Consider the following 71,802-nt stretch of genomic DNA (forward strand, 5'->3'; position numbering starts at 1 on the left):
TCTGCCTTATTCAGGTCTCTACTGACGTGCGTTGTCTTCGGAGATTGCTGAAAGGCCCAGTCCATTAACAACCTCTCTATTACTCACAGTCCTTTTCCCTATATTATTTCATTGGAAATTGTGTTTAACATATTTTTTATTAGGTTTCTCTGTATCAAGAAGTAAATCTCGTGAAAAAAGTAACACTTTGTTTTAGCTGGGTCGTCCAGGAAACAGAACCTGAGCTGGGCAAAGGTTTATGGTAGGGAAACACCTGTGGAAAAGTGAGGGGAAAGCAAGAGCAAGGAAGGGGTGTTCATTAGACCTCAAGTGTATGTTTGGCAAAGTGTCCATCAGTCCAAGGGATCGCTTGGTGGGAGTGGCCAGGCTATTGTGCTACAGTCTTGCTACTTGTTAGTCTGGGGGACCCCCAGGTGTGTGACCTTGACTTAAAAGCCCAAGTGGATTTTACACATGGGTAACACATCCTTTCTAGAAAGGGGAATCCAAGCAGTGTGTCTCCATGTTTGCCCCCATCCTCCCTTTATCCCTGAACCCATCCATTCTCCTTGTACTTTCAGCAGTCAGCTCGTCCAGGCTTCCGTGGAGCCTCTTCTGAAGGGAAACCTTACGGGGTGGAGGGTGAGGAAAAAGGCAGCCTTTGTCATCGCAGTGGCCCTTGGGTCTCGGTGGTTGGCTTGCAGTGTCCCTGAAGCTCCACACCCGAAGTGTCCTGGAGAGTTCCTGCTGATCACATCCTTCCCAATTTGGGTTCATACCCTCGTCCATTTGTGACCACAGTCAGGCAGGGGAGTTCCCAGGGGCACCTTGTTCCACATACATTCCATCCTGGTGCCCTTGCCACAGCTCTGCAGAATGCACTTCTCGAGGACCAGGACCTTCCCGTCCTTCTCAGCTCAGATAAAGCAGATGGGGAGCACACCTTCTCTCAAGGTGTCTCTGGGAATGGTGGAAAGGAGGGTTTCTCCTGCTTTCACTCCTTGCTCTTGGGCATCTTTGTTCTTCCTACTGGGGACATGGCCCCATATAGGAGTCAGATCCTGCATCCATGCTGCATTATGGAGTATTTCTGATCTGGCGCTTCCCAAAGCTATACCTTTGGCAGGTCATTTCCATGTTCTCTCAGCGAGACTGTTTCTGAATTCTACAGTATGTGATACAATTAGGGGATGCCATGGTCATGAGCCTGTTTCTTCCCCTGCTTTACTGCGAGGAAGGTCCTGTAGTTGGATGTTCAAGAGAGCAGGATTCCAAGCTTGTGGGTCTAGTTCTTGAAAAAGCACTGTGTGCCTGCCTCTGGTACTGGTTCTGGTTGAGGCTCTGGGTGCTGAAAAAGCAAACCCTTTCACTGAAAGGAGCTTCTGTTCTTGTGAGAATAACTGCTGGCCCTTCCCAGAAAGAAGGAGCTTAGTATTAGGCGATAATCTAGTTATTACTAGAGAGATGATTTCTCTTTGAAGGTGCCATACTGGGGGCTCACTGTGGGTCTGTACTACTGGCAGTTGGATAATCCGAGGTGGGCAGTAGTTCTAGAAGGCCTGGTAAGTGCAAGTGCGTGGGGTTGGGCTCCTTGTAACTCCTGCATCAGCCTCCATGGTAGGTGTGGCTGTGCCCATCAAGCCAGGGCTTACCGCAGCTGCTGACAGAATTAGGCCAATGTCAATCAGTTGAGTCATTTTGTCTACTTGGTGGTTTAGTGGCTGTTGCTTCCTGGTGGGCATAAATGTGTGATGCAGAGATCTTCATGCTTCCTGCCCACTTCCATGCATCTGTCCACGTGGCTCTACCCCAGACTTTTCTCTCTAACCTTTTTCTTTCAAGTTACCTGAGCAGCCAGTCAGGCTATTTGCTATGCTCATGAAGCCATCTATATTCTAAAGTTGTGACCTTTTGCTTTTAGCACAGTCAGTGACCATGCACACCATTTAAGGGTCCACTGATTGGGAAAGTTTTCCTTCTTCATGGTCTTTGAGATCCACTCTTGACCGATGGTCAAGACCGATGGTCTGTGGTGCAGTCACCACATATTTTTGACTTGCACCCACATATTGAGCCAACCCATCCATAAACCAAGCTTGAGATTTTTCTTCCTCTTTTGGTTGGCTGTACAGAACTTCTCCCCCTTCCTCCCAGCACACACAGAACCACCCTGTTGAGTGATGGGAGTCAGATACTGAGGTGACCATGGTGACATTGGGATCTAGGCTACTTGCTCCTGCAACTTGCTTGTGCCTTGTGGTTCTGCTTGTCCTCCATCCCAGATGGATCTTATAATGGATTATTACTGGGCCTACTTGCCTTTTTGACTTTGAGGGTCAAACAGGACAAGGGACAACATATGAGGGATATTTCTAGAGGCACGGTCACTTGGTATCTTACTGTCAAACATTTTTTCTCTGTTAGGGCTCAGTAGCATGCCAGGAGCTGGTTTTTCCAAAAATGTGTAATTCTCTGCTCTAGATGGTATGACCTCGCTCTGGAACCTGAGATCTGCGCGGTGATCTTTCCCCTGGCATTCGCTGTAAACTGTGTACCGCATTTTTTCCTACCACTGACCCATACAATATGGTGAGGTCTGCCAGTGTCTGTGGCCCCCACGACAGGACTGACGTGCCCAACCTGGATCTGCCGCAGAGCTCTGTCCTTGTCTAAGACTTGCATGGAGTTGGAAGCTTCTCATGTCATATGAAGGACCAGAACATTGAGCTTGGGTAAGTATTGCCTTCAGAACCTGAAGGGGCATAGCAGCTGTCAGTGCTTCCTCCTTCGTGGTAAGGGTTAAAAGATACAGCAGCTTGTTGTTTACTTTAGAGGGGATGTTCTAGCAAACCTCTGACCACCAGACTGCTAAACCAAAGTGGCAAATTTCTCAGTGTTCAGAGTTTCTCACTCTGAAATCCATGTGTCTTACCAGGCCTTGCCATTATGTATGAGCGGCCTTGAACTCACCCCACCCAATCAGCATGATACCCCTGAGATGAGGGGTTGGTGTGGTGGTCTGTGGGAGTGACTTCATGGAATCATTGGGAGAAAAGAGTAGAATGTAGCATAACATTAAGGAATAATTCTGCATTCGCACTGCAGAATGGAGTCCTCAAGGAAGCTCCCGTTTTGTTGATAATCAGGACTGATCACTCCAGAACCTATAGAATTGTGGCCATCACTGGGAATCCACAACTTTCGAAAATCCACATCCACACAAGTACAAAGTGCTGTCACTATTGCCAGAGCCTCTCCAGGCCCATGTATCTGCTCATATGGGCCCCAGCAGCATGGGTGTCCAAGAACCTGCTCCTCCGTGTCCACAGGGAGAGACTGGCCACCGACACCTCTCTCATTCTGCTGAAAGATCCACCCCTGGGCAGGACAGAAGGATGAAACTGGCAGGCAGCCGATGCTGGCTTCACATCCAGGCTCCAGACCTCACACGTGTGTATCTGACCAGCTGAATATAATTCACGTTGAGAAATCCTTCCAAAGTCTAGGAAATGCAGTAGCTTTCTATCCTGTCCCTCACAAAGGCAGAGTAGAAGGAGGAGGAAGAGGATGTTGGGCACACGTCTGCCATTTCCATCTCCAGAAGTACCTGTTTCAGCACCTTCATGTGTTAGTTCTCTATAATTGTTGAGTCTGCTTGCTTAAAGCACATATTCATAATTTAAGGATAAGTTTCCCATAGTCAAGTGGCATACGATTAATGTTCTACACGTGGAGTAACAGGTCATTTTGTCCATGGATCTCGCTGGGAAATCTCTCTGCTTGTCTGATTATAACCCTGTGGGACTCGCTCCTGAAGTCCATGCTGCCCCAGACACTGGCCTCCATCCACGTGTGGCTGAGCACCTGAAATAGCGCCAGTCCAGATTGGGCTGTGTTGCGAGTATAAAATACACAGTAGATTCCAAAGACTTAGCACAAAAAATGTAGAATACCTCATTAATAATGTCTGTGCTGACTATATGGTGACATGGTAATATTTTAGGGAGATTGGATTAAATAAAAGATATCATTATTAAGTCTTTATTTTTACACTTTTTAATTTGGCTATTAGAAAAATTAAAATTACGTATGTGGCTCACATATTTCTTTTGGACAGCAGTGGCTCAGATGAAGAACATCTACCGTTCTCAGAGTGAGCTGGGCAGGGCCCTGCAGGGGTGTTCTGCTGGGAGGGGGCAGACAGCAGACTCATTTCCTGAACTTGGTCTTCTGAGTGTGTGTGTGTGTGTGTGTGTGTGTCCCACCCTGAGGGAGGGCCTTCCTACCACACTTAAGTTCTGTCTCTCTGGTCTTAATTTTCCACCCGACAGTGTGGATGAGGTAATTTTTAAAAACCTCATTAAAAATGCTACGAGACGCTCCTAAGAAATAGAACTGTGTCTACCTCGGATATGAGCTCTTTCTCCCCCATTCCCACTGTGCTCCGAGTTATTCCCTGGAATGTCTTGTTCTCTCTGGACAACCTTGAACACAGAGCTCAGTGCAGCTTCCAGCCCACGAAACAATGCCCAGAAGCACAGGGAGCAGCCCAGATGACAATCTTGCAGATCTCTTAGGGAAGCCGGAGGGAGGGCTTTGAATTGCACACTCACAGTAAACGAGCACCCCCTCCCCCTGGCCCACCCACTCCGCTCCTGCTCCCTGTTAGGCCTTTCTCATCTTTTCTTGAGTCCCTTCTCTGCCAGTCAGTAGGGGTTCTCTCTCCCTCCCGCCCTGGCCCCCACTCCTCCCCATCTTCCTGCCTCCTGCCCTTTCTCCCTCCCCAGGACTCTCCCTGGCTAGAGTTTCTCATCCTTTTATTAGGCGGAACAATTTAATTGCTGTATTGTGTTACTCAAGCATTTCCTTAGAGCCTCATACTCCAAAGAAAGTAATTTCTTTTGAATAAATACAACGTCTCCCTAAGAGGAATTTGGGGGAATATGATTTTCTTCATTTCATTACACAGAATAAATTGGATAAGTTTAAAAAGTAAAGGTTTTCAATGTTAAGAAATTTGGTAAATATAATAAGGAGCTTTACCAAGTCCCAAGTCTCCTTAGTGTACGATAGCCTCTCTGTAGCCACGTCTGGGCCGGCAAAGCCTCCTGCGGCTTGTGCCCGGCTTTGTAAATCTTCGTTCGGGTCAGACCAGACCGGTTGTTACATTATCAGGAGTTGTCTGTCAGTTCGGGGACAAAGGCTGGCTCCTCTTTCTAACTTAAACTCTCCCTGGGGTCATTAATACTTTTTCTCTGAGAACCGGCTTCTTGATTAAGGTCGAAAATAGGTCACTTGTGGGGGCTGTGTTCTGCCAGCCCCCTGAACTCTGGTCTGTGACCTAGTCCTTGTTGGCTCATGGTCAGCCCTCCTCGGTTTTGCTAGTTCTCAGAAATTCTAGTGTGTCTCACCTCCTAAGATAAAAATTTCATAATCATAATCAAAATTTCATATAATCAAGGTCTTTATAAATTGGCTGCGCTAGAGCCTACTAGAACGATAATAATGAAAATAGTTTCCATTTATTAGCAAGAGGCAGCAGCAGGTCTTTGATATGCTGTTGGCATGTTCTGATTCTCATAACCACACAAGGGGCGGGTGTCGTTATGCCGTATTTTCCCAGGCAACCGAGGCTGTGAGAAATGAAGGCGTTTTTCACAAACCGTGGAACCCTGGACTCCCAGTGGTGTGACTCCATGTCAGTGCTCCACATGCTTCTTCACTGCCCCAAACTCTCTGATGGGTGTCCTAGAAGCATAGGGAAGCATAGTGAACTAAGGGGCTTGGAGATTGGCAATCCTGTACCCTCACTTAACAGATTTGTACACTGATTGCAGATGTCCCAGTTAGAGCCATTTGGATTCCAAGCAGAATTGTTTGATACACATTCAGAGACACCCTGGAAGTAAAGTTAGGAAGTTGGCTTACTAAAGCCTTGAAACACCTTGTCCTATTGATCTTCTAAATGAAAGTGAGACAATGGCTTTCTAGGATAACAGGCCTACTCAGGAAGGTCAACACATGAGCTGACTTACTACCAGCTCCTTATTTACCTGATCAGTGTATTACTATCAACTTTGAGTAGCGGAAGAAAGTCTTGAATGGGCCTCCAAGTAAGAAAAATTGAAAAGAATGTTGGGAGCACGGTGGCTGTCTTGCTTATGGGCTTGGAACTGGGTCTTGGATGCACGAGGATTAATCAGCAGGAGGACGGAGCTTGCATCACTGGAAGGGAGGAGGTGCTGTAAGGAGAAAAACAAAGTTGCTGAGCTCAAAAGACAAACTGCTTACTTTGAAGTGTTTTCTAGGACTCTCACGGAACAAGCTTCTCTCCCCATGGAAACCTTCCAGATGTTTTTGCCTGGTTATTGCAGATAGGTCCATGGTATGGCACTGCCAATTAAGTTAGAGTGTACTCTGCATTTCGTAGACTTGATGGTTTTCCTGAGGGCGGTGTGATGTCTGTCTCTACTGAGTCTGAAATAGATCTGCGGAACTGAGCAATCCATGCTTAATTATACATTGTTCTTTCCTATGGCCAGACCATGCTTTTCTTCTCAGAAAATATATGATAGTGGAAAATATTGAGTTCTGAAATAATCAAAACCAAGAGTTCCCTCATTTGTTCATTCACCACAAATATTCATCAGAGACTTCTATGCTGATAACTAGCAAATGTTGTAAGCAAGACTTGGAATGTCACAGTTGTGCTGGAATGTGTATTCTAAAGAGAGGAGCTAGTTAAGAAACAAGGAATACATGAGTAAAAGGAGTGTTGTAAGGACAAAATACAATGACAGGGTCTGTGGCAAGGAGCTGCCTTACACTGAGTGGGCCATCAGGAAAGGTCATTCTTTGGAAGTGACATTTGAGACAGAAACCTCACCTGAGTGACCAGATAGAACCAAGTAGGCCATAGTAGAGGGCAGGGATTTGGCATGTTATTTTCCCGAAAAAGATCAGATAGTAAGTGTTTTAGTCTTCACAACCTGTGTAGTCTGTCTTAACTCTTCAACTCTGCCATTACAGTCTAAGTGCAGCAGTAGGTAAGAGTATGGGTATGGGGTGTGCCAATAAAACTTTATTAAACAGGCAGAGGTAGAGGAGTTGAATTTGGCCCACAAGCCATGATTTGCCATTCTCTGATCTAGGGGAAGGAGCATAGGGGGCATAGCAAGTTGACAGACCCAAAGCTGGGTTCATGCTTTGTCTTCTCGGAACAGAAGGAAGAGGTGTGGCTGGAGGGGGGTGAACTGGGGTAAGAGCCAGTCGTTGGAGATATAGGGAATGGTCAGGTCAGTCGTTGGAGATACAGGGAATGGTCAGGTCAGTCGTTGGAGATACAGGGAATGGTCAGGTAGGTCTTTGCATACCTGGAGAAGACGTTGGCCCTTAATCCTAACTCCAGAGGGAAGCCTCCAAAATAACTGAATCGGGATGGTGATGGGTCTGATCTACATTGTTTCAAGGTTCCAGTTGCTGAGTGGTGACCATTAGATGGTATGGGACTTGAGGAGACGTCTTAGGAAGCTGTTTGAGGAATCCAAGCAAAATATGGTCGTGAAGACAGGGAACATTGTGTGGAGGTAACAGTTTGAATCACTCTCCACAGTCCCTTAACTGTATATAACTTTGAGCTTCATTTCCTTCGACAGCTAAGTACAGATAAAATTTCTATTTGTTAGGACAAAATAAGATTATAAGTCAAATGTCCAACACATGGTTAGCTTTCAATTATACTGGTTATTTCCCCATCTTTGTCTATAGATCAAATATTCTCTCCTTTCTCCTCTCCTTCCTTTTTTCCTCCTTTCATATTTCTTTCTTTCTATAGATATTTAATGGTGAACTAGTTTGCACAAAACAGGGTACTTGGTACTTAATCACACTGGGAGACCTAGAGGTAGCTTGCCTTTAAACATGTGCTGGCTTGTGTAGTTTTATGCCCCCAAAAACAAAACTTAAGATTTTTCCTTTTTGTGTTTCTATTTATTATTATTATTATTATTATTATTTTTTTTTTAGTAGACAAGCTGCCATTTTAAAGTTCCATATATTTATGTAAACAATAATGGAGAAGAAGTCACCTTGGGGAAGGTGTCATTTGTTTGGGGAAGAATTACTTAAAGAATCACAGTGATTCTGAAAATATATTAGAAGTTATATCCTGGGTAAGAGAAAATATGTATAAATTTTCTATGGCCTGACAAAAATGCCTTAACCCGTAACCCTTGCAAGTACGCAGCATGAGAACATTGCTGGGAAGGGAGGATTATTCACATATTCACAGTAATTAAAGTAATAAGTCAGGATTCAAGATCCCATCTTCCAACCCATCATATGGCTGGAGCAGGGCAAATGAATCATGAGTCAGACTTCGTTCCAACTCTTACTGTCCTATTCCTCTTTTGCATTTGTACTTTGAACAAAATTTAAAATTAAAGCCCAAATTCATCCTGCATTTTCCTACTGAGTGATTTACCTTCCTTGGGCAGATTATTTCCAGCTAACTTTCAATTACCCATCTTTATGATGCAGGATAGCATTCGAAAATACACTCATTTCAAATCAGCCATGGACTGGCTAGCTTCGTGTTGTTGGACAGGTCCCTTAAAATTTTTCAGACTCTCCTACCTCATTTATAAGATGAGGTACTAGATCAATTCCATGTCTCTTCTAGCTCAGTGATTCCATGAAAGGGCTAAACTGCAGATCTGCACTATAACTTTGGGAGGTCCGAGAGGCTGAGGGAAGAGGCGGTAAGAGCAAATGCTAATCCGGTATAAGAGAGACCCAGGAACAGTTGTTTCTAGAGAAAACCCTCTATAGCTCTGTTTTGAAACTATACCCTACCCATGTTACGTATTTTAAATTACTTGGTTGGAAAAATTTTCATAAACTGTCAACAAATTTTTAGTCCTTGATCATAACTATCTGCCACGTACCCAAGTCCCGTTATGCACAGTTCCTGAGGATCCAGTCCCAGGAGAAAAGAGCAGACATGCCTTCAGATAGCAGCTTGCAGCAACAGGCGTATCAATCTGAATACTTGATTATAAGAAAGAGAGACGCTCTTTCTCCTTATTGGAATACCTGTACGTATCCAAAGCCCGGGGAATGTTAAGGCACAAAATGACTAAAAGTAATTAGAATGATTTTTTTTAAAGGGAAAGGAAATAGTTATTAGAAGAGAGATTTGAGGTTAATGCACTGAAGGAGAAGGATTAACTCGAGGTTCACATTCGTTACCCCGGCCCATTTGTGTGCACTGTGGGGATTTCACATGCAGAGAGGACCTGCACATCAGGGCATCCGTGAACACCATATTTTTGCATTTTACGGAAACTGGTATTCATATTAAATCTGTTTCATGTGAGGATGAGCCAAAATGGATTATTTTAAAAAATAGAAGCGACATTTTCTTAGGTTTTTTTTTTTTTTTTTTGTACTGAAGAAAATGAGGTGGCAGTCCAAATGCTAAAAACTAATGACTGAAGAAAAGAGTGAACATCTATATGATAGTTTATGATGAAGCTTTAAAGTATTATCTTTATGAAGAGTCTGCAACAATATGGAGAAAATCTTTTACTATATTAAGTGAAAAAAGCAAAGTGTGACTCTCTGTATAAAATCATCGCAGTAATGTAAAAAAAAGAAATGTGCTTTACTAGAATGTCCAGTTGGGCTTCTAAAATCACCCCTATGTTATGTATTTTGTTTTTTCCAGAATGGGCAAACATTACTTTAGAATTGAGAAACGAAATACTCTGGAAACCTTGTGTTGTGATCTGTGGGATTCTTGAATATATACGGAACCTATTGTATTGTTTTAAAAGGAACAGCTGTGTGTTGATGCAAAGAATCACAAGAGCTTTAGTAGCAATATGCTGAAAGTAGGGATGATCTTTCCTGAAAAGGTAACACCGGGGATGATTATTACAAGATACCCTATTACTGGTATCTGTGCAGTTTGTCTTCTGGCTTTCCCAGGCCACAGGCCCCAGAAGGTTCTTTCAGTCTTCTTGAGGAGGAGAAAGCCGGGCAAAGGGAGGTAGATTGTGAGGCAATGGAGCATCAGCAGCAGTGCAAACACACAAAACAATACCAACAGGAAACGAAAAACTGCCTACGTTAAAACTGAAATTAGTGTAATGCCTGCCGTGGAGGGAGGCTCTTTGCTCCTTCTCGATGAGACCTCTTCTAGTTGACGTGGACCCCTTCTGCCACCGGGTCTGCAATCAGCCACGAGAATGCTGCTCGTGAATTTCAAGTCTCAGTCCCCAGCCTTCTGTTTCTCTCTGGGTGACCTCTCCCTCAGGGAAAGCCTTGATTCCCACAGCTTGACTCCTCACCTTCTATGGGTGTACCCCCACTTGCTATTCTCAGAGGTTCTCACCTACATTTCCAAACTTCCGCTGATCATTTCCACTTAAAGTCTTCACAAGCACCTCAAATCCGTCATGTTTACAACTGAACTCACCCATATCACATATTTTTATGAATCACCTCATGCTGTTTCTACTGAGAATGAGAAGAGTGATTTTGCATTCTGTCCTCTTCTTCAAGCTCCATAGTGAATCTGGGACCAGAGCCCGATTTATTCTTTGTGATACTCATGTAATATGTAACACTTTTCCCTCCATTCATGCTCTCATCATTTTCGTTCAGGTTCCAGTCATCTCATTATTGACGACATTATGAAAACATGGAAAGAATAGTCTGAATGTGGTGTCAGGGTCTCCGTTTCAGGCTTAGTTGCCACTGGGATTCAGACATGTCAGGGTCAGGCCTACAAGAATCCTTCACATAAAATACTTTGTGATAGGACTTTTGTGATTCATACGGGGAGAGAGAAAGGAGGGTGGAGGAGGAGGCTGGAGAGGCACATTCTCTGTTTCCTAGTGTGATGCCTGGAAGAGGGGCTGTGAGATAGCTGGTTTCGGGGGCGATGTTACGCATAAGCAAGTCTGTCTCTGTTGTCAGGTAATAGGGAGCGATGCAGTTTGGGAAAGTTTCTCCACTCTTGAGGCCGCACGGACACAGTGGAAGTCAGCATAGGGCCTGTTGCCAAAATCCCTAGACATATTTGAACCAAATGACACAAGGAAGCAATACACAGAAGTTGAATACACAGATGTATGCCCTTGTGTGTATAGGGGGTTAGATCTTAAGCGTGTCAGGTTCCTGAACGGGAATAGTCAATAGTACACAAATATGTAGAACTGATTTTTGACAAAGATGTCAAAGCTATTCAGTGCAGAAACGATAATCTTTTCAAAAGAGGAAATTGTAATAATTGGCTATCCATATGTAAAACAAAATGAATCTTGACCTAAACCTCCTATCTTACATAAAACTCAAATGTATTCTAGATCTGTCTGTGTAAAACCTAAGTCTATGAAACTTTCAGGAGAAAATCTTCATGAACTGGAGTTAGACAGAAGTTTTTCAGATATGATACCAAAACATTAAAGACAGAACTGAAGGGGAAGCAAGCTCCCCGCTCAGTTGTTAAACGTCTGCCTTCGGCTCAGATCATTATCCCAGGATCCTGGGTTCGAGTCCTGCATTGAGCTCCCTGCTTGGCAGGAAGCCTGCTTCTCCCTCTCCTACTCCCCCTGCTTATGTTCCCTCTCTCACTGTCTGTCTCTTTGCCAAATAAGTAAATAAAATCTTTAAAAAAAAGACAAAATCAATAAATTGAACTTCAGAATTTAAAAATCTTTGTGAACTAAGACAAGCAAAAGACGAGAATGAGATATTTGAAGATAACTTATTTAACAATCAATCTTATATCCAGAGTATATAAAGAACTCTGAACATTTAAGAGCAGGAAAACAATCCAGTTAAAAAATGACACAATATTTGATCAGACCTATCACCAAAAAGATATAAGGATGATAAACACATGAAATGCTGTTCAACCTTGTTAACCATTAGATAAATATAAAGTCAAAACACTAGTGTAACTGTATACCTATTGGAATGGTTAAACTAAAAACTGACAATATCAGCTGCTTACAAGGACACAAAGTCACAGGGATTTTCATATTGGGAAAGTACATCGTTACAGGCATTCTGGAAAGACTGATGGTTCCCTTTCTTTTCCTTTCTTTTTTTTTTAAGATTTTATTTATTTATTTGGCAGAGATTACAAGTAGACAGAGAGTCAGGCAGAGAGGGGTGGGGAAGCAAGCTCCCCACTGAGCAGAGATCCCAGCGTGGGACTCGATCCCAGGACACTGGGATCGTGACCTGAGCCGAAGGCAGAGGGTTTAACCCACAGAGCCACCCAGGCGCCTCCAGTTTGACAGTTTCTTATAAAGTTAAACACACACTTATCCTATGACCTAGCACCCCATTCCTTGTTAATGAGCCAAATAAGCAGTCACTAGAAAAGCTAAATGAAGAGACCCACTCAAAATGCCATGAAAAGGGGTGCCTGGGTGGCTCTGTCAGTTGGGCGTCCCACTCGATTTTGGCTCAGGTCATGAGATGGAGCCCCGTGTTGGGATCTGAGCTCCACACTGAGTCTCCTTGAGATACTCTCCTTCTCCCTTTGCCCTTCCCCCTATGCTTGCTCACTTTCTTGTGCTCTTCCTAAAAATCTTAAAAACCAAAACAACAATAACAACAACAACAACAACAAAAACAAAAAAACAAACTACGGAAAAACCAAAATGTCATCTTAAGGTATGTTCAGATAACCCATAGACAGGCATGAAAAGGAAAACAAAATAAAGTGTCTTTGCACCCTGACATGTCAATAATTATATCAAGTGGTCTAAATAGGTCCCCTTAAAACAGATTGGTGTTGTGGATTTAATAACATGACCCAACTATATACTTTCCACAAGAAACTAACTTTAATGTGATATAGGCTGGTAGAAAAAAAAATAAGCATAGTGTAGACATCAGAAGAAAGTAGGACTGGCTATATTAATAATAGGTAAAGTAGACTTCAGAGAAAAAAGTACCAGGGATTATAGTTTGGGGGAGGAAGCCCACAGAGAAGACTTCTGTTGATCTTAATTCCGATTGCCTGGATAAGGTGGTTTTGCAGGTTTCTGAAATAAGTTACTTTTTATATCCCTCCTTCCCACTGTACCCTTTGGAAGGATGTCACTATGTGCATTGCAAGTTACTCTTAATACAGTTATGCTCCACCTCCTTGAGAGTAGAGTACAGACATTATTTGGAGTTCTTCCCAAAAGACTTGTCTACTCTCCACCATGTATTTCTAGCACATCAGTATGGACTCAGATATATTTTATCTTTTGGTGTGTAATCTGGTACTACTCATTTGCTCACATTGCTCTAGCATTGGCGATTGTGTCCCATTGGCAGCCCCAAACTGCTGAGTTGTTGGATCACATTTGTGTTTTCAGGCTCTAGAGGATGCTGTAGGCTCATCTTGCCCTACTTCTTGCCCTAGTTCAGGATAGCTCTTTGTCCAAGATTCCAAGCTTCTTTTATTGGAGAGCGGTATTAGAAACCAAGATCTGTGTCTCTGTAATCCATTACCACAGAGATCATTTCTAGTCTTCTCCTCTTGCTTGTCTGTAACGTCCCACACAAACCATGGAAAACCTGGTTTCCACCATCTGCTATCCATTTTCATATGGTTCAGTTCCAGTATACCTTTATAGCACTGGAAGGATTGTTAACCTGGACCCCTGTGGGTAACAACTTTAAAAAATTAGAAGATGGTGCTTTTGTGGAGTTCCTTTTGCTTTTAGTTTTCATAGACTTTGCTCATTTTCAGAGTTCTCGAGGTCAGCCCCTACCCCATTCAGTGGGCTTGTTTTGTGTGTTTGTAATACAGTTACATTCTTCTGCTTCAGCCTGAATTCTATTCTGGGATCTCAATCTCCTAAAATGATTCTTCTTTCATTTGCATACATTAAGGTTCACTCTACTGCAGAATTCTATGAGTTTTGCCAAATGCATAGTGTCGTATCCACCACCATAGTGTCATGCAGAAGAGTTTCAGTGCCCTAAAAAAATTGCCTGTGCTTCCTCTCTGCAACCTTCCCTCCTTCTCAGACTTCTGACAACCACTGATTTGTGCACAGTCTCTATAGGTTTGCCTTTTACATATACATATAAATCTGTCTAGAGGTCAGAAATTCAGCAGGATTCACTAATCTACTCTCAGTGCTTAGCACCAGACCTAATCCTCTTAACTGAGGGCCAGTCTTGCTTCTGGAGCTTTAAATACTTTTCTGATTTGTTTTTATTTTGGAGAAAGTGGGTGCCCAAGTTGTCTAAAGTCTTAGCTGGTTTCTCATGAAAAAGATGTTACAGCTTGAACTTCTGCCAGAGAAACACTTCCTCTGGAGTGCCCATTGATTGGCTAGGGTGAGGCCCCAGTGGCCCTTACAACAGGATGTAAATTGTTCCCTGGAAAAAGCTCTAGTGACAAGGTCTCATTTTCTTTGGGAATTCTGAGGCTCTAGGGAATTCTTTAGCACATCCCTAGCTGTACTGTGAATTGCCCTTGGGTGATGTTACACTATGGGTAAACAGAAAATGTCTGTTGGCTGGTACAAACTCAAGTTCTGTTTTCACCCCCTTTTCAAATTTAGCCTTATTTGTACAGCAGAGAGCCTCGTCCCTGCCTCCTTCCTAGGGTTGTTCTAAGAACCCAGTGAGAATAATGATTGGGAAAAGTGATGGTAAGACAGCTCCTATGGAATGGTGTTTGCCATAGTGAACAGTGACCAATAATCCCAGGGAGCTAGAAGGGTGGCAAACACAGCCAAATGTTCTGTGAGTGCTGGGACCATTGAGCAGATCAGAGAAAGTTGTGTGGCTGGTTCCTCCATGGGTCAGAAGGGCTGTTGAAACTTTGAACTCCATGATTTCTCATTGTGAAGCTGTTCCTTTTAGACAAGCTTTCCGAAAAACCTTGGTGGCCCTCGTGCCAGAAGTCCATGGTCATCAGGTGATCTGAGTGATGCTGAGCCAGAGCTGCACAGCCCTTGGCCCCTAGAGACAGCCACACCCACACACAACAAAAGCCTAATGCCCAGGGAACACACATTTATTTCACTGAACTGCTGCATGCAGGGCTCTTGCCTCTGCCCGAGGAGATAGAACTTTATGTAGATCAGAAAAAAATATCCCAAGGCTTTGATGTTTGTCATTAAATATGAAGCACACTTTGTTCGTTTCTCTGTCACGTTGCATGGTGAGTTCCGCAGAAGCCCATCTGCCCTGCAACACTGGGAGCTGCCTCCTTCGGGGCAGGTGCAGGGCCTCTGTTGATATGTCCCATGTCTAGCACAATATGTGGCATAGAAAAATGACTCCATGAGTGGTGGTTGAATGACTGGCAAGCCCTTCACCTGCATGGGGTTGCTTTTAATCATTCTCTTCCTTCCTTTGCCAGTTAATGACTTCTCCTAATTACTCAGAGCCACTGTAGATTCTAGAGGCCCATATGCAGAGTTTGATTTTTGTCATTGCTTCTCTTGATCGTAAGAGAGGTATGGTAGTTCTGTTGTGGTCTGGAGAGCTGTATGGGTGGGTTTCTGTCTGGTCTTTGAAAGGCTTTTCTGAGTGATGAATCAGCCCTTGAGTTCTAGTGGAAGGTGTGTCCTGGGGCCACGGTGACCCGTGTCTGAGATCCAGCCCACTCATTGACTCAACAGCAGGTCCTTGTTTTCCATCCCTGGGTACTCACTGGAGCCTCAAACTCTAAATCCGTACGAGACTCCTTGATCAGCTCTGCTCCGTGCTCTGATGGCAGGATTCAGCTTCATCACACATACATAGTTATTTCTGTGTATTACCTCCAAATACTCTACTCACATCCCGTTTCCCCTAATTTTCTTGGCTTAGAGTCTAGAGATCCTTAAAACTCCGAACACGTCTCAGTGGAGCTGGGTAAGGACATGAAAGATGGCAATGATTCACGCAGATGCCTCCTATACTGAAGCCTAGTTTTCCTGCATCTTGGGTGATTTCCATTGTTTTTGAAAGTTAAAGCTAATTTCTTATAGTTTGGTGAATAAAGCCCTCAGAATCTGACCCTAGCCTCCACCTCTGGTCCTATCTCCCTCCACGTTCCCCCATGGTCCCTTGGTGCCAGGATACTATTTTTTCACCTCCTGAACATTCCTCTTTCATACTTGTGAATACGTTCTTCCTTCTCTCTGGGGTTCCTTTCCTCCAACACACGGCTCACCAGGCACTCTACTACAGAGGTTCTAAAGTCAGTTCACATGGCAGGTCCCCATCCCTAAGACTTTCCCAACATCTCCAACACGTGTTTTCCTTCCCCTCCTCCCCTCCTCCACTCCTCTTGCCATCTTTTGTATCATACAACCTACTCCCCCCCAAATTGGAACTATACTTTTAAATGTTTATCTCTGCCACTGGAGTTTGAGCTTCTTGACGTCAGGCAAGTGGGTTTTTTCCATCAGTCTTCTCCAGAATGCAGGACATGGCTCCTTCTTTGCTATTACCCATTACATGGTGTCTGAATTACCAACAGCAGAACCAACCCAGGAGGATCTTTGAATGTGCCCTTAAGACTGACAAGATCTGGAATTGTGAGACTCTCTAAGTAAACTGTCTATATAGTCAATCACCATCTTTAATAAGCAGTTTTGCAAGAAACCAAGATAAATTGAAGCAGCCAACGGAAGAAATATATTTTCTTCTGCTGTCCCATTCATAGGCCCCTCTCCCTATCCACATGGTCACTTTTACTTGACATATGATGTATGAACAGCTTCTAACAGGGCCCAGTTTGAGAAATCCTCTTGTTCTTAAGTGAGAAGGAATTGTAGGGAATAAGCTTACCATGGGTTCTGCTTTTCCTCTCTGTTGCCTTCATAAGAAACCAAAAGGTCAATGAAAAGTCCTGGGTCCACACTATTTCCTGAACTTTCTTCAGGCAATTCCTGTCCTACTTTGCCTATTTACCCACAAAACCAGGGATAATATTTTGTCCAAGGGCTTTAAAGTTTTCTGACTCACAGTTGGATGCTGCTTCTGTCCTGCTTTCTTGTGGGGCAGGTGTCTGGGAGTCCAGGGCACATGGCTCTACTCCTAATCCTGCTGAGAGTAGATGCTAAGAGCCTCAGGAGAATGTTTCCCATCTTGTCAGGAAGGATTCCTGCCCATGGCCCGGAGCAGAGCATCCTTGACCTCCTTGTTCCTCAGGGTGTACACCACAGGGTTCAGCAGGGGGGTGATGACCGTGTAGGTCACAGAGATCAGCTGATCTTGATCTCTGGTGTTCTCAGACTTGGGCTTGAGGTAGGCGATGGAGGCACAGCCATAGTGGACAATGACCACCGTGAGGTGGGAGGCGCAGGTGGCGAAGGCCTTCTTCCGGCCCTCGGCTGAGGCGATCTTGAGGATGCTGGAGATGATGAGGACGTAGGAGATGAAGACCAGCCCCATGGGTACAACGAGCACCAGGACACTGATGATCACAGTCAGGATCTCATTGATGGTAGTGTCAATGCAGGAGAGCTTCATCACTGGTCGGATGTCGCAGAAGAAGTGGGCGACCTTTGTGGCACAGAAGGGTAACCGGAACACAGATGTCACTTGTGTCGTGGCTACAACCAGCCCAATGCTGCAGGCACCCCCCACCAGCTGGAAACACTCTCTCTTGTTCATAATAACGGAGTATCTCAGGGGGTTGCAGATGGCCACATAGCGGTCATAGCCCATGGCTGTGAGCAGGAAGCAGTTAGTGATGCCAAAGGTTACAAAAAAGAACATCTGTGTGGCACAGCCTGCCCGTGAGATGGACTGGTTCATCCCCACAAGACTGGAGAGCATCCTTGGGAGAATGACCAAGGTGTACACAGTCTCTGAAGTAGACAGCATGCTCAGGAAGAAGTACATGGGTGTGTGGAGGTGACGGTCAGTGCGGATGATGGTCACGATGATGACGTTGCCTGCCAGGGTGAAGGCATACAGCACCAAGAACACGGCAAAAAGGGTGAGCCGGTGCTCGCGGAAGCTGGAGAACCCCTGGAAAATAAACTCCATGATGAGAGTCTGGTTCTCTTTCTCCAGAGAGTGGCCACTAAATCTGAAATGTGGAAGAACAGAAGGTACATAATTTCAGCAAGGCTGTTGAAGCAAATTGATTGAACTTGGTTCTCGGCTGCAAACCTGGGGATACATTTCCCAGTGCATTAAAGTTTATCTCTGGGTTTATTTAAAATGCTTTTTCTCTGTGGCCATCTATCACCATTTCCTATGCATCCCAGATTCCTTATTTATTTTTAGGTCATATTCCTACAGCATAACTACACACGTTCCCACTTCACCCTACTTCTCTCCTTTGACATCTGGAATGCCCTTTCTCCTTTTCTCCTCTTATTTACATCTTTCCCTGTTCCTCAAGGGCTGGCGCAGGCAGTCGGTACACCAACCCCTCTTGTGCTGTGATGTTCTCAGTGTACGTCGATGATCCTCTCCCTGCTGGGACCACACCGTCCGTGCACAAATGTGAAATTTCACACCTTCCACGTCTGCCTGTCTCACCAGCTCTGGGTTATGGATAAACTAGAGAATTGAAAACGACTTAAGGATTGACTGGAGACTTTTTTTTCCCCCCCTTTCCAAGATTGACTCAGACCCTTGCTGATCCTTTAGGAGGTAGAAGCAAAGCCAACTCAGAAAGGGTCATCTTGTTTTCAAGGAGGAAAAGGCAGGTCTTCACCGACCACTGTCCTCTGCCCACTGCCTTCTACATGATGGAAGACCACTGACGATTTGCAGCCCTGGCTCACATTACATAGTAAACTCTGTTTCAGCTTTGCCTTCCTCAACTGAAAGGCAAATTTATAACTGCTACAACTTAGTAGGCATACACCTTCTCTGCAGAGGTAAACAGTTGGCACAGAACAGAAGACACAGCAAATTCATGCCTCTCATCTAAAGATAAAAGCAGACCCTGAATATGAAAAACAGAGTTAGACTAAAGATACATCATTATGTTGAAGGATGGGGCTCAGTCCAATTTATGTAATATTTCACATTTTTTGTCCCGTTAGACAGTAAGTTCCTGTAGGGTACTTAAATTATATTCTGATTTGCTTATGCATATTCAGAAAGACTCTTTACATAAAGTAAATCACATCAACGATGAAAGTTAGTAGGCATGGAGACCTCCTTCAAGTTTATAAAAATTTACTTTAAAGACATTGGCTACCAGCTGTTAATCATTTACACTAAAAATGCTAAGAGTAAGGCTGCAACGGAAGAAATCTCTGAGGAGAGAAAATCATTTGACACCAAAATATGTGGCTAAAGACACTGATCTTCTGTGAGGCATCTGGGCAGAAACTAGTCCGTGGGGTGGCATATGACCCCTGAGCCACAGCTCCTGAGTGTTCTAATGATGGACACGGGTGCTGCCAACAACTAATAACACTTCGTGTCCTGCTGTCCATGTGACGGTCCCACCGGAGGAAGACTTGGCCTGTTCCAAATACCAAGTAGGGTTTCTCCTGAGAACCTCTGGGCTAGGGTGACCTCTGAGCTTGCTGATGATGTCTGTCATAAGGCGGTAGGATGGTGCTCTGACCTGGCTAACATCCTCCACCCTTGGGAGCCTGTAATTCTTCCACCGAACTCAAGGGGAAGAAGACTGAGCACCACCTTACAAAGATGCTGAAGAGAGCTGTTAAACCACAAAATTAAAGCCAGCCCATGGGCAATAAGCTCCTTTTCATTTCCTCTTCAGAAGAGCACTTACATCTGTCTGCTTAGCGCTGAGTCGCAACAGGCGCGCCAGTCTGCAGGCGGCCCCGGTGGGCAGGTGTGGGGGTGAGCCTGGTGACCCAGAGCGAGGCCCATCCCAGGCGAGGCTGAGCGGGCAGCAGGCTCACACGCTGTAGCGGGAATGGCAGGAGCTGGGGTGTTGCAGACATCACCGATGGCGCCTCTGTGGGAAGTCTTCACAGCCACAGAGATGCTCTCCCAGGAACAGCCACCTGGGCTCCTGGGGCTCCTGCCCTGAAGATATCCCGAGAGCCCCAGGGCGGCGGTGGGGGGAAGGATGCAGACAGGCCCCTGGGGGCCTCATTATGGGAGGGGCTCATTTATCCAGCCCCAGGGTTAGCGGTCTGGGAACTTGGGGCAAGTTTTCGCTGCAGGTGAAAACAGCATTAGACAAAGCTGATTTATTTGGTTGAATTTTCCTTGTGGGACTCCGTAAGCCCATCGTGGTTTTTCACAGATGGGCCTTGGAAATCCATAGTTGACAGACAGAGGACATTCAAGCTTGGAGTCCTGGAGTCCTATCAGTTTGTGTGTCAGGAAGCTTAGGTCCCTGCCCCTGCTCAGTTGAAGAATCTGGTTTTCTCTTTGGAATGAAGGTAGTCCGTCAGGCTGTGACTCTGCCGAGGGCAGTTCATGCTGCCTTTCTGCCCACCACGCCCCCGCCCCCCGTTTTTGGAAGTGGCAGTCAGTCTGTTTAGATCCAAGGACCCTCTCTTGGGGTCAGGAAACAGACCCCTGATTACTTTTTCTCTTTGCCCAGAATGTACTCTGTTCTCCATGTGGCAAACTTGTAGTCTTTTGAGACCTGATGCCAACTTTACCTTCCCCGAAGACTTTCTATGGGCTAACTTACCCCTTGCTTATTAGTATGGTTTTCCTTCAGTGTGTGCTTGTCTGTGTTGGTTCATTCTTCAAGTGCCAAGCACGGCCCAGCCCCAGGCTGGCTGCCAGGAACCTGCGGAATGAAGGCCAGGCTGCGCCAGCCTTCGGGAACTCCTGTAGTTTAGGTGACAGACAATGATAGAAAAATCCGGTGAATACTGTGTGGACGTGGAACCGGGAGGTGGTGGTCCTGGGTTAGACTCCGGCTGATCATGGAAAAAGTCCTGCAGCACAGGACCAGCTCAAGAGCTCTGGGAGTATTTACATTTCGCCACCTCTAAGGGCCTCTCAAGTGCCTTAATGTACTCCTCCTGCTCAGGGGTTTCAAAGCTCCTTGCTAACTGGCCCTCAAGGATGGCTAGCTTTTACCACCAGCACTCTGCCCCTTCCTCCCACCTGTCTGCTGACCTTGCTTCCTTGTGGGATCGATGCAGCCACGGTGGGAGGGGTGTTTAGGGTTGATGAGAAGAGGTCGGCAGATGAGATAGGATGCCAATGGCACAGGTCAGGCCAGAGATCAATTGGGATTGATCTAGAAGGGTGGCAGTGGTCCAAGGAGGAGGGACAGATGGGAGAAACATTTGAAGTGACTCAGTACGCCTTCTAAGGAGTGTGTGGATCAAGGGAGAGGAGCAGACCAATCATTTCATAAGCTGCTGTCTTCAGGGTCATTAGTGCCAACTTCCGGACATGCAACAGAACAGATAAGTTGACCAAAATGACCACTGTGAGTGGGCAGCCACTGGGTGTAATTGGTGGCTGTGGGATACCAACAGGGAGGGAGGAAAGCTGAACAAAATAGCTCAATGCTTCGTGATGCCTTTGCTTTGGGACAAACTGGGAAGAGTTTGGAAACGGGGCACTTGGGTACATGGTATAAAAATGTGGGACCTGGTGAAACAAGAGGTTGAGCTTCAGAGTCAAATAATACTTATTAAATATTTTAACAAATATTTGCCTCTGTCCTTCAAATGACCTCTGAAATCTGAGGTATCAGAAGTTATGAGGAATGCACTTTACTGTCTATTGTAAACCCACTGGATGTTGGCGTGAGCCGGAAATGTGCATGTGGGGGTAACTGCAGAGAAAAAGCCGGGGGACAGCCAGGAACACCTGCTGTAAGCTCCCTCAGCTCTGCCGACCGTGTTATTTGGGGGCTAGATTCTGGAAGTTCTTACTGTGGCTCCTTCATGGCATTGACATTAATGTAGGATTAATTTAGTCTAGACCTACTAGTGATGCATTAGAATTGTCATGGAGTCAACAGATGAATGGATAAAGAAGATGTGGTATATATACACAATGGAATACTATGCAGCCATCAAAAGAAATGAAATCTTGCCATTTGTGATGACGTGGATGGAATTAGAGGGTATAATGCTTAGCGAAATAAGTCAATCTGAGAAGGACAACTATCATATGATCTCCCTGATATGAGGAAGTGGAGATGCAATGAGGGGGCTTTGGGGTGTAGGAAAAGAATAAATGAAACAAGATGGGATTGGGAGGGGGACAAACCATAAGAGACTCTTAATCTCAAAAAACCAAATTGAGGGTTTCCAGGGGGAGTGGGGCAGGAGAGGGTGGTGGGGTTATGGACTTTGGGGAAGGTATGTGCTATGGTGAGTGCTGTGAAGTGTGTAAACCTGGCGATTCACAGACCTGTACCCCTGGAGCTAATAATACATTATATGTTTACTAAAAAATTAAATTATTAAAAAAAAAAAAGAATTGTCATCGAGGTTTCAGAACACTGAGGAGGGCTTATCATAGTTTTAGCTGAGGTCAACGTTGTTCCTGAATGTCATATCTAGGCTGCTTAACAATATAACCGTAGACTGGGTGATTAACCAGCAGACCGTTAGGTCTTACCCTTCTGGAGGCTGAGAATCCCAGGTCAAGGTGCCAGAAGATTCAGTTTCTGGTGAGGGCTTGCTCTCCGGATTGCAGATAGATTGGTCTCTCTGTCTTCATATGGTAGATACAGAGAACTCTCTGCTGTCTCTTCTTAAGGGGCCCACTCCTATCATGACCCCACCTTCATGACCTTATCCAAACCTAATTCCCCAAGTTTCCATCTCCAAATACCATCACCCTGGGGATGGGGCATCAACCTATGAATTGGGGGGGGACCCGATTCAGTCCATAGCCCTGATGTTATGCCTGTCCTCACACCCCGACCTTCTCCTTCTCATCCGCAGCTGGGGGCTCTAGTTTTGTACATTTGAAAACTCCTTTTTAATTTTAAAATATTAATGGCTCTCCAGCTTTATAATAGTCAAATAATAGGGTTGTACTGTTTGAAGCTACAGATAGTTCTCTTTTTCAGAATTTGATTTTTTCTACTTTATTTAGTAATTGGTGCTTTCAGGCGGATTAGGGCACAAACGTAGTCACACATGTTTTTATTAGTGTGTGTCCAGCCTCCCCCTGAAGATCGCATCCCTGTATCCTGGGCCTCCGGGGCAACCAGGAGAGAAGTGGGAATGATACCATACATGGTTGACAGGCCAGCAAGTGGGCAGAGCACAGGAGAAGGGAGTGTGGGGTAGGAGCTGAGAGGGAGGGAAGTGGTTTTATTAACACGTGGCAGGTATAGCCAGGAAGTGATTCTTGCAAGACCTTGGGAGAATAGGTTTTGTGTGCTGAACTATGGGATCAGAGATGACTGGGTGAGGGAAGATGGGGGGCGACCCAATGCAAAGTCCCTTCCAGGAAGAGGGAGCTCATCCTGTGAATGAGAACTCAGTTGTCCAAGCTGGCTGCGTGTCCCTATTAGGTGACCTAGAAAGGAGTGCATGGTGGGGGTGGGCAGTAGAGGAGATGCTCACAGCTCAGTTGCTCCCATGAGCCAGGAAATGTTCTGCTCATCAGGTTTTCAATCCTCTCAAAACCTTGTAAGGTTGATCTTGCTGGCCCCAGTGTGCAGATAGGAAAAGCAGGCCAGTGAAGTTAAGTCACTTTCCTAGAACACATGCTTATAACTAGGCAGACCTAGGATCGGGACGTGTGCCCCCAAGCATGTGTACTCCATCTACGTGGTAGCTACGTGGCGGCCACAAGTATGTCCCCCTAGCCCATACTCCATGTATAATATACCGCCTAAGTCTCTTCTACGTCAGGTCATGAAGGAGGAGAAGTGGATGCGTGCTGGGTTAGCAATCTGATGGGCATGAGCTAACACCCCATCCCCCTCCAGAGGTCTTTGGCCCAACTTACAGTCTTTGCATCTTTAGGGCTGTGCTGAGTCGGGGGAAGGAGGCACCAAGGTTTTCAAGGGAAGAGTCTATTACAATATGTAATTCCCGAACTTCCTGGCTGATTTCCAAGACCGAAGGATATTCTGGCAGGATGTGCGCTGTGTGTAAATACACTGTGTATGGAGCTCCTTCAACAATTATTTTAAAGGAGAAGATCTGGTTAAAATCATCAGCATGAGCCCGTAATGTAACCACAGACTCTGGGGCCAGGCCACTTGTTCCAGGGTCCTGATTCAGGTCCGCATGCTCTGACCTTGAGGAATTTACTTAAACTTTTCAGGCTTTAGGTTTCTCATCTGTAAAAGTAAGTTTAATGAAATACCTCCTAGATTAATGGTGAGGACTAAATGAATAAAGCGTTTAAATTACTGCTGGCTGTCTAGAATGCATTCAATAAACGTACAAAAGGACTGTCACGAGTGGGGACAAACAACGTGAAAGTCATCTCATAATAAAAGGAAAAGGTACAGGAGAGAGCTGTCTGCCGATGCCAGTTGTGTTTTAGCTGCTCAGAGCTGTGCTCTTTCTCTCCTTTTCTTCCTTCTTGTCCTAACTACTGGGCAGCTGCTCTGGACCAGGCACTGTGCTGGGTGCAGCAGCAGAGACATGACCCAAGCAACGGGTGCAGAGCCTGCACCTGCCCCGTGTGGGAGGCGAAGAGTGAATGCTCAGAACACTCAGAAAACGGAGTGAGGGAAGCAGGCGGGGTGGGTCAGAGCTCAGTCAGGATGTGGTCTGGGTCACAGGCTCCCTGCAGCCTGATACGACAGAAGACTCTAGGTTAGTCCCACCTTGAGGCAAGATGGGTGGCCTTTTGTGCCTCCTGGGTGGGAGGGAGGTATGTGTCCCCCCTCCCCCGAGAGAGCCTCCTACCAGCCAGCGGTGATTGTTCAGAGTGGGGGTGGGGGGAGCTAGGAGCCCTGGGCACTCACGCATCCCCAATGGTTGGTGTGGGGGTGTCAGCCTATGGAGGGGACCTGGGTAGAGCAGCCGCAGAGTCTGTTAAACCACCCAGGTGTCCGGGGATGAGGGGATGGACATGAAAGATGGAGGCTCTTTTTCTGCAACCCTCAACATCTGAGAAGTGGTTTTTATGGTTTTTGCTTGACACTTCTCAACCAGTTTGTCAACCGGCTATCAGAGCCTGTGTCTGGCGTAGCTGTCTAGGGTCCACGCAGGTAGGAGTAGGCACACGGTAGATGAATGGAGTGGATTTTCCCTTTATTGTCATATGAAATACAGCCTAGAAAGTGTTATGTGTAAATAATGGAGGACTTGTTATTTCAATGCTCCCGGTTTTCATGCTGAGGCCAAGTTCTGAGTCCATAAATTCCTCTGATGGATACTATATCTTCTTCCATTCTCACTACTAGCTCACTGTCCCTTATGCCGAGGGTAAGAGGAACAAGGTCTAACCTGATAGTTCAGCTCCTGAATAGTCTTTCTTACTTGGTTTTCATCAAGCCTGGTAAGCCCCTCTGTTGGTTTAGGGCATCCCTCCGTCTCTGATCTTTCCCTTCCTGGTTTTACCCTATCCCCCTCTTTCCCTGTTGCTGCCTGGACTGGGTACCTGGTGCCTCTTAGCTGACGAGCTCCCTCTCTGCGCCCCCTCAGCAAACTGTATTATGGAGGCTGACCAGCACCTAAGAGAAAGGCTTTTTGCCTAAAGCTCTGAGCAAGGCATCCTTGACCTCTTTGTTCCTCAGGCTGTATACAACAGGATTCAGTAGGGGGGTGATGACTGTGTAGGTCACGGAGATGAGTCTGTCCTGCAGGGAATTTTGGGATTTGGGTTTTAGGTAGATGAAGGAGGTGCAGCCATAGTGGACGATGACCACGGTGAGATGGGACGCGCAGGTGGCAAAAGCCTTCTTCCGGCCTTCAGCAGAGGCCATCTTGAGGATGGTGGAGACAATCAGGACGTAGGAGATGAAGATCAGCACCATGGGCAGAACAAGGACACACAGACTGATGAGCAAAGTGATAAATTCTTTGATGGTGGTGTCAGCACAAGCCAGCTTCATTAGGGGCCGGATGTCACAGAAGAAGTGGGAAATGACATTGGCATCACAGAAGGGCAAGCTGAACACAGAAGACACCTGGATGATGGCTGTGCTCAGACCAACGCTCCAGCATCCGCTTGCCAGCTGTATACAGGTCCTTTTGCCCATGACAACCGAGTACCGTAGGGGGTTGCAGATGGCCACGTAGCGGTCGTAGCCCATGGCCGTGAGCAGGAAGCAGTTGTTGATGCCGAAGGTGAGATAGAAGAAGAGCTGAGTGGCACAGTCTGGAATGGAGATGGCTTGTTGGGGGCTCAGGAGACTGGACAGCATCCGGGGGATGATGGCCACGGTGTAACAGGTCTCAGACATGGACAGGACGCTCAGGAAGAAGTACATGGGTGTGTGAAGTTGACGGTTGAGGCGGATAACCATCAAGATGATGGCATTGCTGGCAAGGGTCAACAGGTACAAGACTAGAAAGACCACAAAGAGGATGAGTCTGTGCTGCCACCCAAAAATGGAAAAGCCTTCAAAGGTGAAGTGTGTCACCACAGTGAAGTTGGGTCTTGGCATCAAGGAGAATCTGGGTCTGAAAGAGATGAAGTGGGAAGGTTGAACATCCAGGCTGGAAATGGGAGGCTCCAGGCTCCTCATCAGCCACGTGCAGGGACTCAAAAACGGGTGTTGCTCCAGGATTCTGAATCTCTTTGTTCTCAGACACTGGCCAGCTTCTCCAGGTCTTCCCAAGTTCTCTGGGACCTGGCACTGGGGACAGATACAGGGGGCTGGGGATGAGAATAAATATGTACAGAGAGTGGTAGCAGTAGCTCACGTGCTTGGCTGGAGCAGATGTAGAGCAGAGAAGGCTCTAGAGTGAGTGCACAGCACTGGACGTCCACCTCAGCTCACTGCTTCAGTCCGGCAGTGACAGCACTTGCCAGAACCAGTTGTGAAGGGACCTGTGTAAGGCAAGAATTCAAGCCAGGGACAGATCGCCATTGGCGGCATGCTTCTGGGAGGGAGCAGGCCGGTCTGGCTCTGCTCACAGCACAGAGCTCGGCCTTCTTCCGGCTTCCACTCAAAATCCGATGCCTAGAAGAGGCAGTGAGAGGATACACTGCCTTCTTCCCTTGATGAGAGTCTTGTGGACCCAGGGCATTCTGTGACCCAGAGCCTGCTCCTTGCTTCCTTCCTATGTTCCCCAAATACCACTGATTTTTTCAACATCTTTGTTGCCTTCTGTGTGAAGGGTCCTTTCTGCTTGTTTCCTAGTCTCTAAACACAGTAGAGCATCTGAAACATCCTAAAGGTTTGAAGTAGCAATAGCTAGAAGAAAACAGTGATAAAAAGAACAAAATATTTAAGTTTGTAGAAGTCTCTGGCTTTAACCCCAGTGTAAGTGCAGGGATGCTTTTCTTTGCTCATTTCATTTGTCTGCGTTTGTTCATCTATAAAATAGAATAATATATTCTCACAGTGTTACTATGGAGATCATATGAATTACTATGTGTGAAAAGCCCAGCGTAGTTCTTGGTATGTGAGAAGCAAGCGGTACGTTAAGTACCCTGCTCTTTCATGCAGCCTCCCCTTCCCACTCTCTACTGGGTTCTCCTCAACTAGACCCCCCAAACACATACACTGTTTCTCATGTTCTTGAATGGCCCTTGTGATTGATTCCTCGAATCTCTATTGACTTAGAAGCCCAGGCCCCTCTTCCCACCTCCTGTCTGGTTCTAGATTCTGAAATCTGGGTGGGGCTGGAGCTGGTCTGGGGTCCACACACCCCCGTGAACAAACCCCAGCTCCCACAACTTCACATGTGACCTCAGAAACCTTGGTCTCTTCAGGCTTCAGGGCCTTTCCCTGGAAGGAGAAGACAGTACCGATCTCCACGATGGAGGGCTGATGGACGAATTGTGTGAGAAGATGGCCAGAAGCTATTTACCAGAGGGCCCAGTGTACAGTAGACCATCAATAAATGGTCACCATTGGTAGAGATGAGCACAGATGCCAAAGTATGAATATTTTAGGTCATTGTATTATCTTCACTCCTCCCCTCCCAAGCCTGGCTCAAATTAGAAGGTGGTTGGTCTTCATCTAGAACATACACAACAGCTTGTGGGGTTGAGGGTCCTTCTCTAGATTTTGGAAGCCGCAGGGGGAGGAGGAGGTGGAAAGGCAGGAAATATGCCAGCAGGGGAGCGAGAGCCCTGGATGGGGAGGGTGTGGGTGTGGGCTGGGCTGGGTAAGCCATTCCCAGGGCAGCCACTCTACAGACATGCCCGTCTCCTGGAGCTCCTGCCTGGGCTCCTGCATTCACAAAACACTGATGTTTGAGCCTGACCCTCACCTTCCTAGCCTCTGGTTGGTATCTGGGGCAAGAAACAGGAGGCAATGATGGAGACTTCCATATTCAGGAAATAGGCTTTTTCTGGTATAAAGGGGACTCTTAGGTTTACTCCATCAGAGTCCAATGTTCCGTGGCTCGCCACCAGCCCTGTGTACCAGGAGCGTGACAGACGGTGAGGGCTGCGATGGCATGTTCCCAGTCCCCCTGGCTCACCCTGTGTGATGCCCTGAAAGCTGTATTTTGGGGTCAGTGGACCAGTTAAGCCCTTTGAAAGTTCTGCCTGAGATTTTCCAGCAGGGCAGAGGAGTCCCCACCGAGTCAGACAAGAGTCCCTGCTCTACTGAGTCATGGGGGGTGACTTACATCTCTCCAGGCAGGGCTGAGACTTGCTCTAGCTTCAGAGGGTAACGCTTGAGAGTGTAGACCCACGATTGCCAGTGCCTGCTCTGTGGGGCAGACACAGCTTGCACAGATTCTTCTGAAGGGAGGCCCTGAAGATCTGAGAACTCACTGAGGTCTGCCGGTTAATTCTGCTCCTGATCGGTCCAACGTGGGAGAAGCAGAAAGCAGCACCAGGTTCCCCTGTGCCTTCCGTAGCCCTGCCCCTTAAGTGTGGATTGTAGGCTGAGGGAGGACTGTGCTCCTGGCCTCTGGGGTCTCTCTCCCCGAAGTCACAGTGACTGTCCCCAAGGCAGCAGTGGCAAGATCCAAATCTCCTGATGTCTGGGGATCTCATGAGACCAGAGCTCATCAGCCCGATCCCACAGACTGTGTGTGTGTGTGTGTGTGTGTGTGTGTGTAGGCAGCCTGATGTTCCCCAGGAGCAAAGCCTTTGCATCAGGATGCAGCCCTGCTCTGCTCAGTCGATGGGGAGGAGCCCTGGCTTCAGGATCCAGCTGTCTAAGGGAGCAGACAAGCCACGCACACTCGGATCTCAAGGGCCCTTCCATTTCCAATGTTCTGGAGCTGTGACTCATTCACTCCTAGATGCTCTCAACAAGAACTCACGGAGCACATCCCACGTGCCAGGTGCAGGGAGCGGAGCAGAGCCCACGGCCACGGCGGCTGTACCCGGTGCCAGCTGCGTGGCTCTGCATGTCCCCCTCCAGGCCGTCACTGTGTGTTACAGGGACATCAGAGACCCTCATTCTGAGAAAGAGGACAAAGGAAGCCTGACTGGAGTCATTCCTGCCTCTCCCACGTCTCCCCCTACATTTGTGCAAGCAGCAGACCCAGCCTTGTCTGTCTTTCCTGCCGTGAGCCCCTGACAGGCTTTCCCACAGGCAAATCAGACCCCAGATGTGTCAGCTTCCCTGGGACTCGCGCTCCTGGGTGTTCCCTGGTTCTGGTGCCAGGTTCATGCCCTTCTCTTGGACACCTGTCAAAGTGGGAGAGCCTCCCTTTCTAAGAAGCAGCAGACTGAGGCATGAGTACTTGAAAGTAGGGCAGTCCATTAACCTCTCATGTCTCATGACTCGGGAGAACCCGGAGTCCTAAGCCATGAAGCCGAGAGAGCCCCCCAGCGGAGAGAGACACATACGGACTGTGTTAACCAATGCCGGGGGCCCAGAACACAGCCCCGTGGGACGGTGGATACCGTCTGCAGCGGGCGTGAGGGAGGGGGAGGGCGGGCAGCAGGTGTTACCAAGACCTGAAAACCATGGGTTAATCTTGGGCCTAATTTGCCCATGTCCCTTCTTTGCAGTTTTTCTAGTAGCTTGATTCACCTACTTATGCAGCTCTTTGGAATTAGAAATACAAGGGGTTTGAAACCTATGAGAAAAGAGGAAACCCTGATGGATTGAAATTATGAACTGGAAAATGAGTACATTTTTAGAAAATGTAAGATTCTTAGTGTATGTTTATCTGACATAAGATCAGTTTCGATGTAAAAAGACTGTGAGAAATCTGGAGTGGATGGAGGCTTTTTTCTGAGAAGGGAGAAAATACATTGATTACATCATCTGTCTATTTTGGCAGTTTTGTCTTTTCCGTTCTGACTTTTTATATCTCCTCCTGTTGCACCCAGCGACGGGCTATGATACTGTATCGAAAACTAGCTGTTCCGGGGGGCACTTTTCCTTTTTTTTTTCAGATTTTAATGAAGATGCTTCTCCTGGGGCAGCTGGGTAGGGCAGCTGGTTAAGGGTCCAGCCCTGGGCTTCCTCTCAGGTCGTGATCTCTGGTCCTGAGATGGAGCCCATCAGGCTCCGCACCCCGCAGGGAGTCGGCTTGAGATTCTCTCTCCACCTCTGCCCCTCCCTGCCACACCCCTGTGCGCTCGCCCTCTCTCTCAGATCTTCGACGTGCTTCTCATGCTTCCGTCCCCATGAAAGGGGCTGCTGAGCTGTACCTGCCTGACCGATTCCCTCTGTCAGATGAAGGAGGGTCCGTCTATTCCCCAGTCCCTCTGCAGCTTTATCCCAAGGCCTCTCCTGAATTTTCGGCTGGTTCCTTTTCTAGACCCATGGATGCAGTGGATACAGTTGTATACTTTTTCTCTTTAATTGGTTAGGGTGGTGAATTACATTAATAGATTTTTCTAATGTTGATTCATTCATTTTTAAGGAAAACCCTTAGTCAAAAAGACCAAGACCAGTATATACTACTGAATTCAATTAGCTATTTTTTCATCTACCCGTTATTTGCCAATAATGATCTCTTAAATATCTTTCTCTTCTTTGCCTATTTTTGGTAACAAACATTTGCAATTAGCAATGTTTTTCAGTGCTGGGGAAATTTCACGCCTTGTCTAAGCTCTGAACCTGGTATCTTTTCTTGTTTGTTTTTTTGAAAGAGTAGTTTTTTTTTTTTTTCCCACTTCTTTTCCATTTTTGTGGGGTTATTATTCTGATAAATTTTTTATTCTGAATTTTTAAAAAAGAACATTTCTGTTGTTTCATGTTTACTTTGGTATTTAAATTCTACTTAGTTATTATTTGTTTCTACTTCCTTTGGGTTTATTTTGTTCTTTTCTAAGCTTTCTGGATTAGAATCTTTTACTTATCTTCCCTCTTATGCTAAATACACAAAGCTATAAATTTCTGAGAACTGCTCTGAATAGCACTCATTACTTTGATATGTAATGTTTCTGTTTTAAGTTGTAATACTGTGTATTTTAAAAATTTTTGTTTTTGTATCTTCTTTTTTTTTTTTTATTATCTTAGTCACCATACAGTCCATCATTAGTTTTTGATTTAATGTTCCATGATTCATTGTGCCCTCCTTAATACACATCACTGGGCTCACCCATCCCCACACCCTCCCCCCAAACCCACAGTTTGTTTCTCAGAGTCCATAGTCTCTCATGGTTCATCTCCTCTTCTGATTCCCTCCCTCCATTTGTCCCTTCCTTCTCCTAATGTCCTCCATGCTATTTCTTATGCTCCACAAATAAGTGAAATCATATGATAATTGACTTCCTCTGCTTGACTTATTTCACTCAGTCTCCTCCAGTTCTATCCCTATCAATGCAAATGGTGGGGATTCATCCTTTCTGATGGCTAAGTAATATTCCGTTGTATATATGGACCACATCTTCTTTATCCATTCATCTGTTGAAGGCATCTTGGGTCCTTCCACAGTTTGACTATTGTGGACATTGCTGCTATGAACACCTGGGTACAGATGGCCCTTCTTTTCACTACTTCTGTATCTTTGGGGTAAATACCCAGTAGTGCAGTTGTCAGGTTATAGGGTAGCTCTATTTTTAGTTTTTGAGAAACTTCCATACTGTTTTCCAAGTGGCTGCACCAACTTGCATTCCCACCAACAGTGTGAGAGGGTTCCCCTTTCTCCACATCCTCTTCAACATTTGTTGTTTCCTGTATTGTTAAGTTTTGCCATTCTGACAGGTGTAAGGTGGCATCTCAGTGTTGTTTTGATTTGAATTTCCTGATGGCTAATGATGATGAACATTGTTTCATCTCTCTGTTAGCCATTTGTATGCAAGAAAAAATATCCAATGGAAAAAAGTCTCTTCAATAAATGGTGCTGGGAAAGTTGGAGAGTTACATCTTCTTTAACTCCTTTTACTTAGAGGTCTGTGAACAGAATAAGCATGAGGCAAGAGTCAAGGGTCTACACCCTGGAGTCACGGAGCTGAGTTTCTGTCTCTCCATGACTTTGGAGGAGTTGTTCCTTCTCTCCTTGTTTCTACTGCCTCGTTCATAAGATCTGGGGGATGATAGTGCTTCCTCAAGCAGCTGTTGTAAAAATTGGATGAGTAAATATTTGGTTGGCATGAAAGTGTTTATGAAGTAAATATTCCCATCTATGAGGAGGAGTAATTAAAGGTTTGGCTACCTTTTTAGGATGGGGCTTGATTTCTTAATGCATTGTGGTCGATGAAAATTATTTATATAATACCAATAGTTCAGAATTTGTTGAAGCATTCTTTAGGGTCAGAATTGTGGCCATTCTTGGTAAGAAGGTTAGGCTTTAGATCAGGTTTTTTATTGTCCTTCTACCCTTTTTAGCCCTCTTGACCCATTGAATGTTTTATTAGTTTCTGAGAGAACTGTGTGACAATCTCCTGTTACTGGGTACTAAATTTTTTCTGGTAGTTTTATCAATTTTTGCATAATACAATTTGAAGCAAGGCTGTTAGGACTTTATAAGCTCATGAATGGAATAATTTCCTGGTGAATTATTTTCCTTATCAATAGTCTAGGTCCTGGGCTGGTTTTCAGTTGGTATACAATTTTTGTCTGATGTTAGTAATATTATATCAACTTTTTTGGTCAACATTTTCCTGTATCCCATTTCAACCTCTTCATTTTCAACCTATATCATTTTATTTTCATAGTGTAGTGTCAGATTATTAAAATTCAGTCTGAGAGACTTTTCGTTTCAATTGATTAACTTAATCCACTCACATCTTTTATAATTAGAGAAATTGCTGGGTATTACTGTCACCCTCCATTTTCCATTTACTACAATTTCTTACTCTGTTTGTTTCTTCGCCAGGCTTTTGTTTGACTGACTCATTTCTGGTTTTATATATATACCATTTCTAGTCATCCAAAAGTCAAACTGAATTTTTACAATTGAATTTAGTTTTTATAAATAATCCAAATGCAGAATTCAAAATACAAAATGATACTGCATTATTAAAACAGTTGTCTATCTACCCATGATGCTTGGTTCTTAGAAGTCAGCTCTTCTGCCTCCTCCTCTTGGTATTCTCGTGTTTCTATTCTATGTACAATGCCTGTAGTGATACATCATTCCTAGATTTTAGGCATCCCCTCTTGTCTTCCTAGCTCACTTACAATACTGTGTACACATGAACACAAATATGCCCACATACTTCTCCTCTTGTCATCCTCCCACTAAAGATGAAATCTGTTTTCAGAACGTACGTCATTATAATATGCAAATATTATTCTGAGCCCTGTAGCATACTGTACGTCTGTCTCTTCCAGGGCGACTTTTGTTTTCTCACTGGATTTTGGTAATTGAACCTTTCAGTTGTCAGTTCTGAGGAATCTTTAATTACTCCATCCTCACCTTTTTCTTTTCACCAGAGCAGTAAGACCTTTTTCCAGAACTATTTACATACAATCAGACATAACTAGTCTTTTCTGTTGGTCTTTCTGGATGAATGGATGTCCATCTCTGTTTGGTTTGCTATGTAGCTTCTTTTTGTCTCAGACCACTGTTCTGTGGTCCTCTTTCCTTCAGCTCATCTGGCCTGAGGTGTTTGTGGGACTACACTAGGGCTCTAACCCTAGAGTTTTCTTTCATCAGTGTTCTCTCCCCCACACCAACCTCCTGCTTTATTAAAGTAAAATCAACAATAGAAACTGTGTATGTCTAAGGTATAGAATGGGATGATTGGATAATATCTTGTGAAAGGATTGCCGCAACCAAGCTAGGTAATACATCCACCACCGTGTGTGTGTGTGTGTGTGTGTGTGTGTGTGTGTGTCTGTGTCTGTGTTGGGTGAGAACACTCAAGATCGCTTCTAGCAAATTTCAGGTGTACAATACAGCATTATTCGCTGCAGTCTCCGTGCTGCACAGTCAATCCCTAAAACTTATTTTATGATTGAAAGTTTGGACCTTTTGACCAACATCTGTCCAGCTCCCCCAACCCCTAGCAACACTGTTCTACTCTGTTCCTGTCACCTTAACTTTTTAAAATTCCAGATATAAGTGAGATCCTATAGAGATCACACAGTATTTCTTTTTCTGTGTTTGGCTTATTTCACCTACTGTAATGTTCCCTAGTCCATTCATGTTGTTGCAAAGGTCAGCATTTCCTCCTTTTTTTATGGCGGGATAATTTGAGAATATATGTGTATGTGTGTAAGCACGAATGTGTGTGCGTTCACACCTGTAGTCTCCCACATCCTCTTTATCTATTTGTCTGTTGAAGGACACTTGTGTTGTTTCCATATCCTGGCGGTTGTGAGTCATGCAGTGGTGAACAGGGGGGTGCAGCTCTCTCTCTGTAGAACACCCACTGTGCAAATTCTGGAAGAACATATTTAGAGAATTAAGAGAATTGGAATAAAGCCACTGTCAAGAGCTATGAAAGGTCTGAGATTTAACTTACTTGCAAGCTGGCAAGTTATCCTGATACCGTGTCACAGAGGCAGGCAGAAGACACAGATTGCCGGGTCTGAGACAAAAGACCTCATTCCTCACAGCCAGAGTATTGGCATGGGCACTGGTTCTTCGAGCTCTGGTTCTCACACAGGAGCAGAAAGAGGGCCAGGAGATACTTGAACGTGCAATGAGTTGCATTAGAAAAGTGGAACTCTTGAGATTGGGGAACCAGAATCTGCTCTAATGGGCAGTAAGCCTGCCTGCCCTACTCTCCAGAGGGATACAGCAGCATCTAGAAGGGAAGGAGGAAGTCATGTGGGACGGCAGGAGGGGGTAGGTGTGGGCATCTGGAACGAAGTGCAGGTGCACAGGGCCTCACCCATGAGGGAAGAGCGGCATGGATTTTGTGTGGGGAATGGATTCTTGAGAGCCTAGTTGAACCATTTGCTGTAAAAATAAAAACAATAATCTGGCTCGCTAATATTTGAGCCATTAAAATAGCAAAGAATCTTTATTATGTTTAGATTAGAGGCAGGTAATAAAGGTCAGGATAAACGGTTATCTATCTTGATAGAAATGTATGTATTTGAAAATATGAAGACAAGAAGTCAATGAGAATAAATGACAGAAATTTCTTTGCAGCTGGCAGAAGAAGGAATAAGAAAATGTAAAATAATACATTTTAAAAAGAGAGCAGAGAGTATGATTAACGCATAAAGTTCTCTGAGCTATTAATTTAAAAGAAAGTAGAATTGAAACCACTGTGGGCAATTTCTAAGTATATAGGCCTGAAAGATTCAAAACAAAAACAAAAACAAAAACCTCAAAACTGGGTGTGATCAGCGAGCAGCACGAACCAAAGATCCCCCACACACCTTCGGTTCTTTTTCATGCCAGTGGGTGACCCCATCCACACCACGGGAGAAGAGCCAGGAAACGCCTCAAGAGGGTGGCAGGGGCTCCCGTGCACAGGTAGCGTGATAAGACTGAGGTCTGCGGTGGCAGAAGCAGAGAAGGGGTGTGATCCGGGCCTGTCTAGTAAGAGCGGTGTGAACAGAGCTAATGCAGGCTCATTCAGCTCTCCCAATAGTAGAAAGTGCATCATGACCTATTTGGTTCGAATTCAACCTTTGTATTTTGGAAAATCCCAAACACTGAGGCACTCTTCAACCCCAAAGTCTCAGCTCGGTTTCTCTTCCTTACAGTTGGCACCAAGGATTCAGCCTCCTGAAAGCTGCTACAAACCACATGGCCCTAGACCCATTCAGAACCACTCTTTCATGGCCGACCTTTTTAAAGGTCTTACTGTGTCCATCGTTTTTTCTTACTGGCTTATGCTTTAACCTATTTGAGCCTTATGGTATTCCGACCTTAGTACTCAAGTGACCCCTTGTACAGAGGAGGGCAGTGTGTTATGGAGATGACTGGACCCTGCCCAAGGTGAAATAAGATTCAGTGGTAGAATCTTCTGGCTCTAGAACCTTTCCTTAACCACTGACTTGTAGTGATTCTCTTGCTGCTTCATCAGAATCTTTCTAAATGCAGATCCCTCTAACTAGATGCCCTCTATGAGGCACACATTGGTCACCTTTCCCTTACTTGTTTGGATAATGTCTTTTCCAGTGGGTTGAGACCCTCGGTCTGGTTTGGTGCCCTGGTCTTCTGCTTCTTTAGCCTCCATTACTCATTCCCATCAGAGTCCCCACTATTCTACACTGCCATTCCCATTTATTTTTCTCTCCTAATGGTGTTTTGAGTTCCTGGCCATCAGAAGCTCTAATTTATTATTCATTCAGTAAATGTTTACAGAGAAAGTAGTATGGACTAGCCATTGCATCCATAGATCCTGTCACATGTTGGGGGACAAGAAGACGCTCAAATAAATAAATGCTCTTTTTTGGGATTCCTCTCCCCTTAAAATCAATTGTGAATTTTATTGCTAATCTCACAGAGAAAGACGGGAGTCGAATACATAGCCACATTGAATGAGTTATAGAATTGATTGTATATACAAGCTTCCTGTGAATATTGCATTTTCTCTTTGGATTCCTGTCCCCGCTCTAAAATCATTGGCAGTTTTCCTGGGTAAGCACTGGGTGTTTCATGTCTCTACTGGTGGGAAGCCTCAAGCCTTATCTGTACTTAGTTTACTTAGATAGCATTTACTAGGTGCCACGTGTTTTCTAAACACTCTGCATATATTAACTACTTTGATCCTCACAAGTCTGAAGACGTCGCTGTCATTAAGCTTACCTCAGAGACAAACCGAGACAGAAGCGACTTGCCTGTGGGGATGTTGCTAGAAGGAACAGGATTCAGTCCCGGGCAGTGGAGCTCCAGATTGAAGCTTTCCATCACGGAGCTCTCTTGCCTCTCACTACACTCTTTCCTCTTTGAGACCTACTGACGAGAAATTGCATGTTGACACCTTCTTTGTGAGAGATCACTTGCCGAGAAACTTTATAGAGAGAATTGCGATGGTCTGTTGAAATTTAGGATGCTCCTAGCCTTTGACTTTGCATTTCACTTTCTTGTGTTCACTTAAGTATGAAATGACATATTTATAGTTGTCTGTTATAGAATTGTTTATAACGGCAAGAGCTGGAAAAAAAAATGTCAGCAGTAAGCTGAGTTAATAATGACCTATCTATAAAATGGAAAATTATGTCACCATAAAAAGAAACTCAGATGAATCTTTAAGTACTCTGTGGAAAGGCACCCAACATGATATTAAATGTAGTAGGGAAGGTATGAATGTACGTAGGAGCCCATGTAAGCTTGTGTATTAGCCTGTAATTGAAGGCCTGTCTGCAGAAATATATACTGTGTCTTGCGTGGACGGGACGGGGGAAGGAGGGTGTGTGCTTCCTGACTGTGGTAACGTGACTCTGCTATGCGTTGGTTTTCAGTAGTACAACTTTACTGTTCTTCATTAGCATGCATGACTATTCCAAACAGTCCTTGCCTAGGAAGACAAAAGTTGTGAGCTATATTGTTCTTCTTATGAACATTCACAAGAAAAAACTCAGGTTGGAGACCATCAAACTCTTCAGCTTTTTAATAGCTTTTAAATGACTGTTAACTCTCTAAGGCACAGGAAACACCTCCCTCAAAAGTCTCACTTGGTTGAGCCTACAAATCCTAAAGTGTTATACCATGGTACTCACCCAGTCCTAATTAAAACCCCTGAATTAAAAACCTGATCATTTACCTCACCCCAAAACATCAGGAATAGCCTTACTTTTCACTCCCCTCTAGTAGATACTAGTACTCTGTCAAGGTCATACTCTCCTTTATCAAGATAGGAATAAAGTCTGCTTTGTTTATCAGCAGGCTATTTTGATGGTATTTTCAGAGTCAGCAATCTAAAAGGGACAGGAAGGAGGTTGAAGTCAGACTAATATTTATTTATTTTTTAAAAAGTTTTAATTTATTTTTAAATTTCTTTTTAGTGTTCCAGAATTCATTGTTTATGCACCACACTGAGTGCTCCATGTAACACGTGCCCTCCATAATTCCCACCACCAGGCTCCCCCAACCTCCCACCCCCGCCCCTTCAAAACCCTCAGTTTGTTTCTCAGAGTCCACAGTCTCTCATGCTTCATCTCCCCCTCCAGCTTTCCCCAACTCCCTTCACCTCTCCAGCTCCCCGTGTCCTCCATGTTATTCCTTATGCTCCACAAGTAAGTGAAACCATATGATAACTGACTCTCTCTGCTTGACTTATTTCACTCAGCATCATCTCTTCCAGTCCCGTCCATGTTGATACAAAAGTTGGGTGTTCATCCTTTCTGATGGAGGCATCATACTCCATAGTGTATATGGACCACATCTTCCTTATCCATTCGTCCGTTGAAGGACATCTTGGTTCTTTCCACAGTTTGGCTACTGTGGCCATTGCTGCTATGAACATTGGGGTACAGATGGCCCTTCTTTTCACTACATCTGTATCTTTGGGGTAAATACCCAGTAGTGCAACTGCAGGGTCATAGGGAAGCTCAATTTTTAATTTCTTAAGGAATCTCCACACTGTTTTCCAAAGGGGCTGCACCAACTTGCATTCTTAATATTTAACTAGAGCCTGTTTTCGTTTTTGTAGTGTTGTGTGATTACCTATTCACCAAAAACCGTTGGAGGAAGGGATGAATGAGTACTAAGGTGCTCAGTAGAAGACTTCAGGAAAGAATGTAAAAAACCCAGATGTAAGTCAGTTGTCATTCCAATTTGTAGAGTCAGAGAAGGAGCAACCAACTGAGAAAAAGCCTCTGTAATCAAACGAGTTAAGAAACAGAATTCTTTAAATTTCTTAGATAGAAGCAGGGTCATTTGTAGAAGAAAGGGGAAGAAGAGGGGTGCCTTTTATGTTTGCACATGTGATTCAGTTCCATGAATTCTAGAGCAGCTGGGCGCGAGATGCACGTGACCTTTAATGCCCCTGGATTAAGCTCATTGTTCCTAGAAAAGTAAAGTCTGTCTTTGGAAAGGAGGAGAGGCTCCAGCTCTTCCAGTCCAGCGTGACGGGGTAGAGCCGCCTTGCCACACTGGTGTACCGTTGCCACCCCAGTAAATCCAGTGGTCTGGACCCCATCTGGAGAGGGAGGGAGTTCAGGAGAGAAGGTGTAGAGGACAGCCGGAGAGGGAACTGGAAACCCAGCACACTGTCACCTTCTCCAAAGACATTTGTTCATGTCTTCCTCCTTCAGGGTCTCTGTGGCCAATCTGCCTCCCGAAATGTGATGAGAAATGTTGATCTATGCATCTGAGAGGCCTCCCTTCCCCCCTCCCCAAGGAAGGGTAAATACAAAGACAGCTCGTGTAGAAACATTACAAACTGTTGATAGACAAAGACAAGGAAAAATCATGAAATCAGCAAGAAATAAATGACTCCTCACACACAAGGGAACTGATCAGTTAATGGGATGACACGTTTTTAAATGGCTGGAGAAAAAGAAAACAGTTATCACTTCTTGCTCCTTTGCAAGCATTGTTTTAAAAGACATGTTTCGGTACCTAAACAGAAATGTGGCTTCGGGGGAGGGGGAAAGAGATGGGAACAAATGGGACCCTGGGTTGTCTGTTGGAAGGGGGATCCCAGTACAGCCGGCAGTACAGTACAGCCGGCAGCTTTCCGAGAGGAAGGCCCAGGGGCCTGAGATTAAGAATTCCATATTTGGCAAAACTACCATTAAAAAATGACGGCGAGGGCGCCTGGGTGGCTCAGTGGGTTAAGCCGCTGCCTTCGGCTCAGGTCATGATCTCAGGGTCCTGGGATTGAGTCCCGAATCGGGCTCTCTGCTCAGCAGGGAGCCTGCTTCCTCCTCTCTCTCTGCCTGCCTCTCTGCCTACTTGTGATCTCTCTCTGTCAAATAAATAAATAAAATCTTTAAAAAAAAAAAAATGACGGCGAAAGAGACTCTGGGTGTGGTGCATCAACAGTGAATCTTGGAACACTGGGAAAAAAAAGAAAAAAGACACATTTCCAGGAAATCAAAGCCCTGAGAGTGATTGTTGCCGGCAAACCTGCCTTACAAGGGTGGGAGGAGGTTCTCCAGGCTGAAAGGGAGGGATGTTGGACAGCACCTCTGGGCTCTGCTGGGATGAGGGCACCAGTAATAGGAATTACAGAGAGCGCTCTACAGATATATGGTTTTGTTTAGAAACATTTTGATACCAAAAGTGATCATCTATTTCTGCTTTTCCAACGATGAAAACATTGCACACTAACAGATCACAAAAGTAACACGTGGGCTCTTGAGAATTTTGAGTTTTTCCTCTACCATTGGTACCTGGATAATTAAAGGAAGCACCTTTTCTAAACGTACTTTGGCTCCTCTTGTCTTTCCACCTTTCCGTTGCCCTGTTCTGTCACCAGAAGCTGTTCATTTCGATCTGCGTCTTTTCTGCCAGTCGTACAGCATTTTCAGCCATGAGCTCTGTCGTCAATCTCGTGCACGAGGGACCTGTTGCTTCACCACAGCGCCTGAGCCTCGCGTGGCTTTTTCCAGCCAGCAGAGATCATATGAATCCTATAAAACAGGCCAAATCCTGCGACCCTGTTGACATGGCCAGAGTCTGGTATCACTCTCATCTTGTTAAAAATCTTTCCCCAGTTTTCTGCTCTCGACAGAGTCCTAGACACATGGAGATAGACATGTGAGTGAAGGCAATTTGATTGGAATTGGTAAAAAGTATCCACTGAAGAAAACTTGGAGCTTACCCCCACTCATCCCTAGAAGTTCTATCTGAACGATATATTACAACTGTAATCAGTTTTTTTTTTAAAGACTTTGTTTTTTAATTTTTTTTTTGTTTGGTAGTATTCTTTTAATTTTAATTTATTTATTTTCAGCATAACAGTTTTTAAATTTTTTATTAGAGATTATTTATTTATTTATTTGACTGACAGAGATCACAAGTAGGCAGAGAGAGAGGAGGAAGCAGGTTCCCTGCTTGAGCAGAGAGCCCGATGCGGGGCTCGATCCCAGGACCCTGGGCAGAAGGCAGAGGCTTTAACCCACTGAGCCATCCAGGTGTCCCTGTTTTTTAATTTTTTAACTTTAATTTTTTTTATTGACATATAACATATTTGTTTCAGGGGTACAGGTCTTGCACTTTTGTCTTTTTAGAGATGATTTAGGTTGGCAGCAAACTTGAGAGGAAGGCACAGCATAGTCCGCGTACCCTTTGTTCCCACGCAGGTGCACGTGCCTCATTACCTGTATCCGCCTCAGAACTGGTACATCTGTTACAACTGATGAACCTGCATTAACATGGCATCACCCACAGTCCCCAGGTCATGTCCGGGTTCAGCCTTGGTACTGGGCGTTGTGTAGGTTTGGATGAATGTAAAATGATGCATGTCTGATAGATTATACAGATACTGTCCCTACCCTGAAAACCCTCTGTGCTCTGCCCGCTCTTCCCTCTCTCCTTCTCAACCCCTAGTCATCACTGATCTTTTTACTGTCTCTGTAGTTTTGCCAGTTCCAGAATATTATGTCCTCAGAATCATGCAATGCGTAGCCCTTAGAGTCACTGCTTTCACTGCATAACATGCATTTAAGTTTCTCCCGTGTCTCTTCATGGCTTGAGAGCTTGTTGTTAGTATTCAACAATGCTCCATTATCTGAATAGACCACAGTTTCTTTCACCATTCCCCTAGTGAAGACATCTTGGCTGTGTCACCGTCTCGACAATTGTCAGTAAAGCTGTTATAAACGTGCACACGCCGGTTTTGTGTGAACAGCGCTTCCAGGTTCTTTGGGTAAATACGAAGGAGTGCGGTTGCTAGATCGTATGGTGAGAGCGTGTTTCATTTTGTAGGAAACTGCTCACTGCCTTCCCACCTGGCCGCACCATTTTGCACTGCCAGCAGCCACGAGTGAGTGTTCCTCTTGCCTCATATCCTCCCCAGCTTTGGATGCCCTAGGAGTCTGGATTTTGGCCATTCGGATAGGTAGTGGTGTCATGTTTTAATTTGCGTTTCTCTGATAACATATGTGGAGCACCTTTTCATAGGATAATTTGCCACCTATATATCAACACCATTAAGGTCTGCTAAGGTCTTTGATCAATTTTGTTTTAATTTCTAATTTTTTATTAACATATAATGTATTATTAACCCCAGGGGTACAGGTCTGTGAATCGCCAGGTTTACACACTTCACAGCACTCACCATATCACATACCCTCCCCAATGTCCATAACCCAACACCCTTTCCTACCTCCCTCCCCCCCGGCAACTCTCAGTTTGTTTTTTGAGATTAAGAGTCTCTTATGGTTTGTCTCCCTCCCATTCCCATCTTGTTTCATTTATTCCTTCCTTATCCTCCAAACCCTCAGCTTTGCCTCTCAACTACCTCATATCAGGGAGATCATATGATAATTGTCTTTCTCTGATTGACTTATTTCACTCAGCATAATGCCCTCTAGTTCCATCCATGTCATCACAAATGGCAAGATTTCATTTCTTTTGATGGTGGCATCGTATGGTCTTTGATCCATTTTTTTTAAAAATCAGATTGTTTTCTCATTGTTGAGTGAGAAACTTGTTTGTTTATTTTGGATAAATGAGATGTGTCTTAGGTGAGCATTTTCTCCCAATCTGTGGCTTGTGTTTTTCTTCTCTCGCCATCTCTCACAGAGCAGAGGTTTTTATCTGTTACCGATGGTGCCCTTGATGTTGTATCTGAATAACCATCACCATACTCAAGGTCAGTGAAGTTTTCTTCTCTGTTGTCTTTTAGGAGTTTTAGAGTTTTGCATTTTTCACTTAGTTCTGTGATCTATTTTGAGCTCATTTTTTGAAGGGTCTGTGTCTAGATTCATTTTTTAATGGTGATATTTAATAGTTCTAGTACCATTTGTTGAAAAGACTGTCTTTGCTCTATTGTATTTCTTTTACTCCTTCATTAATGATCTATTCACAGTGTTGTTGTTGTTGTTTTTAAAGATTTTATGTATTTGCCAGAGAGAGACACACAGTGAGAGAGGGAACACAAACAGGGGGAGAGGAAGAAGCAGGCTTCCTGCTGAGCAGGGAGCCTGACGTGGAGCTCGATCCCAGGACCCTAGGATCATGATCTGAGCTGAAGGCAGACACTTAACGGCTGAGCCACCCAGGTGACCCAAGTTGACAGCTTCTATGAAGGTCTATTTCTGAGCTTTCTTTTCTTTTCCACTGATCCATGTGTCCATTCTTTTGCCAACACCATACTGTCTTCATTACGGTAAGTCTTGGAGTTGGGTAATATCACTTCTCTGACTTTGTACTTCTCTTTAGATATTGTGGATCTTTTGCCTCTCCAAATAAATTTTTTAGAGTAAGTCTGTTGATATCCACAAAAGAACTTTTTGGGATTTTGTTTGGGATTGTGTTGGATAGACAAATCTATTTGGGAAGAACTGATGTCATGACAACATTGAGTCTGCCCATCTGTGAGTGCATAATATCTCTCCATTTATTTAGTTTTTTATTTTCATTCATTGCAGCTTTTGTAGTTTTTCTCACATGGTTCTTGCCTATATTTTGATAGACTTATACCTAAATATTGCATTTGTGTGCGGGTGTTAACATAAATGATATTCTTTTTAATTTCAAATTATACTTGTTCATTGCTGGTATAAGAAAGCAATTGGCTTCTGTGGATTAACCTTGTGTCCTACAACCTTGCTATTGTTTACTGGTTCCAAGAGTTAGTTGATTCTTTTGAATTTTTAACATGGACAGCTGTGACCAAATACCAACAAAATTTTGATTTGGACAATCAGAGAAACTCTGAACAAATACAGATTTATTTCTTCCTCCCCAATCTATATACATTTTATTTCCTCTTAGAGTCTTATGGCATTAGTTAGGAATTCCAGTATCATGTTGAAAAGATGTGGTGAGACAGGACATCCTTATTTTGTACCTGCTATTTATTAGTGGGAAAGCTTCTAGAATCTATTATGATGTTACCTATATAGAGTTTTTTGGTTTGTTTTTGTATCTTCTTGCCCAACTAGAGGATATTTTCCCCATTCCTAGTTTACCGAGAGTTTGTTTTTTTTTTTATCACAAATGGATGTTGACTTTGTCAAATACTTTTTCTGTGTCTATTGATAAGCTCTTGTAATTTTTCTTAGCCTGTTGATGTGAACTTTATTAATTGATTTTCAAATGTTGAACCAGAATTGCCTGCCTGCGATAAATCCCACTTGATTGTGATGTATAATTCTTTTTACACATTATTGGATTCAATTTGCTAATATTTTGTTGAGGGATTTTGAATTTAGGTTCATAAGACATGTTAGCTTTTAGTGTTTTTCTTTGGTAATGTCTTTGTCTGGTTTGGGTATTAGGATAATGGTGGTCTCTTTGGATAAATTAGGAAGTATTTCCTGTGCTTCTATTCTCTAACAGGAATGGAAAAGAGTTGGTGTAAATTCTTCCTTAAATACTTGGTAGAATTTACCAGTGAACCCATTTGGGCCTGGTGCTTTCTGACTTTATATTGTTTTCTTTCTTGTTAAATAAATTATTTTAACATTTCTTGGAAGACAGGTCTACTGGTAACACAGTCTGTTTTTGTCTGAGAATGTCTTTGATTCTCTTTTGCTTTTGAAGGATGATTTTACAAAGTACAGAATTTTAGGGTGTCATTGTTTCCTGTCAACACTAAATATTTCACTCTACTCTCTTCTGCCTGCATGAATGCTGAGGAGAAGTGATATGTAATGCTTATCTTTGTTATTCTATAGGCAAGATTTTTTTTTTTTAACCTCTGGCCCTGAACTGAGCTTAGTGATAGGAGCAATCCTGTGGTATAGACTGAGGGTGGCAGTAGGACATGGGTCTTCTAGTTCCTGAGTTAAATAAGGAAGGGTAGCCCATATCAGGGTATTACCCTGTTACTGCTATAGGTTGGTAACAGGAAAACAAAGAAGGTGACCCATTTCCATGACAGGGAAATGGGCTGATTCTTGTTTCTATAAGACTTGAAAGCCAAAGTGAGATAAAGTCCATGCAGTACATTTTTTAAGGAAATGGGTCATTAAGAAACACAGGAGGACTGTGGAAGGGCTGGTCACAGTGATGACATTATTAGCCAGTGTTGTGAAGTTTAAGTATAGGGGCAGAAAAAAATCCTTGAAAAATAACTTCCCCATATGTTTTTCTTTTTGCTGAGACATTTCACATCAGAAAGAGATTTAGAAAAAGTCAACATGGTTTATTAACACTCAGTATTGCTTTTTTTTTTTTTTCCTAGAGAGGATACTGTATAAAGCAAGAAACACGGCAGAGGCAGAACTTAGTTCAAAAGAGCATTGATCCCATTTCTGGGAGCATGACGAGCACTGTAGCTTGAATGGCCCTTCCACCACCTGACCTTGTACTAGTTGTCTTCTGTACATGAAGGAGCTGGGCCAGGGAGAGGAAAGCTCAGGACTCAGAATATTTGGGAAGAGCACCTGTTCTGGGACAGTCCCAGGGTGCTTGGTGATGGCTGTGCATGTTGGTAGAGGTGACTGGATCAGTCCCCGGTGGTACAGAGGAGGCTGAAGTGCCAGGGTCACTCAACCACTGCCACCTCTGGCCCGGATGCATCTGTAATGATCGAGTGTAGTAGTTAGCTTCACAACTCTGCTACTCACTAATGTGGAAACATTTCCTCCCTCTCATTCCTGCAGGAAATGAAGCAAATCATGAGAAATTTCTCGATTTGCTCTCAAGATTGCTGACTCCCAGGCCTGTGGAAGAGCACTGGGATGCTCGAGGCTGGGGCATAACTCAGGAGTACAGCTCTGTGTGGCACCTGGGTGGTTCAGTCATTTCAGTTATTAAGTGACTGCTTTCAGCTGGGGTCCTAATCCCAGGGTCCTGGGGTTGAGCCCCATGTTGGGCTCCTTGCTCAGTGGGGAGCCTGCTTCTCTCTCTGTCTCTGTCTGCCTCTCTCCTTGCTTGTGCACACACACTCTCTCTCTCTCAAATAAATAGATAAATAAAATTTTAAAAGGTACAACTTGGAGCACAGTGTAACCTGTTGGGCAGTGAGAGCATCACCCTTGCTTCCCTTGGTCCAGCTCATTCAGATGCAGACCTTCCTCAGTGCTGAGGTTGACTCTTGATGTATCAAAGCTCCTTGCAGATTTCTCCAGCTTTGGGTGGTAGCACAGGCTTGTCCATCCCCCCCCCCTTCTAACTTTGTACTTGCTGACTCTTCCTGGCCTCCTGAGTCCTCACTGGCCCACCGCCTTTCCAGATGATGTCATCCACGCTTGCTATATCTTACCTGTGCACTGGCCATGGTTTTCCCACTCATGGCCATGCAGTGTGATCACAGAGTCACCATCAGCAGCCCCTGTGGTGTTCAGTCCTTGTACCTATCAAAGTTCTCCAGAGGAACAGAACCAATAGGTGTTGCTGTGTAAGAGATTTACTGTAGGCGTTGTTTCATGTGCTTATGGAGGATCCCAAGCTGAGGAGCCAGGAAAGCTTATGGTGTAAATCCCAGTCTGAGTCTGAAGGTCCAAGACCCAGGAGCCCTGATATCTGCAGGCAGGAGAAGATGGATGTCTCAGCTCAGCCACAGACAAGGACTGGCCCTTCCTCTGCCATTTGCTCTCAACAGGTTCAGGCTCTCAACAGATTGGATGATTCTGGCCCACACTCGGTGAAAGGGAGCTCGAGGCACTAGTAGGGTAGAGACCATGGCTGGTTCCCCTGCCTGCATTCATGGACATCTTCCTATGTGGACAGGAGCTCGGATGTTAAACTCCCAGCTCCCAGCCCAGAACTGCTTGCTTGGTGTCAAGGGAGAACATACTGATGCATTAACTATTTACTGGGTAACAAGCACCATGTTAGAAACTGTATGCTTGTTGTCTGATTCAAACTGTACTGCGTCCTTCAAAACTTAGTATATGGATTCTTTTGTTCCCTTGTGAATCCAAGTAGTGTTTATTGAGGGCTGTGTGACCCATGAAGCTGGCTCTACTCAGGCAGGGGCCATCCTACACTTGGTGACGAAACTCTCTTTTAAATCCTTAAAAAAAAAAAAAAAAAAATGATTGAAGACCCAACGGCTTTTTTGTGTTATTTTACCGACAATAAAAAATAAAACTGAAAAATTTTGAAAAACACTTCTTTATTTAAAAATGGCAATCCACGTGATAAGGTCAATAACATTGTTATGAAAAATAACCATACCCAAAACGAAAAATTTTAGGAGAGTGACACTTGTTTACGTTTTTGCTGTTTCTAGTGTCTTGCTTCATAGAGAGGAAACCTGCATTTTCATGTGTGCTTCTGCATAAGCTCTGACACCATCTCATGTATCATGTAGCTTCTGAAAAACTGTGTCTCAGGAGAGAATGAGTGGAAAAGATGAAGGACATTAGTTTTGTCACAAAAATAGTTCTGACCTAAGAGACCCTCGGAAAGGGATCCCAGAGCACTCTGGGCACGCCTGAGCCATGCACAGGCCCTCATCTCTGGGCATCTGCCAGCCTTACCTGACCTCATGGACCATGCTGGTTTTAGAATCAGAGAAATGGGCATGGGGAAGCATCACTCCTTGGGGGGTGGTTAGCAAAGGAACCGATGAGGAGGTCCATGCTTCTCTTCTCTCGGAGCATTTTTTGGTCTATTGAAGGGGCATCAGAAAGCGTGTTTAGAGGGTTCCTGGCTCAGTCAGTTAAGCATTTGCCTTCAGCTCAGGTCATGATCTCAGGGTCCTGGAATCCAGCCCCGCCTAAGGATCCCTGCTCAGCAAGGAGCCTGCGTCTCCCTCTCCCTCTGCCTGCAGCTCCCCCTGCTTATGGGCTCTTACTCTCAGTCATTCTCCGTCAGATAAATAAAATCTTAAAAAAAAAAAAAAGAAAAAGAAAAGCAATCCTGGGCCACAGTGGGGAGAAACAAGATAGAGAGCCGAGGTCAGGAGGCTCGTCACCCCTTGGTGCTCTGTATGTGGGTGAAAGGCAGCCTTCCCAAAACTTGTTTTCCTGTTGATTGTGTCTTATTCCTGACCCCGACCAGCAAATTAGAATCTGTTGTGCTTCATAGTACCGGGTGAAACTCAAGGGCAACCCTTTCTTTGGATTGCTAACATCAAACCAGGAGAGAAACAACTGATGAATGTTTTTTGTTTGTTTGTTTTTTGCTTTTGTTTTTTCTGGTAGTTGGCTCCGAGTAGACTGGAGTTCAGAGCCAGGAAGTATAGTTAAAAAAAAAAAATCTAATGAGAACTTCATGTTTGCACGTTTCTAAGTGCTATCTATTCTATCATAGTCCTTTCTGGGTCATGTGCCAAACTGGTCTCTGTATACACATCTGTTTTGGGATTCTGCTCTATGGGTCTGTTTTGGCTATTTTGTGCCAATTTTGTGCTGTTCTAATTAATATAGATTTATGGTGTGTCTTGGTATCTGCTAGATCAAGTAAAAACCGATCGTAATTTTTTTCTGAAATAGCCTTGTCTGTTTTAGCACATTACTAAATATAAGCCCCACGAAAGCAGGGAGGTGGTTTATCATTTTGATTGTTGTACCCCAGCAGCTTTAATAAAAGTGACATAGTCTAAGTACTCAGTAAATATCTGTTAAATAAAGGAATGAACTTACACTTCTGAACTAATTTTAGAATTTGTCAGTATGTACGCAGCATCTGACTGGGCTTTTTTATCGGGACTGCCTTGAATTTGTAGATTGATTTGGGAAGAATCGACATCTTTGTATCCTTGAATCTTCTCATCAATGAATACGGCCCCACTTACGCGGTGCTCCCTTTCTGTTCTTTAGTAAAAGGGCATAATATTCTCCAGAAGGATCTTATATAAAAATATTCATTGACAATATAACACCTTACAAAAACATAACAAAAATACACAACGGCTTCATTGAGATGGCGTTCAGAATGTGAAATGCAACCTTTTAAAGTATGCAATTCAGTGGTTTTTGCCAAAATCAGAGTTGTGCAACCATCACCACTAATTTCAGCACATTTTCATCACCCCCACGGACACCCTGTAGCCCTTAGCGGTCACTCTTCCTTACTCCCCTCCCTTAACCACTCACTGACGGAGTTTCTATTTATGGATTTGCCTCTTCTGCACATCTTCTATAAATGGGATCATACAATACGGGACTTGTGATTAGCTTCTCGGACTTGGCACACTGTAAACTTCACCCAGGCTGTAGCCTGTATCAATATTTTATTCCTTTTTATGGCCAAACAATATTCTAACATATTGATATCCAGTATTTATGTATCCGGTCACCAGTTGATGGAAATTGGTTTCCAGTTTTCAGCTGTTATGTAGATAATGCTATTATGAACATCAGTCTGTAATTTTTTGTGTGGGCACATTTTTCATTTCTTTTGGGCTTATGCCTCAAAGTGGAATTGTTGCTGGATTCCATCTTGTAGAGGATTTTGGTACCTAGTACCTCAGGAGTATGGGTCTACATCTTTTCTTTGTGTGTGTGTGTGATGCCATTGTCTGGGTTTAGTATCAAAATACTGATCTCATAGAGTGAGCTAGAAAGCATTTCCTCCTCCTTTCTGTTCTAGAAGAGTCTGTGAAGGATTGATGTCTGATGTTTTGTAGACTTCGTCAGTGAAGCTACATGGTTCTGGGCTATTCTTTGCGGGACTTCCGTTCGTCACCGATGCAAGCTGTGCTTATTGTAGGTCTCTTCAGATGTTCTACTCCTTAAGTCAGGTTGGCTGGTTTGTGACTTTCTGGGAATTGGTCCGTTTCATCTAGGTCACCTAACTTGTTGGCACACAGCTGTTCATAGTATTCCTTTATGGGTTTTTATTTCTGTAAGATCGGTGGTGAGTGTGTGTGTGGTGTATGTATACAGAAAAGGAAGTGATTCTCGGCTCCGTCCCTCCCTACCCTTTCTTTTCCTCTAGAGGCTACCTGTATGTGGGGTCTTCAGAAAACCTGAACCAACTGAATGTGTATGTCTGTCTTATTTATAAACATACATTAAAATATACATATATATGCTTATATGTATGTATGCATACATATGTATACATATATACATTTATAATACAGTATATATTTGTATTTGTATATTACATAAATAATTATTTATGTATGTTCATCTGTTTCTTAAATTATTACATAAATAATTATTTATGTAATATACAAATACAAATATATACCTATATATACATACATATATTTATGTCTCTGTGTGTCTGAGAGCAAGAGAGGGAGGGAGAGAGACGAAGCGTTATTTTTCTCAAGCTGGCTCCCACAATCATAGAGGTTGGCAAATCCCAAGTCTATAAGGTAGCCCAAGAGGCTGGGGCCCAGGGCAGAGCAGGTGGGATAACATAAGTCTGAAGGCCACCAACTGCTGCGTTCCTTCCCGCTCTTGCTAGGTCACTCTTTTCTATTCATGGCTTCAACTGGCCCACCCACATTACAGGAGATATCTCTACTCAACATGATTGACTGATTGATTTTTTAGCTTGATTTTTTTAAATTTGTTTAAAGTCCATTAATTACCATATAGTATATGATTAGTTTCAGAGGTAGAGTTCAGTGATTCGTCAGTTGTGTATCACGCCCAGCACTTATCACAGCATGTGTCCTCCTTAATGCCTGCCCGTCCCCACTTACTGCCACCCCCCACCACTCCCCTCCCCTCCAACAACCCTCAGGTTGTTTCCTAGAGTTAAGAGTCTCTCATGGTTTGTCTCCTTCTCTGATTTTCTGATTTCAGCTTATTTTTTTTCTTCTCTTATATGTTCATCTGTTTCTTAAATTCCACAATCAAATAACTATTTTTCTCGGATTTAAACTGCTTAGCATAATAGTTTCCTCCATGTCATTGAAAAGAGCAAGATATCATTCTTTCTGATGACTGAGTAATATTCTATTGTGTGTGTGTATACACACATATATGTGTGTGGATATACAGTGCAGGTGCAATAACACAAGTCTGAAGGCCACTGACTGCTGAGTTCCTTCCTGCTCTTGCTAGGTCACTCTTTTGTTCTATTCATGACTTTGTGAATAGAACATATATATATATATATGTGTATATATATATATATATATACACACATATATACACACATACCACATCCTTCCTTATCTATTTATCTCTTTATTACATCTCGTCCCTTTTCATATTTTCATATCCCACCAATTTAAATGTCAGTCTCCACTAAAAATACTCTCATGGAAACATCCGGATTGATTGCTGACAGAATTTCTGGTCAACGTGACCCGGCCAAGTTGACACGTAACATTAACCATCACACTATTTTCAATAACTTTACCTGTTCTCATCTTTAGTTCCTAACTCACACACTTCCCTCTTTCCTCTTTCTCAAAAGATGTGTATATTCTAACTTCGGTTGTCATTGATTCCCATTTCAGTAATAATGAGTGCATGAACGTTCACAGTCGATCTGCGTCATGCACTGTAATTACGTATCTCTTGAACAAGAAAGTTACGCGGTTTTTTCCCTCTCTCTGGTCCATAATGTCAGGCATCTGTTAATTTTCCTGCCTTTTTCTTATCTGAGAGCTCTCTGACTTTTTCTGGTTTTGCTCAGTGGCTCCTTAGCTAATGGATGGGCTATGGGTGTGACACTTCAGTTCCCACCTGGCATCCCTTTCCTTCTCTTCCAGATCCACTATCTCCTGGATTGTTTGTCTTTCTTCATGGTGTACACCCTTCTTTTAATTTTAACTAAATGTGTGGGCACATTTTTCATTTCTTTTGGACTTGTGCCTCAAAGTGGAATTGTTGCTGAATTCCATCTTGTTGAGGATTTTAGTACTTAGTACATCAGGAATATTGGTCTACAGCTTTTCCTTTGTGTGTGTGTGTGATGCCATTGTCTGGGTTTAATATCAAGATAATACTGACCTCATAGAGTGAGCTGGAAAGCATTTCCTCCTCCTTTCTGTTCTAGAAGAGTCTGTGACTCTTCCTGAGTCACAGACTCAGGCTGTTTTAATGGCTTCCTGAGAAGGAAGATAGGGGCAAAATGTTGAGATTTTACGTGTTAGAAAAAGTTATTTTACTCTCACATTGCTTGATAATTTGCTGAGTTTACAATTCTTGTTTGGACATCGAAAATTAAGGATGGGGAAGCCTCACAAAAATGGATTTGAGATGTTTGGGCAGGGGTGTGGTCAGCCCTAGCACTCCTCATGGACTTCAGACCAGGCAGGAAGGAGAAGGACTTGACGTTGAACACGGATACCATCTCCTACTCCAGCAGGAGGAGGAGGAAACGCTGCTCATCTCCACAGGAAATGGCTCAGCCAAGGAGAAGTCACCACACTCGGACCTTCCAGTTTCTTCCAAAGGACTTCTAGTTCAGAACAGCCCTCCCAACTCCCCCCGTTTTCTCCTTAAAAAAGGTGCCTCTCCTTTGTTCCCAGTCTTGTCTGTGGTTGTGCTGCTGCTCCTTTGTCCTGGGCTGTAATTCCCTCTTACTCCCAAATAAACCCTGGTAAAATGACGGGCAGTTTCTATTTTTAAGGTGAACAGGACTAATTTTTCCTTAAACATTTGAAGCCATTACGTCCCTGTCTTCCAGCTTCTTGTGTCAAGTACAAGGCCATTTTGATTCTTGATCCAGTCATGGCTTATTACTACCTCTGTGGTGGTTTATTTATTTATTTATTTTTAAAATTTTTATCTTTTATTTTTTATTTTATCTTGAAGTTGGTAAGGTCGTCTTGTTAACATGGTTTTTAGAAACTTCATAAAGATACATTTTGTGTTGTGACTGCTTTGGTTGTGGGAGACCATTCGTTTGGAAGCTCATGTCCTTTGGCTCTTTGAAGTTTTCTTTTACTATTTCTTTGAAAGTTTAACCCTTTCTACTTAGTTTTGAAGTCTGTCTAGTCAAATATTAAACATCTTCTATTTATTTTCAGTATTCTTTTGTGAGCCCCTGAGTTCACTCCTATTTGTCATTTTGTTCTGCTATTCAAGACATTTCATCAAATTTCTCCGCAACTCTCCTATTTAATTTTTTATTTCAGGTAATGTATTTTTAATCTGTAAAGCTCTTTTTGCTTCTCAGTACATGCCTTTTATACAGAATTGCTTTTATTTCACCAATACTGTATCTCATCACGTCCTTCTGAAAATGTTGAATATACATGTTCAGAAAGACTTTGATCTACCCCATGCACTGTATCTGATTCTACCTTGTTCTTTTGTTACCTGTTGTTTAGATGGTGTCTGTTTTCGTGTTATTCCCAAATGCTTGGGTATCCCTGTCAGTCCATTTGTAACATGACTAATGCACTGACAAGCTCTTTGGAAACTGTGTGTGTGTGTGTGTGTGTGTGTGTGTGTGTGTGAGAGAGAGAGAGAGAGAGAGAGAGAGAGAGAGAGAGAAGGGCTGGGGTGTGTTCAGTGGTGGGCTTTACTCACGAGGGTGATAAAGTTGAGACATGTGGTGAAGCTGGCTTTCTTTTTTTTTTTTTAAGATTTTATTTATTTATTTGACAGACAGAGATCACAAGTAGGCAGAGAGGCCGATGCGGGACTCGATCCCAGGACCCTGGGATCATGACCTGAGCCGAAGGCAGCGGCTTAACCCACTGAGCCACCCAGGCGCCCCCGAAGCTGGCTTTCTTAAAGGAAGCTTACTTTTTCAATGTAAGACCTGGAACTTTCCATACATGTTGGGTTTTGTTCATGGGATGCTAAGTTCCCCAGGAAACGGTCTTCAGTGTCCTGAGTGGGAGCTGTAAGCCTTATCGTCAGTCTCCTGTAAGCATTACTAATGTTCCTTTACCTCTTCTTCACCTTCTAAAAAATTACTGTAGCACACCTCCCCATGCTACCTCCCCTCTGTAAGTGTCCCTGGAAAGTCACCCCCTCCAGCTTTCTGTGCAGGCAGGGGGGAGGCTGGATAGTATCTCTTAAACATTTTCAGTGGTGTTTTCCAATTTTTAGTATATGTGCTGCTGAAGTGAGCACTCGTGGTGTTTTCCTAAAGCAATCATACACACTTAGGTTCAGGAAGAATTGCTATTTCCCTTTCCTGAGCGCTTCTGGCACGCCAGGGGAGAATTCGGTGTCTCTGCGTATGTGCTGTGTTGCAGGCCTTGTACACCTGTGGTCTTTGTGCTAAGTCCCATGCAAGACCATAACCATGTATGAATCTGCTTTTCGGACTTCACAGTTTTGCTGCACACACCTGTTGTCATCTCCCCATTTCTTTTGCTGCGGAGGTGAGCCTGTTCTGAACTGAAGTTTAGTCGGGTTTTAGGGAAAACCACCAATAATTCATCTGTAAAATCTGTGTTTGGTCCACATTCTCTCTACCTTTCCATTATACTTTTTTAAAGATGATTTTATTTTTTAAGAATTATTTTAGGGAGAGAGTAGTGGTGAAGGGGCAGAGAGAGAGAAACAAACTGACCGTTGAGCATGGAACTCAATGCAGGACTTGATCCCACGACCCTGAGATCAGGACCTGAGCCGAAACCAAGAGTCGATGGCACCCAGGCGCCTTTCTACTCTTTAATTATACTTAACAGAATTCCTGTCACTTTGTTTTAAATAATGACTAGCATTAGCCAGTATGTATAGCTTCACAGTGAACAAGAGAAGTGAGTTTAATTTGCTTTTAATTCTTTTATTTAAAAAAAAATTACTACTTTTTAGCTCAGGGCTTCTGGTTCCTATTTGTTTCATCATGTATTTCTGTCCTGTTTCCCCTGCTCCGTTACAGGTGGACCCCCGTGTTGCCGCTGTGCCCCGCTCTTCAGGGGACGCTTCTATCTGAAAACCACCAGCACTTTTCGGCTACCACCTGCCTGGGGAGGGCTGCTGCCTCTGGGCCACTGCCTCCTGTTTCCTCCTCTTGGCATTTCTGGTCGTTTGGGTTCTCCTCCACCTCTGGCATGAGGAAACTTTCCTGACCCGACGGCTCTTCTGACTCCCTCCGCCTCTGAGTTCCCTTATCCAGTTGGTCACACTTGTTCTGTGTCTCTAGGTCATGCTGCGTAATTTGGAGCCCACTAAAATTCCATTTCCGTTTTGAAGCCCCGGCTATGGGATCCTCCTTTAAAAATGTTTCCTTTCCAGCGTTTGATCGAGGTAGGGCTGGGGCGTGTGGAGGAGAAGCGCTCTGTGCTCTCATTGTGCCCTAGTGACCCTCGGAGAAACAGAGCTTCCACTTTTCTCTTTATAATTTTCTGAAGCTTTTCTCAAAGAGTGTTGCTTTTGTAATCGGAAAAAATGCCAATTAACATACCACTGTTTCAGAATAAAAGAAGACAAAAATAGGCAGCCTACTTCACAGATGCTCCTTCCGGCCTGTGTGGGGGCCACCTACGCATGCGATGGCCCCCTATGGCGTCCAGATCTGCCCGGGTTATCCTAGCTCTAGAGGGCTGCCCCAGAGCACATCAAAGTTTGACTTGCTTTTGGTATTTAGTCAGAATCCTCTATTTAGTTACTACTTTGGTCTTTAGTCTTTGCAAAGTCAGTAGCTAAAAATCTTGTAAGCCATTTTGGGGGGCCAGTCTGAGCTCATAGGTGAACAGTGATCACACGCTAGCACCAGGGTTACCTCCAGTCAGGTTGACAGCATCAGGAATCTGGACAAAGCAAGCCAAGGGCTTTTTAATAAATATTCAAATATGCATTTTCAAATATAGTGAATTATTCTGTGGTTTTAGAGTGCAACATCGTTATATGGTTTGCATGTTAAAATTCAATCAGTTGAGGTGTACATTGTATTTATTACTGCAGAAATAAAGTGCAAGAACAATTGATGGGTGAGAGCTGTTAAGTTGGGGGACACATTTAAGAGTTTTAAATAGGAAAATCATCTTTTATATAAATATCGAGAGTGTGTGTTGCTTTTTGGTTTTAGAAAGCGTGTTATATGTTGTATAGCCAATAAATACTTTAAAATTTAAATGTACAAAGCAGAATAATGGAAATTAGGTATCAGAATTCTAATCTTTGTAAAACTGGTGTTCTGTATTCATAATTTTAAATAAAACAATTGTGAAACGCTATTTTTAGCTTTTTAATTCTTTTTAAGTCCTGAATTTACAGCATGATTTTAATTTTGCCACCACAGTCATATATAGTAGTCTTCAGGTTAAATCATTTGTGATCCATAATTAATGAAGAGTATGAATAAAAAGAAAGTGTTAGAGAAAAACAAGGTATTTCCTTCAAGATAATTTTGCTTCTCTGCCAGTCTGCTTCTCACATGAGAAGTGAGCCACCCACCAGACGTCCCGGACGTGTGACCACGGTGGCAGCCCAGCAGCTATCGTGACGAGTAAGCGTCCCTCATCTGAGGTGTCCCGTGTTTAAATACGAACACCGAATGCTCAATAATATAATTCCATTGTTGTCAAGTTCTTACATAAGATTTTAATCCCAGCAGCACAGAAATGTAGTCTGATGGTCTTGGACTTCAGCATGAACTTTAGCTGAGTATTTTAACTTTCCTCTATTGAGTATTTGCTCAAAGTATGTTGTAGCTGCCCCTCTGTTCATTAACATTATTTGACTAAAATGAATTGGAACAGACTAAGGGAGCCTGGGTCACTCAGTCGGTTGAACGTCCAATTCTTGGTTTCGGCTCAGATCAAGCTCTCAGGGTCCTGGGATCCAGCCATGTGCCGGGTGCTTAGCGTGGATTCTGGTTGGGATTCTTTCCCTCTCCTTCCCCGTCTCCGTCTGCTCCTCCCCCTGTGTGTGTGCACATTCTCTCTTGCTGTCTCACTCATAAAATTAAAAAAAAAAAAAAAAGACGAATGAAAAACATCAGAATGCATTGCAAGTAGTAAGGATAAATACTGTTCTGTGAATTCTTTGTTCCATTTGCAGATTTATGAATGCACACTGGTTTATGATAGCACATGCGTTTCTCACTGAGGGTCGTGGGTCATGGTGAAGAATTTGAAATCCACTGAACTAGGAGGAGGGAAGGTGCTTGGTGTGGAGCAGGAGGGTAGGAACTTAGTGCTGGAGTTGCTAACAAAAGATAGTGGTTCAACGTTTGGGGATTTTTTTTTTTTTTTTCGCAAGTAACTGCAAATAATGTGACTTGAGGGCAATAGGGTTTAGGACTTAAGCATATGTGGAGGAAAAGTAGGAGTCAAAAATTGGTGAAACACCAGCTTGCATTCCCACCACCAGTGCAGGAGGGTTCCCCTTTCTCCGCATCCTCGCCAGCATCTGTTGTTTCCTGACTTGTTGATTTTAGCCATTCTGACTGGTGTAAGGTGATATCTCATTGTGGTTTTGATTTGTATTTCCCGGATGCCGAGTGATATGGAGCACTTTTTCATGTGTCTGTTGGCCATCTGGATGTCTTCTTTGCAGAAATGTCTGTCCATGTCCTCTGCCCATTTTTTGATTGGATTATTTGTTCTTTGGGTGTTGAGTTTGCTAAGTTCATTATAGATTCTGGACACTAGTCCTTTATCTGATATGTCGTTTGCAAAGATACAAACGTAGTGATCCAAAGGGGCACGTGCACCCGAATGTTTATAGCAGCAGTGTCCATAATAGCCAAACTATGGAAAGAACCTAGATGTCCATCAACAGATGAATGGATCAAGAAGATGTGGTATATATACACAATGGAATACTATGCAGCCATCAAAAGAAATGAAATCTTGCCATTTGCGACAACATGGATGGAACTAGAGCGTATCATGCTTAGCGAAATAAGTCAAGCAGAGAAAGACAACTATCATATGATCTCCCTGATATGAGGAAGTGGTGATGCAACATGGGGGCTTAAGTGGGTAGGAGAAGAATCAATGAAACAAGATGGGATTGGGAGGGAGACAAACCATAAGTGACTCTTAATCTCACAAAACAAACTGAGGGTTGCTGGGGGGAGGGGGGTTGGGAGAAGGGGGGTGGGATTATGGACATTGGGGAGGGTATGTGCTTTGGTGAGTGCTGTGAAGTGTGTAAACCTGGTGATTCACAGACCTGTACCCCTGGGGATAGAAATATATGTTTATAAAAAATTAATTAAAAATTAAAAAAAAATTGGTGAAATAATATAAAATGGCCGGGAGAAATTGGAAGGGTGGGGAGATCAGCATCATAATGATAATATGCTATCTTAACACTTTTGGGTGGTTATTATGGCAATTTCTATCTACTGTGTTGATTTTAGTGTAGTTGATTCTTAGGACAGTCAGACAGGAGACACAGAGCAGGTCCTCATAATCCCGTTTTATAGAGAAGGAAAGATTCTGTTACTTCCTCGGGGATCTGCATCGGGGAGGGCGTAATGGTGTGTGTTAAATTCAAACATCTGATGATGGCGTGCTCTTAACAAAAGAGACCGGTTGAGGAGTGAAGGGCAGTGCCCTGGGTCTGGGGAAACCAAGTATAACACAGGCTTTTTGGCACAGGGCCCTCCCCGAGCCGCTCTCTAAGACTCAGTGTGTCTGGGGAGTGTCCAGGAACGAGGACTCCCCTCCTTGTCCGTCACAGTGTGGGAGGAGAGAGACCCCTGAGCCAGGTGTAGAAATAGGAGAGATGGCAGGAAGACGCAAACCCGGCATCCCCGAAATCTCCGAGGCAGTGGCCGCCTCCGGCTGATGAGGTTAAACCCTGGGCTGGGTGGATTACGCTGGAAGTTGATGGAGACGATTTTGCTGTTTTCCTACTCTAATACCAATAAATATTTGTTTCATCATACAAAGGATGTTCCGACCTATCCTCTCACATGTTTGTCGTAAACCTTGGGTATGTTTTATAGATGAGGAAACTGAGTCTTAGGAAAGCTAAATAATTCATTCAGATGTAGACCTCGAGTGAGAGGTTCAGCAGGACTCAAACCGGAGTCTCGTTCTTCCCGTGCTTGTGCTCCATTCCTCTCACGCAGCCGACCTACAAAAACCACTAGCGTTTGCTGGAGCTAAGCTGGCAGATAGAGTTATCTCTTGAAAAGGTTGAACAGGGCAGGATTTTTGAAGACGGTCTAAAATGGAATTTTTATTTCCTTAGTAAAAGTGACTATTGGCAAATGCAGGGTACTTTTGAGTTCTTTTGGATGTCACCATAATTTTTTTTTTTAATTCATTTGAGATAGAATGAGTGTGGGGGGGCGTGGGAGAGAGAGAGAGAGCGCAAGCCAGGGGTAGGGCAAAGGGAGAAGGAGAACCAGGCTCCACACTGAGCAGGGAGCCCGATGCGGGGCTCGACACCAGGACTCTGGGATCACAAACTGAGCCAAAGGCCACCCAGGTGCCCCACCATAAATTTCTTTAAAAAAAAAAAAAAAGCCTGTAGTTGAATTCGTGTAAGAAGGAGCCATAATAAGCTATTTATGAAGGATTTGGACACAGCCCTACTTTTTAAAAGAGACATACAGAGCACCACTGGTGAAGACCACATCAGTGGGTCCTGGTGAGACACAGTAGAGGGCCTGGAGCTGGGTGTCTGGTCATGCGTCCCTGCCCGTCTCACAGGGGCGTCTATGAAGCCACCAAGCGGAAGTTTGCCCTTAAGACATGTGCATGCGTGAGTGGGACGTGGTGGGGCGTGAGGAAGCCAATGGAAGAACTCCTTCACAGAAGGTTTATGGGAGAGCGGCTTTGGTCTGGGGTTTCTAAATGCATACCCTGTTGAGTGGTGGGAAGTGGTAGAATGGCCTGAGGACAGGAAAGGGGAGGGGACCGGTCACTGGGTATGGTTGGGGTGGAGGGCTGTGTGGAATGGAGGACGTTCTGAGGACAGGAGTCCTGGGAGTGGAGGCGGCCAGTGATCCATGTATGTCCTGTTAACTCAGGGCCTCGGGTTCTTACATGGTGGTAGGATGGATGGACAGTTAGAGCCTGTCTTGGGTGGTTTCTAAGTCATCAGGTGGCTGTGCTGTCCTCACCATGCACAACTTCCCAACCCTCTCCCGTTCACCACTGCTGCCGACTCCCCGCTGCACTCCCCTGCACTTGTTACTTCTTTCCACACCGTGAAAGCCTTTCCCACGGCAAGCCCATCTCTCCTTAATGGGCGAGTCCCTCAGACCGTATCGCCACCAATCTTGTGGAGTCTCAGAATAGAAATGCCAGTAGGATTTACCTGGTACTACAGCTTTAACTAGATCATCAGGGGATTTTAATCACTTTCTGAAAATGTTTCTCTGACATGATCACGGAAACAGATTTCTATTTTCCCGGCAGTCATCCTGGAACGTAAGTGGAAAAGATCTGGAGCTCAAGCCTGGTGAGTTTTCCACGCGCTCCCATGTCTGCTCTCCGTTTGCTTATGCTGTCCGGGATGCAGAGAGCTTGGATTCTCTGTGAAGGAATTACTTCAGCGAGGACGTAACCCTGTGTAAATGGGTGCAGGGAAACTCCATGTCCAAAATGATTGTTCAAGAACATACTTAAGATCTTAGCTCTATCCCAGAGCAGCCGCCCCCGGTTCATCCTTCTCTCTGTCCTGGTGTCATCCCACCCACACAGCCCGTTCCTCCCAGCAGGGCCTTCTCCCGTGTTGAAGTCCCATGGTGTCCGTGTTCATGTGTGAGGTGTAGGCTTGTCTGGACCCTGGGGAAATGTGTCCCTTTCTCCAGTAGCTGAATCTTTGTGCTTTTGTTCTCTTCTCAACCGCCCCCTGCTTCATAGGCTCCAGAGTTTTAGCTCTAGGGACCGTGGGCACTGCTCTGCTTTCCTGCTCCAAGAGAATCTTACGGGATCCTCGTTGAAGCAGGCCCGTCTCATCAGGAAGGCTTCCTGCCTGTGGCCCGGAGCAGAGCATCCTTGACCTCCTTGTTCCTCAGGGTGTACACCACAGGGTTCAGCAGGGGGGTGATGACCGTGTAGGTCACCGAGATCAGCTGATCCTGATCCCTGGTATTCTCGGACTTGGGCTTGAGGTAGGCAATGGAGGCGCAGCCATAGTGGACAATGACCACCGTGAGGTGGGAGGCGCAGGTGGCGAAGGCCTTCTTCCGGCCCTCGGCTGAGGCGATCTTGAGGATGCTGGAGATGATGAGGACGTAGGAGATGAAGACCAGCCCCATGGGAACCAGGATCACCAGCACACTGATGATCAACGTCAAGATCTCATTGACCGTGGTGTCGATGCAGGAGAGCTTCATCACTGGTCGGATGTCGCAGAAGAAGTGGGCGACCTTTGTGGCACAGAAGGGCAACCTGAACACAGCCAGCACCTGTGTCATGGCTACGATGAGGCCAATGCTGCAGGCCGCCCCCACCAACTGGAGGCACACCCTCTTGTTCATGAGGATCGTGTACCTCAAGGGGTTGCAGATGGCCACATAGCGGTCATACCCCATGGCCGTGAGCAGGAAGCAGTTGTTGATGGCCAAGGTGATGAAGAAGAACATCTGGGTGGCACAGCCGGCCAAGGAGATGGGCCGGCTCAGACCCAGGAGGTTACAGAGCATCTTGGGTATAATGACCAGCGTGTACACAGTCTCTGAGGCAGACAACATGCTCAGGAAGAAGTACATGGGCGTGTGGAGGTGACGGTCAGCACTAATGATGCTCACAATGATGACATTGCCAGTCAGGGTTAAAGCGTACAGTGCAAGGAACACCACAAACAGGGTGAGCTGGTGCTCGCGGAAGCTGGAGAACCCCTGAAAAGTGAACTCGCCCACCCAGCTGTGGTTCTCTCTCTCCATTAAATCATGGGCCGAATCTAAGAAAGAAAAAAAAAAAATCCTGTAAGGAACCTATATGGGTAGTTTCTGTCAGGGAGACTGGGCGACTTCTTGTGGTTCCTTGGCGTCGGGTTTTGGCTTCTCTGTGTTCACATTCATGTTTGTTCCTTTTGGGAACAGAGAGTGAAACATTTTCTCGCTAAGAGAAAGAATGTGGCTTTTAGAGCCAAACGCTCTAAACTCCTACCGTCAGGTGCTGACTTGTCTTGAGTCAGGAATTAACATCTCTTAGACCAGCCGCCCTGTCTCTGTATGAACCTAGCGATGATGGCATTGTAGGGTTGTCGTAGGAGCACAACGCTGCACCTTAAAACGTGGCTATTGGAATTCAACAAATGATCGGATAAGTTCAGGTTTGTCTGCTCAGCTCTTGGGTCTGCAGGAACCGGCTCATTCCTGAGTGGCTAGGGGTTGGGTGGAGTGTCCTCCAGTAGTCACACCGCGCTCCCATTTCAGTTCTCCAGCTCTGTCAGGCCTGTTCCTCCCAACCTCCACCCTACAGGCCTCTGCTAGACACCAGTCAGTTCTCAGAGTCACCCAAGCCCACGATGCACTAAAACATCCCCATCCTCCGCCTTCCCCGCCCCTGGCACACTCCTCCTTGTACAGGCAGCTAGCGCCCAACTGTTTGCTGCCTCTCCTGTGCTGACAGCACCTTACCACGTACTTGTGATTACAAAACACATTCCTACCTGTTTAATGTCCTTACCACCCGGTGGAGTGGGGGGGGGGGCAGGATTACTGCCTGTCTTTGGAAGCAGAAACTCTTTCAGGAATAGTCTGGGGACAAAAATGTCCCTGGGCCTGTTGTCCCTCCCCCTAACCAAAACTGCACTGTGGGGCGGCCCCCACCAGGGCTGGGCTGGATGGTCTTTGAGAACAGGGACCCCGGCATGTCTGCTGCAGAGCCGGGCACAAGTACCTGCTGGAGAGTCCTTGCCGGTCACCGCCAAACGAGCTGCCCGCTCGGAAGCAGAGTGCTGGGGCACCACAGGGAGGTTTCCTTCCAAGAGGAGGAGGAGGGAGCGTTTTTAAACCCCGTGTCCTCTTCCCCGCTGTTTGTGTGTGTGACAGCAGCAAACAGCTGCAGAACCGGGCTGAATTTTAACACTGAAATTATAACCCTAGAAGAAAGCATGACACTATTAACATCTCATTGGAAAACACGCCATAGTGCAGCTCTTCTAACAGACTTTACCCAATTACCAGCCAACATATAATTATGGAACAGGTTTGCTACAAAAAAAATTAAATTCAATAATAGGGGTGTCTCCTGAAAAGTACCTTTTGTTAGAAGTGCAGCAAATCACCATATTGCAGAATGATTTACTAGTGGGTAAACAGCAAAGGTAAGCTTTCTGAGCACTTTTAAAATTAATCTGCTTTTCGGAAACACACCAGTTTTAATAAAGGGAATCTACAAAAAGGTATAAGGGAGGGGGATGGTTATGCTTCAGCTCTTCAGAGCACGGTGTGGAAGAAAATGCTGTAATGTTGCAACAAACAAACAAACAAACAAAAAACAACACAAAAACCCCAAAACAAAAAACCAACAACTCCTGTGCAGTTTTAGGGACCATTTCTTGACAAGGAAGGTGGTTTGGCATTGAGGTGTGCACCACTGCAAGTAAGTGACCATCAGGCTGCTCCGTGAGGCTTTGTCAGCAGCGTCTCTGGGTTATGACTTGTTTGTAGAATGTGAATCAGGAATTCTTGCTGGTAAGTGGCAGAGCCCCATTCTGTATGAGTCAAGATACCCTTTAATCCTGGGGGGGGGGTCATGATTCCTTAGGGCTAGGAAGGCATCTTTGAAAGTGGCAAATCCAAGGCGGGAAACAAGTATTCCTAGACGCCAGGACCCTGTTCAGTTTAAGACTTTAATAATCACCATAAAACCCATCTACGTGTGTTATTCCTTCTGTGGCCCTTTGTAAATCACTGAGGTCTTTTTTGAAATCTCACTTACTTTCCTTCCTGCAAATCTGTGGCTCGACAGAGAGATGGAAGTAGAGGTCAGAGATGTGGCCCATGGGTCACAAGTATTCACAAATCATGGTCATGAAGAAAAGATCGCTGAATGCGGTCCTTCTACCTGCCCTCGGGCCAGTCCAGGGACGGAGCTAGAGGGAAAGTCACAGGGGACTCCTGGAATACTAGATCTTCTCTCCAGCTGGAGGAGGAGCTTTTAACACCCAAGAAAAGCTCTCTGAGGACCATCTCTCGTGGTTCCTGGGTGCCCTTCCCTGAGCACCCTTGAGAGTCACCCTAGGGCTAGAAGGAAGCCGACAGCCCGTGCCGGGGGACCTCGTTACAGGTGCGGAGCGCTTCCCATGTTGCCTGGGCCCCGGGCTCTGGGAATCTTCCAGAGCTTTCTCTGCAAGTAGAAACAGCAGTGGCTTATTTGTCAGGTTTCATTTTTTAAATAAATATTCTATTTTTATACAGCTGGGCCTTGGAAAACCATGGTTACAAAACCCAAGTGAGCTCTCAACTAAGAGCCACTGCTTGGATTCCAGGAAACTGTGCAGTTTTCCCTGTAGTCAAGAACCCTGCTCAGCGTTAGAGGCTGGTTCCCCCCCATACCCCCTTGGACTGAAATAGTCCAATCTGGCTATAGTTTTTGTCCTGTGGGATTCAGACATGGGAGAGCAAAGTTCAGTAGACCTCTCTGGAAGGCCGGGAGGCCACTGCCAATGTCCCAACAAAGCTGAGCTGGGGTTTCCTCCTCAGGGGACATCAGGTTGGGCTTCCAGAGCCCCTTGCCATGCTGGCTTCCCTGTCCCAACCCCACATGCTGCCTTTCCCAAGAGTATCTTAGTCTCACTGGTTTTTCTTTTCTGTTGTTCAAAGATGAACTGAGACATATTAAAAATGGGAAGTTTATTTGAGCAGAAGTCAAGTCCAGCAGCAGCCAACGGGCAGTGGTTAGAAGTGCGGTCCCCAGCAGGAACTCGGGGACCTGTCTGGAGGAAAGGAGGAATCAAGTCGAGGGAGGACCAGTTGGCGAAGCTTACAGCCTCCGTGGCTCGGCGTGGCTGGTCGTCCTCAGTATTCTGATGTCACAACCGTGAGGCATTTATGGGCTTAGACTTGCGTTCCTTTATATAGGCACAAGGCCTTACAGCCCTCCAGCCTGTGGCCTCCAGTTTAGTTAATCTAATGTTCCTGCATACCCTTATCCGTCTCCTCTCCTGACAGATCCCTTCCAAGGTGATTTTTCTACAGAAAAATTTCTACAGAAATGCCTATATGCGTATTTTTTTTAAGATTTTATTTATTCATTTGATAAACAAAGAGATCACAAGTAGGCAGAGAGGCAGGCAGAGAGAGAGAGGAAGCAGGCTCCCTGCTGAGCAGAGAGCCCGATGCAGGACTTGATCCCAGGACCCTGGGATCACGACCGGAGCCGAAGGCCTAGGCTTTAACCCACTGAGCCACCCAGGCGCCCCTATATGTGTATGTTGATAAACCTGAAAAACATCCCTGTTCCTCCCCCGCCCCCCATTCCCACTTCTCTACTGAATTTGTGGTCACTTTTAAATTAAGAGTTTACAGCAAATATCATCGTGGTGATTAATGTTGGCCCTTCTCCCTACTCGTGTCAGAGACCAAGAGGGGAGACTGGCCCAACCAGAGTTACGTAGGAGACTCAAAAATTTCTCATTCAGTTGGCGCCATGAACAGTTAGCATCTCAGCCTCTCCCCTGTTGCTTGCAGCCGCGTGGTGTCGTCATGTGTGTGCCTTTGCTGCTTTGAGGTCCCAGTAGGGTGGGATCGTCCCTCACTTTGGGGTCACCTTGCTGGGTTTTCACTCTGCTCTAGCGAGAACACCCCAGTTGTCTCCCTGCTTGTCCCTGAAGACACGAATCCGATTAGCGGCACAGACAGCCTCCCTTCCTCCCCCAAATGGGAAGCAGATATAAAGCCTCTTGCTCCAGAGACCAGCAGGACACCTCTGTCGACACACCCTCAGGCCAGGGAGAACTTCCTGCCGGGACAGTCTGGTCCAAAGTAGGCCACATTAGAGCAGGGTGACCTGGTGGCCTGATTTCCCAGTAGAGAAGATGTCCTTTTAAGTTTCAAGGGCTGAAAAAGGAAGTCCAGTCGAATCCTAAGTTTCTGAGTCACCCAAAAAGGAAGGAGGACCATGGTTAGGGCTCCGGTGAGCAGCTGGTGGCGGCAGGTTTCTCAGGGTACGGCCATGTCTGGGCCAGGGAGGCTGAGTCCTGGGAGCACGCGTGGTGGCTTGACCAAAGCCCAGCCTCAGGCAGGTGCGCTTGGCCACCACTGCAGGGGCTTGTACGGAAACTTGGACGTTCTAGTCTGCAGCATCACCAGGACTGGGGCAGCCAGGATCTGTCTCCTGGGTGGCTGGTCACTGAAGCTTGCTCCCATGCCCGTCCGATGATGCCGGGCTGTCACCTGAAATGCCTCCACATGGCCCCTGTAGGTGACCTGGGCTCCCTCCCATCCTGGGGCTCTGGATTCCAAGGGCAAGTCCCCCCCACCCCCCAAGGTTGTGTGATCCGTTGTGACCTCACCTCAGACTTCACCACGCGGTGCTGGTCGCAGCAAGGCGTTTCCTGGTCTCAAAGACAGAGGTGCAGCCTTCACCTCCTCATGGGGCATATGGAATGGGGGCTGCTGTGTCCATTTTTAAGACACCCAGGCTGCCCCGGCAAGTTAGCTGCTGAACTGTACCTCCCGCGATCAGTTGAGGGAAAATAAAAATTAGACTGATTTCAGACTTCCCCGATTAGGGATCTACATAAACCTGATCATTCTCTTTGAAATACTTAAGTTCTAGGGGTTCTTGGAAAACGAAAGGGAAACATGAACCTCTCCCCAAAGGGAGATTTTGTGTCTCTGCCTAATCTAACATTAGCAGCTTGGGGGTGACATCGGGGTTGGCAAGTATAAGATACATTGAGATGTCTGGTGATGACCACCAAAGGCAGACAAAAGTTCTAAGCCGTTTAGTGATTAATGACAATCTGGCTTGGCCGGCGAGATCCGGCAGCCGCCAGGTGACGTGACTGTGGTATGGTTTTTGTGACCACATGGAGACTTGGCACGTTATGATCTTTATTTAAAGATATTTATCATTTTTAACACACTTTATGCTTAATACTATGTTTAAAATGATGTAAGTTGTGAAGCATAAACATCTGGAAGCTCCTCACTCCACGCTAGCTCTGCTCACACATTCCTCACCCCCCCACACGCCCAGCAGTGCCTACTTTATGGTTTTGTGTTGGTTGTGGCCTTATTTCGTACCATTACGACGTATGCTTGTTTCAACAATATGTTGTTTATTTTTATCTCCTTCTGAACTTTATAAAAATCATAGACTATATATTGTTTTCTGGGATTTGCTTTTTCAAAACTTCAGGGTCACATTTCAGAGTTCCAGAGGGAGCTGTGGCCTCGGACTTCCCCTGCTTTGGAATGTCCCACCGCGGGAACGTGTCCCAGTGCTTCTCATCCCTCCCGGCGAGGGCGAAGGTGGTGGTTTCAGGTTTGTGTTCTTCTAAATTATCGTGTTTCAGATCTCTCAGCACATGATTCCTTGAGCAAACATGGGAAAGTTCCTCTGAGATTTCTCTTTTAGGGGAATGACTAGCTTGAGGGATATAAATAAATAAATAAATGAAAAAAAATGTTCAATTTTACAAGATTGTGCCAAATTGAGTTTTGAAGTGGTTGTGGCAGTTGACGCTGTGACACGCAAAGCGTACGGGGAGTTCTAGCTCATCTAGGTCCTTGCACACCCTTAGCAGACTTCCTAATTTCTGTCACACTTGTGACACAGAATACTTGTTCGTGTCCCCACCGCCGCCCATCTATGGGGTTGTGTTTTCCTTGTTCAGTTGTAACAGGTCTTTAATACTCTGGGTGCTGCCCTCTTGTCCTTAGTATGCTACAGGAATATTCGCTACCATTTGGTGGCTTGTTTTTTTCATTTTCTTTATGGTGCTTTTTATTGAACAAAATTATCGTAATGTCGTCAAATGTATCATTCTTGTCTTTTATGGTTAGCTCTCTTTGTATCTTCCTGGCAGTTTTACCTTCATGTTGCAATAATCTTATTTTTTTCTAAGCATATTAACATACTGTTCATATTGAAATCCACTGATTTTTGTGGATGTTTTAATATAGATGTCTAAATGCATTTTTTTTTTTTTTACATGGATAACCACTTATCCTGGTCCTTGTGTTTAAAGAGCCTCCTTTCTCCAGTGGCCTACGATTCTACCTGCCACATCTCACAACGAGACACACGAATGGGTTAGTTTAGGGACTCTCTCTTCTGCTCCATTGGTCTGTTTGACCTCCTGTGTCAAGATGACGCTGTCTTAACAATGATAACTTGATAATATATCTTTGTTTTCAGAGAGATCAGCTCCTCCTTCTTATTAAGTAGTTGGACCCTGGATTTTCCATACAAATCATTAGGGGAATGAATTGATGATATACGCTATCTCCCCATGTATTTAAAGGTCTATAATCTTTTGTGGGAGGTCCTCAAGATCACCGTCGAGCTAGATGATTCTTTTGGAAGGACTCCCCATCCCCCAGAGGCAGGAGAACTGTTGTCGTCATGTTTATGGTTTATTGCGGTGGTAAGTTGCTGATTAGAACTAACAAAGGGGAAGGAGCAGGGGTGAACAGTCCAGGAGAAACTCCACTGCAGCTTCCAAGTGTCCTTTCCTGGTGGAGTCACAGGGACATGTGTGAATTTCCCAGCACCAGCACATGGCAGCAAGTGCAAAGTGGTGTCACCCAGGAACTCTCACCTGAGCCTTGGTGTCGAGGTTTCTGTTAGGGGTCAGTCATATGGTCCTACAGCACCGTGCTACTGACCTCGGGTCCTCAGGCCCCAGCCCTCTGGAGCAAACACTTGTTCAGCATAAATCACAGTGTTAATATAAATGATCTGATCAGACAGGTATTTGGCTCAAGGCCTTGAAACACAAAATTTTATTGAACAGCATAATTCAGGGGCTCAGAACTCCTCTCCCAGGAGCTGGCCAAGGGACAGTCTGAAAGATGAGCCCTTCTTGGGAGTAGGCAGGGTTTCAGCAATGCAGGCTTGACCTAACCCTTTTCTGCATAGATGTCTTTAAAGAAAATAATTTTGTCATGTTTTTTAAAAACACTTTTTAAGGATACAGTTTCAGACCTAGGGAAAACTCCAAAGAATACAAAAATGGCTTTTCAAACATCTTTTGTCTGGATGCCCAATTATTTGTATTTTGTCTCACTTGCTTCATCAGGTTTTCCCTCCTCTCTCCTCCTCTGGTTCTCTCATTTTCTTCCAAAGCACTTTAGAGTAAGTTGAAGCCATTGTCTCGCTGTGCCTTACATAGTTTCGTGTGTACTTCCCGTGAGGAGTATTTTCTCATAGAACCACAGCACGGTTGTTGAGAATCAGTGTGTGTGTAGAGATCCATATGTAGAGTAGCTAGTATCAGACACGGTAAAACTATTGTCTGACCCACAACTCATTGTCAGTTACCCTGGTCGTCCCAATAACGTCCTTTATAGCTGAGCTTTTTTGCAGCCTAAGGTCCCATCCAAGATGACCTGTTGTTTTTTGTTGCCCTGTTTCTTTAGTGCATTTTTACCTGAACTGGTACCATCGTTGTCTTTGTGTTTCTCAACCTTGATACTTTAGAAAATGACAGGCCAAGTGTGTTTGTAAAATGTCTCTTAGTTTGGGTGACCTGAGGAGTGCTAGAAATTCTAGTTTTTCCCTCACAGTCATCTCCAAGTCTTTTTCAATTCCTTCTCTTCTCTTTATCCTTTGGTTTAATCTCCTTCATGATTAAATTCAAATTGAGTTTTTAACAAGAATTACAAAAGGGATGCTGTATCATTCCCAATGTATCCTACTGGGAGTCGTGTGATCTCAGTTTGTTCCAATATTAGTCATGTGACCTCCTGAAGAAAGAGAGCGAGGTTCTTGTCTCATGGAGTCGAAGAATGAATCTCTCAGAAGAAGGAGAGTGAGTAAAATGATAGCATTTTATGAAGCAAGGATACAGAGAAAGGCCTTGGGAGTGAGAGGGGTCCTGACAGGATGGCCAACGTGGGCCTCCACCAACTGTCTTTTCTTTAGAACTGACTAGGGGGCTTGTGACCTTATCATTCCCATAATGTCTTGGTTTGAGTACGGACTGGTGATAACATCTTTAGTGTCTTAATACTACTTTGGGGTCTGGTCATTCTTCATTGGTCAAAATGTGACGGACATAAAAAAACCCACCTCTGACGCCCAGTTCGGGGTGGTCTGGTCAGTTCCCTGATTTCTGGTTTCCTTACACCTCAACATTTCTGGGATTTCTGTGAGCCTGATCCCGTAACCCCCCTACCTCTCTCTCCTACCGAGGCCCACATGTCCCTTACTCAATGCGACCATTCCGATGTGTATCCCTGGGTCATATACTTGGGGAATGATTGCCAACATGTATCTTGGTGTCGAGGGGTGGGAAGGGAGATAAAGGAAGTTTCCCAATGCATTTCTGTGTTTTATTTATTTATTTATTTTAAAAATTATTTATTTTCAGAAAAACAGTATTCATTATTTTTTCACCACACCCAGTGCTCCATGCAATCCGTGCCCTCTATAATACCCACCACCTGGTACCCCAACTTCCCACCCCCCGCCACTTCAAACCCCTCAGGTTGTTTTTCAGAGTCCATAGTCTCTCATGGTTCACCTCCCCTTCTAATTTACCCCAACTCCCTTCTCCTCTCCATCACCCCTTGTCCTCCATGATATTTGTTATGCTCCACAAATAAGTGAAACCATATGATAACTGACTCTCTCTGCTTGACTTATTTCACTCAGCATAATCTCTTCCAGTCCCGTCCATGTTGCTATAAAAGTTGGGTATTCATCCTTTCTGATGGAGGCATCATACTCCATAGTGTATATGGACCACATCTTCCTTATCCATGCGTCCGTTGAAGGGCATCTTGGTTCTTTCCATAGTTTGGCGACCGTGGCCATTGCTGCTATAAACATTGGGGTACAGATGGCCCTTCTTTTCACTACATATGTATCTTTGGGGTAAATACCCAGGAGTGCAATTGCAGGTTCATAGGAAAGCTCTATTTTTAATTTCTTGAGGAATCTCCACACTGTTCTCCAAAGAGGCTGCTCCAACTTGCATTCCCACGAACAGTGTAAGAGGGTTCCCCTTTCTCCACATCCTCTCTAACACATGTTGTTTCCTGTTTTGTTAATTTTGACCATTCTAACTGGTGTAAGGTGGTATCTCAATGTGGTTTTAATTTGAATCTCCCCGAGGGCTCGTGATGGTGAACATTTTTTCATGTGTCTGATAGCCATTTGTATGTCTTCATTGGAGAAGTGTCTGTTCATATCTTCTTCCCATTTTTTGATATGTTTGCCTGTTTTGTGTGTGTTGAGTTTGAGGAGTTCATTATAGATCCTGGATATCAACCTTTTGTCTGTACTGGCATTTGCAAATATCGTCTTCCATTCCGTGGGTTGCCTCTTTGTTTTTTTGACTGTTTCCTTTGCTGTGCAGAAGCTTTTGATTTTGATGAAGTCCCAAAAGTTTATTTTCGCTTTTGTTTCCTTTGCCTTTGGAGAGATATCTTGAAAGAAGTTGCTGTGGCTGATATCGAAGAGATTACTGCATTTCTGTGTTTTAAAGTAGACTTACAGCATCCTGGGGGTCAGGTTAGATTGCCTTTTGCCCTTTGCAAAGTGTCAACATCCAGGCATTCAAGTCCCAGGGGACTATCACTCTGCCTATTTCAAGGACTTGTCAATAGGTTGTAAGTAGTAAGGAAATTTAAT

At 44.7% G+C, this 71,802-nt stretch overlaps 3 protein-coding genes across 4 annotated transcripts in view; all 3 read right to left on the reverse strand.

Moving 5' to 3' along the window:
- Positions 1-15,592: 15,592 nt before the first annotated feature.
- LOC309849977 (olfactory receptor 10J1-like) lies at positions 15,593-19,889 on the reverse strand (the record flags this gene model as incomplete). The annotated part of the gene is made up of 3 exons (XM_082703064.1): positions 15,593-15,866; positions 16,792-18,040; positions 19,747-19,889. The coding sequence occupies 2 exons, from the start codon at positions 19,887-19,889 to the stop codon at positions 17,095-17,097; spliced, it is 1,089 nt and encodes a 362-aa protein (XP_082559190.1). The 3' UTR covers positions 15,593-15,866; positions 16,792-17,094.
- A 5,636-nt stretch (positions 19,890-25,525) lies between these two features.
- Positions 25,526-26,461, reverse strand: LOC309850002 (olfactory receptor 10J4; the record flags this gene model as incomplete). Its single annotated transcript, XM_082703109.1, has 1 exon — positions 25,526-26,461. The coding sequence occupies one exon, from the start codon at positions 26,459-26,461 to the stop codon at positions 25,526-25,528; it is 936 nt and encodes a 311-aa protein (XP_082559235.1).
- Positions 26,462-60,998: 34,537 nt separating this feature from the next.
- LOC309850005 (olfactory receptor 10J1-like) overlaps positions 60,999-71,802 on the reverse strand; it is a gene marked incomplete at both ends in the record, with an annotated part of 26,178 nt that continues 15,374 nt past the window's right edge. The window contains one exon of one of the 2 annotated variants that reach the window (XM_082703113.1): positions 60,999-61,841. In XM_082703113.1, the coding sequence (XP_082559239.1) occupies positions 60,999-61,841 (843 nt within the window). Of the gene's footprint in view, positions 61,929-71,802 lie in introns of those variants that run through there. The other variant, XM_082703112.1, reaches the window with a different exon arrangement.

Source organism: Mustela nivalis (genome assembly GCF_964662115.1).
Source record: "Mustela nivalis genome assembly, chromosome: 16".
Classification (NCBI taxonomy): Eukaryota; Metazoa; Chordata; class Mammalia; order Carnivora; family Mustelidae; genus Mustela; species Mustela nivalis.